The sequence below is a fragment of the Heteronotia binoei genome, chromosome 5 (assembly GCF_032191835.1).
Source record: "Heteronotia binoei isolate CCM8104 ecotype False Entrance Well chromosome 5, APGP_CSIRO_Hbin_v1, whole genome shotgun sequence".
NCBI classification, from domain to species: domain Eukaryota; kingdom Metazoa; phylum Chordata; class Lepidosauria; order Squamata; family Gekkonidae; genus Heteronotia; species Heteronotia binoei.
Window position 1 is genome coordinate 146,527,821 of NC_083227.1, and position 72,089 is coordinate 146,599,909.

At 41.5% G+C, this 72,089-nt stretch overlaps 1 protein-coding gene across 2 annotated transcripts; it reads right to left on the reverse strand.

Moving 5' to 3' along the window:
• Positions 1-946: 946 nt before the first annotated feature.
• Positions 947-40,773, reverse strand: SFXN1 (sideroflexin 1). Of its 2 annotated transcripts, XM_060240563.1 has the most exons (12): positions 40,623-40,773; positions 25,716-25,850; positions 23,026-23,203; positions 21,646-21,816; positions 18,526-18,624; positions 16,050-16,125; positions 14,171-14,256; positions 12,974-13,101; positions 12,497-12,546; positions 5,555-5,604; positions 4,963-5,010; positions 947-1,328 (listed from the first exon to the last, which is right to left on the reverse strand). In XM_060240563.1, the coding sequence occupies exons 2-12, from the start codon at positions 25,726-25,728 to the stop codon at positions 1,232-1,234; spliced, it is 996 nt and encodes a 331-aa protein (XP_060096546.1). In that variant the 5' UTR covers positions 25,729-25,850; positions 40,623-40,773; the 3' UTR covers positions 947-1,231. The 2 variants fall into 2 exon arrangements, with proteins under 2 accessions (XP_060096546.1, XP_060096547.1); XM_060240564.1 differs by lacking the exon at positions 25,716-25,850 and having other exon boundaries at positions 40,623-40,712.
• Between the last annotated feature and the right edge of the window lie 31,316 nt (positions 40,774-72,089).

Below are 72,089 nucleotides of genomic sequence, written 5' to 3' on the forward strand. Positions count from 1 at the left end.
CTTAATGCTAACAGGCTCTTAATTAGAATCATAAGTGCTTTTATCTGTCCACAGGAGGCCTCCCTTTTGGAAAGTTTCTTCCACCAGTGGGAGGGAACCTTTGGATTCATCCTATACTTCTTGCTTGTTCAATTTCTAGATACTTTTGCATGATCTAAAGGGACGGACCTTTTAGATGATACAATTACAATTTTTTAAAACACAAACAGCTTTTAACTACTAACAACAAATAAAGCTGTTACAGGAACTGGCCTCAGAGTTATTAATAAGATCTCTTTTCTTCCTCCATAATTTCTGTTCACATCCAGGCCACCTATTACTCTTAATCCCTGCATTTCCCCATAACTATTTAAACCAATCCCAGTTTAAATGTAACACTGTTTGATCTCTGGTATGCTGACACTGCATGTACAGTGGCTGAGGCTGAAATGATATATTGGAATGCAGAAGAAGAGTAGACTTTTATACCCCACTTTTCTGTACTGTAAGGAGTCTCAAAGTGGCTTACAATCTCCTTACCTTCCTCTCCCCACAACAGGCACCTTGTGAGGCAGGTGGGGCCCAGAGAGTTCTGAGAGAACTGTGACTGACCCAGGGTCACCCAATAGGCTTAATGTGGAGGAGTGGGGAATCAGATCCTGTTCTCCGGATTAGACTCCCTCCCTCTTAAACACCACATCACACTGACTCTGCGCTGTGCTGCATGTTCTTCCATTCTAGCCTACCAGTACTGCAGTTAAATCAGAAGTGTGATAAAACAAGTTATGAACTCAGGCATGCTGTAGAAATCATACTCTGGACCTGAGGAAGTAATGAGATGGGAAAGCACAATCTGAACTCTAGATGCAAAACAGTAGCAAAAATTAACTTCTCAGTTACTTGCTTGTAAGGGAAACTTAAAACAGAAAGATAATTTAAAACAAAATAGTGTGATTTTCTCTGCCTGTGACATTTTCTAAAAGGTATTTAATCTTTAGCTACATGAGAACTGATGCAAACTTTTTTTGAATATTTGCAGCCAAAAACTAAGTGAAGTATATGCAGCAAAGTGGTAAAGACCACAACTATGATTTGAAATTATAATTATAAAAAATCCTCTAGCAGTTATCGAATAACCTCAGTGTTCAAAATTGGATAAAACTGAATGGACACATCAGGACTGTCTTCAAAGTTGTCACACAATTAAAAAATAAGTTCACCTAATTGTCGCTGAGGGACAGTTTGCTACAAATTATAATCCTTTGTTAAAATACACACGGTCCAATTCAGGGTTGAGCTCCTGGATCTTGGCTTGCAATTCTGACTCCAGACGAGTTACAGACATGGAACTGAGCAAAAGAAAATAAAGACATTGCATATTATTTAATTATTAGTAGTAGTATGCAGCCCAATTAGTGGCGAAACTACATGATTATTTTTAAAAGAGTTGAGTCTATTAAATAATAAACATGATTAGTATGAAAGGGGTTTATCAACTCTAGTCCAAACAGTAAGCTTCTGCGCATCATTATGATTACAAAACAAGCCCTTTTTTAAAGTAGTGTTTTGCTTGGCTAAGGATAACTGGTATAGTGTGTTAATATGTCAGCCAGAAAAATGCACTTTAAATGAATTGTTAAACTTTCACTTGTAAACTGAGACTGAAATAGCGAGTCATGAATGACTGGGTGACCTTTAAAGTGATTGTTAACGTTTTGAATTTTACTATTACAAATGAATCAAATTAATTTAGTATGCATGGAGACATGCAGTTAAAACCAGCGAGTGCAACATTTAGGACTGTTAATATATCAGCACTACAGAATACCCACCTAGATACGATGAATGCTGATCCATCTCAGCATAGTGTGGAACTGCGTTTGCTATTACAGCTTTTCTAAGTGTTTTCTAAGCCAAGAGGGCAAATGTTGAGTTACATTGTTTTCGAGTTCAATACAAGTCAAAGTGCTACCACAAAAGAAGCAGGGGACTTCTGCTTTCATTAACATTTTTGATCATTCCACAAAATGAAATGTCTATGCTTGCCAAGAGACAGGAATCATACTTGGTTTGAACATCTCTGTTGCTCAGGTAATTTCCCATACTCTTATCAATTTTGCCAGCTCAGCTCAGTTGTTCAAAGTATATGCACTCTATGTGGACAAAACGAAGTGGATTTGTGCCCACTGGCTCCACCACCCCTGAATATCTGAAGTAAGCTGTAGGCGTGTACAGGTTTACGTGTATTTACTCTGTATAGGTGATCATGAGCAACAACTGAACAGAGCTTGTCTTAAACAGATAAGGGATTCTCAGCCTTCTTCTGCAATGAGATCCACTGCCTTTCCAAGCAAGCTGCTCAGACAACATCTGTTGAAGAGGGAGCTGCAACAGGGAACCAAGTTCTGCTTCCTGGTCTTCATGCTCAGACTCTACTTTGCTTCTTTTTATACTTCATTCTATTACTATTTCACTAATATCAATTCTAAGGCATCTTGATTTTGCAAGTAAATATATTTCTCACAGTATCTATTACTTATAACTTTAAATTATTTGCTAGATCTGGAGTGGGGTGAGAACACCCAAAGGCTTGTTTTTTTAGTAGCCAGCTGAGGAAAAAGGGACAAAGAGAGTGATGTTCGCCTTACCTGATTAATCTCTGTGTTTTGGATATGAGTAGAGGGACATTCCAGAAACAGAAAGTCTTCCTTGGGTATAGGAAGGTGAAGAATAACCTAACCCAGGAGTGTTAAATGTGCAGCCCAGGGGCCGAATTAGGCCCCCAGAGGGCTCCTATCAGGCCCTCGAGAGAGAGAGTGTATTTGTGTGTGTGTGTGTTTTGTTCGCTTGTTATGCCAGGGCTCTCCTGGGTGCAACTGGGTTTTGCCTCTCTCTTTTCTCTGAATTCATGCCTTCAAGATCCAGTCTTTTTTGCTAGGAAAGCAATGTGAACTATTTAGATGAGGAATAACAAGCCAGTGAGGTGGATTAGGCTGAGAGTGTGTATCCAGACCAAGTTCACCCAACATATTTCTTTTGTAGTCTGGGGATTTTAACCTAGACTTCCCATATAAATAGACTGGTACTGAACACTATACTTTGCTGCCTCTGTATTCTTGCACTGCCTCATAGGAGTTGTAGTTATTTCTCTGGTGAAGACTATAGTTTTGTAGACAAACACAGAGCTTTCAGTCTTTGTCATGGTGCCTTCACATGTTCTTGACCAGCACAAGAAGCAACTTATGTACAAAAGCTTGCCATGCCCAGCCATTTCATGTTTTCCTTTGAGTCTTAGTCTCAAAGCACTGGCCATGAGATTTCTGGAATGAATGTCAATAAATGAAAAGTAGGTTTACAACTTACAGATACACATCTGAACAACACCTAAACAGCATACTTAAGATTGCTACAGCACAGACATTGTCTCCAGGTTTTGATGCAATAATTCAGAGCAAGAGGTGTCAGTTATCAGGGACTGTTAAATAAACAAAACATTGCAAGAGTGCTAATATTAAAGCATGTTTTATTTTAAGTTTTTTTTTAAAAAAAATCTTTAATTGTGTTTGTCTATCAAGTTTATATCTCCTCTACCTGGCATTGCATTTTATGACACACATGGCCCGACCCAACAAGGTCTCATTTCTGTCAGATCTGGCCCTCATAACAATAAATTCAATACCCCTGGCTTAACCTGTGGGAAGGGGCTTCCTACTCAGTCTGTAAGAACAAGGGAATAAAACCAGGAAAACTTAGAACACAGAAATCTATGGAATGGTATAGTGAGAAAAATGAGAGATGCAGTTGCAAAGGGTGTGATGGAATTCCCACTGAAGAGACAGATTAACCAGGAAGCACAGTGTATTCCTAACCTGAGTCACACCTTTCCAAGTCCACTGAAGTCAAAGGGCTTACAAGGGTGTAATGGTCTTTAGGTCTGCATTGCAGATCTTCCTTTTTGAGGGGGGGGGGGTGGATATCAGCAGAAGGATATCCTTGAAGCAGGAGACCAAGCATACCATCAGTAGATCACCCTGATCACCTCTCCAGCAAAGGAAACTCTTCTATCAAGAGAGAAGATGCTGTTGTCTCAAGTGGCAGAAAAACTTCCTGGAACAGAAATGCACATATTCCCTACACTCATAAGCAGAAGGAAAGGAGAAGAAAAGTTACCATGGAGAGAAAGCATTCAAGGCCAACACAAAACAGGGCTAAGAGAGAAGCTAACCTGCTTCTTAGCCTAGACAAGGACAGACTGGAAGCACTGAATTTCCACCTTCACAAAGACATTTTCCAATTTTTTTGGTTCTAGAGTTCCAAGGAAAGGGGACTTCCAAATTGTAGAATGTCCCTCTTTTCATATCCAGAAAAAAAGAATAAACTTCACAGAAAGGCTGGCGGAGAAAAGGGGGAGATGGGGTAAAACGGCAGAGGCACAGTCTAAGTGACATTATTTTGCTGGTTTCACACTTCCAGAAAAGCTATAGAATAGTGGAAGAGGAAAAAATTACAGGTGCCTTAGGAAGGCTGCTACCCGACCCTCCAGATGCTCAGTGCAAACTGTACTAAGAGCTTGTGAGCTGCCAACTGTTATATCATGGCAACTTGTGGATTTGGTGATGTCCCGTTATTGAACTGTTTAGTTATTTTCCTCTGATCTGTTAGGGCTCAAAAGCCTGTGCTGTAGTTTGGTTTCACTTCCTCTACCGATTGTAGGCTATTAGTATTTGTTCATTCAGAGGCCAGGAAAGGCCCTGCATTTGTTCCAATAAAACTTTCAATCCTTTTGGCAAAGTATACTTGTAGAATTATTATACCAACTACTTCCCTAAGCTTATGATTTGGATCCTTTTTAGGTGTAGATAGATGACTTCTGGCTGAACTGAGGAGATTTGAAAAGTAGAGTACATGCTTTCACCTATTTCTGTGGATTACTTGGTGCAACGATAACTCTTGCAGTAGAATAATATGAAAAGCATGCAGTACCTTTTTTGAGGAAATAATGCACAGCATAAAGGTGTCGCAAACACCAGACTGGAAAAGACAAACAACAACTTAAGTTACTTCCAGTAATTGTTCTTAAATTATAAAGCAAAAGCAACCATATATCCCTATACCAGCCAATAAGCGCAACACCGTAACTCTTTTGCTCACAGTTGGTGTTGGGAGGGTTGGGGTTAGGGAAGTATTTCTCAAGGCTTTTGTTTCACTTCAGTCACTCTCTCCTAGGATGCCCTTTCCAGCTAAGCATACTGTGGACCTACATGGCCTTTCTCTTTTCCTTTTGTTTGTTCTTCTTGATCCTAAACCCAAGATGAGTTCAACTAGATATCTGAACTTCTATCCAGTCTTATCTTTGAGTCTTGTTATTTTGTTGTTGTTTGCCATGCTTCCAGTAGCTCATTCAGAAAATGTTATTACTTTACTTGCTCTGTGTTATCTACCCTACACTTAATGAGACTTTGACAGTCTCACTAGTTCAAAGTTTTAGAGTCTGTCATGTAGCGTTAAAAGCAAACATTGTCTGTGTGGGGGAAATACCAAATAATCTTTGATTTATTTTATTTTTTTTACTCACCAAAACCCAACTAATCCCACTTGAATGGGGGCACTCATCCATGGGAACCGCTGTGTCAAAAACAAAATGATACATGGTAAACATGTTTCTGCTTTACTACCGATACACTACTGGAGATTTTGGACAGAGCACTTTTAAAGGCATAAGGACACTAAAAACATATGCACAGTGCAGGCAAAAAATAAATATATGGTTTACCATTTGGCAGCCGTCAACATTCCTAATTCTTAGGGCCTGCTGTAACAATTTTTAATTGAAAGTCTGCAATGCTTACTGATTTGTCTGTCTATTCTCAGTAGTGGAATGTAAGTAAGTACTTAACAACGCAGCCAATCATATAAGTAAGTTTGTGTTGTTCATATAGAGCAGTTAAGGATGACTATTTTGTGCTATTGTAACAATATTCTGTAAGATGGATACTGGAGAGGAATCATAGAATCATGGAAGGGACCTCTAGAGTCATCTAGTCCAACCCCCTGCACAATGCAGGAAACTCACAAACACCTCCCCCTAAATGCTTTACTATTCCATTGTTTTTATTGAAACAGTAAACTGAGCACTTTCAAAATGCAATTAAAACAAGTAACTTACAGTATTTGTACTGTGAGCAACTGAGCCTCTATGGGTTTGATCCAGCCACATTTTCCCCCATCCCATTTCAATCAATTCCCCTCCTAATTTACCCTGGAGCCCACATGGTGTTTGTACACTGAAGTACCATGGTCAAAGGGAATCGCTCCTTCATCAACATCAGAAGAGCTGGTTTAATCCAATGCTATGTTTATATTACAACATCTAACCAGAAAGCATCCCATGATGTACCTTTGGCTCCGTAAATATGAACTCTGGCAGGAACACATGGCTCAACTTTGACACCACAGACTGTTCAGTTTTTGCTTGTGCATAATGCAGATTAGTCATCCATTTGCCACAAGAGTGACATATAACACCCAAATACTTACAGAACTGTCCATTACTAGAGTCAAGAACACTGAAAAGGTAGCAGTAGGAGAATCTCTTGTACTGATGCCATTTTTAATTTGTATAAGTAGCTGTGTAGTTTTCAAGATGAAAAAACTGTACAATGTCTGTGCTATAGTTCAGAATAGCAGTGAAACAGTTAAAGACAGGGCTTTTCTTTTTTAGCAGGGATGCACAGGAACACAGTTGCAGCTGGCTGGGTGTCGGGGTGTGGCCTAATATGCAAATGAGTTCCTGCTGGGCTTTTTCTACAAAAAAGCCCTGGTTAAAGTATTTTATGTGATTAGGGTTTGTAGAATCTTTCGGGCTCAAGTGCCATGTTCTACTGGAGAAACTTTCTCCAGTAGAACACGGCACTTGAGCCCGAAAGATTCTACAAACCGTAATGATGTTACCAGCCGTGAAAACCTGAAATCTTTGATATTTTATGTGAATCCAAGAAAAAATAGGTAATCCCCTGTTCTATCATAGTTTGCAAGGAAGCTTTCTGATGGCACAAGCAAGAAGATCAAATATTTTCAGGAAAAAATACTTTATTAACTTGAAATCTTGGTACAGCCCGAAAGAAAGTAACCTTTTGGTAACATATAATGCACTAGTTGTGCATAGCTGTTCAACCCTCCATGAGAAAGTTGCAAAGCACCAGAAGACAGACAGATTCTACTGGTTTGACACATATCCCAGTTTTCAGTATGCCTTACTCTCAGGGATAACTGCTTCAGATAATCTACTTTTGCATAAAATTTAAGATACCTCAGACGACTGTGTTGCAAGCTGCGTTTTAAATTTGGAAAAGAGTTTGGTACAAAAAGTGTGTAAAAAAGAAAATTCCTGGAAAGATGGCATGCCTGCCCCAGAATGTAGTACCAGTAGTTGACCTGCAGTGCCACCTACTGCCTGTGGGTTTTTAATATACTTTCAGAAAAATTCTGATACCACAAAACCTCCAACTTATTTCCATTCTCTTATTCTTGTTATCCATAAAGAACAGCTATCTCAAAACATTCAAATTTAAAAACCTACGAGATTCCACATAATTTAAACCCTGTTACGCTATCAAACAAGTTTGCAACCCGCCCCCCCAAACTAATCTAAAATGAGTAAGATTTCTAGTTGGAACTGAATGTATTGGTAATGAAACTGACCTATTTGAATTCTGTAGATTGGATACTGTTCTTAACTAAACCCAAGCATTCATTCCAAAAGAAGTTTACATGTCATTCAGTGAAGTAATTGGAATTAACACACTCCAGTCAGGGAAAAGAGGCCTTTTTTTTTTTTTTTGTAGCAGGAACCCCTTTGCATATCAGGTCACACACCCCTGATGTAGCCAATCCTCCTGGAGCTTACAGTAGGCCCTGTACTAAGAGCCTTGTAAACTCTTGGAGGATTAGCTACATCAGGGGTGTATGGCCTAATATGCAAAGGAATTCCTAATACAAAGCAGCCCTGGTGAAAAGCATCCCCCTGAAATGCTATTGACATTGGGAACAGTATAGTTAAACACTTGCTGGGAAAATGAAACTAAGCAATGAGCATGAAATGAAAGATGAGACATGAGTCAAGGCAGCAGGAAAATGCCAATTTATTTTCCTGAAATTTCTGGACAGCAGATAACTGTGCTCTAAGCAAACCAACCTTCAAAGGCAATGAAAGAGAAAAAGTTGCAGGAAATACAGATGATTGCTTTATACAGAAGGAGAAGAAATGGAGAGATTGTTTTTAATCAAGAGAAAACAATACGTTTGAAGAGCTTGACTGAAGAGATTAGCATAGCAGTTTATGTCCCAGCCTGGGGCCGTGAATTACAGGAGCAGTAAGCCTATGCTCTGGGAAACTTAAAAAACAGAAGGCTTTGACTAAAATAAGGATTACAGCTGAGAAGGCTTAAAACACTGAAGTACTTAATATACTTTTGTAATATAGAGAACACAAAGTCTCTTGTAATGTACCCTCAAAACTAATGAATAGTCTCACTGGGATATCGCCAAAGTTACAGTTACATTGATGGAATGGAACTTCCATTGGCAGAGAAGAGGAGGGAGGTTTCCACTGATTCCCTCTCCTACTGTAGACTCCCACTTTGCCTCTTATGTTGTTCTGAATGATCCTTTGACTCCAGGAGTAAAGTTGCAGGGGGCTGAGTGGGCTACAGCAGGAGTGGGGTGGAAGTTTTGTTTTGCCAGCTTAACTTTCCCAGTGGTTCTTTGGATCCAGCTATTTGACTCAGCTGATGAAATTCCACATAGTGGCCAGTTTGTGGAAATTAGCTCTAGTAGGTTTAGGTGATACCTGAACTTTAGAAACAAACGCTAACTTCCAAATCAGGGATGACACTGCACAGGAAATGTAACAAAAATCAGGCATATATCATTCCTAAAACTGGGATTTAAACAGATCTTTGGTTCATAGGTCACACACCTAGAGGAATCTTTTAACAATACTTAGGGGTGTTTCACCCATACTAAAATTACTATAGGCACTAAAGTTTATCTGAAGTTACAACCCTGATGCAACAGCTAAAAACAAGCTAGAAGATGAGCATGCAGGAAGTATATCTCAAACAAGAAGAAAGAACACATATACAAAGGGAATATACGGACACAATATAATTTAGTTGTCAAGAATTCTACTACTGAACTATGAATGAGGTCAGCAGGGAAGAACAAACTGACTATCCCTGGGCCAAAGGAGGCGAAATTGCAGAACACCCGCACACGGGCCTTCTCCGTCGCAGCCCCATGCCTGTGGAACCAGCTCCCGGAAGAGATGCGGGCCCTGCGGAGTCTAGACCAATTCCGCAGGGCCTGCAAGGCCATCCTTTTTAGGTTGGCCTTTGCAGACCGTTGATTAAGGACCACTGAACTGATGGACCCGCCAAAGTGACTTTTGTCTCAGTGATCTTCGCCACCATGTAAACAGAGAGAATAGCGCCAGGAACACCACTGTTATTGTTAAATTATGTTGACTGTAAATTAGAATGGTTTTTAAGATAATGCTGATTTTAAAATTATTGTATAACTTTTGTATCAATATGTTGTTAGCCGCCCTGAGCCCGCCTAGGCAGGGAGGGCGGGATATAAATAAAAAAATAAATTTAAAAAATGACTCACTTCCTTTTGCAACCTTATTTAAAGGGTCCAAATATACTTTAAGTGTCAAAATTACAAAGGAAGGATGAAAGCAGCAGTATAGCCACTAGCCTGGATATTTTTGTTTAAGTACCAAAAAAAGAAAGTCAACCAATTCATGGAATACAGAATTTGGTTTTAAGAGACATGAACCGGCTGCCTGTTTTGTTTGTTTTTTTAAAATGGAGGTCATTGCACAACAGTATTAGAACTGACCAGCACCAAGTCTTATAATTAACTAACTGCAGAGTAATGATTCACTTGAGCTCACAACCCATGAGTCAGAGGAACAAGAAATTGTTAAAACAGTCATGGAAAAGATATTTTGGGCGGGCTGATCTGCAAAACATGTGACACCATGTTGATCAAACTATATAATAAATGGATATTTTATCTGACAGATGGAATCCTCCTGTATGATTTCTTGCAACAAATGCCACTAGATTGACAGGCATGCTCAATACTATCACTTTCATGGCAATTGTGGTCATTATGTGGATGCATAATAAGCTCAAGTAAATACACCTGTTCTTTCTGCATGAAATGTTAAATTGTGGCAGGGTTCCATAAAGTGGAATGTTTTATCAAAGAAGGTCAAGCTCTGAATTCTTGCTAAGTCACAAAACTCATGAGGTAGACATGGACAAGTTTCCATTTCCCATTTTATAAAATGGGAACAACAGTGGCCTATATCAAATGGCTACTGTGCAAAATTAAAAATGTGAGAGGGACTGTGGCTTAGTAGCAGAGCACCTAGTCTTCATGCAGGAGGTCCCAGGTTCAATAGCAAGCATCTCAACTTAAAAAGTTCAGGTAGTAGATGATATGAAAGACCTCTTCATGAGACCCTGGAGACTTGCTACCTATCACAGTAGACAATACTGACGTTAGGAGATGAGCAAGTTGACTTGGTATAATAAGGCACCTTCATGTGTTTGTAGTTCCATATATTATCTTGTTTGTGTGCAAAACATTTCTAAACCTGATGTTATGGGGAAAAAAACATGCTCCAAAATATTGAAAGTCTTTTATTTGCACACTGCAAATTTTGAAGGGCAAGTAGTTGTTCTAGTGTAAAAATTAGCTATGGTTATTAACTTTTTAGACGTACACCGATTACAGCTAGATCACCCCTTGTGGACCAGTTCAGCAGAAATTTCTATATTTGCAGTATACATATCTTGCTGGAATTATAAGGTACATCTTACGATTTCAGTAAATCTGATTTTAAAAGTTAGATGAACGTCAATGCCACGATAATCAGGAGTTTTAAACTGGCAAGCCAAATTCTTATCCTATGTGCAAACATAACTATTCTGAAGTATTAAAGGCTAGGAAGGTAAAATGTAAGATGCTGTCTTCACTATACCCTCTGTATTGGCCATGTAGCAGAAAGCCGGGTTAAAACTGGACGGACTTATAACACACTTCAGCTTTTATTTATCATTTAAGATATGTTTGTCCTGATTTAGGTTAGGGATTATCAAAGCATGAAACCTTTCAGCTTAGTCATGTAAGCTCTCTCTTGCTCAAGATTGGAATAAGAGGTTACAGTCATACCAAAGCTTCATATATTTGTATTATATCTATATAAGGCTTGATTACCATTTGTTATATAATTGCCTAGGGTGGATACAATTAGCAATGGGTAACCTTCTCCATTTGTTCTGTAGCTCACCTAACTCTGAGTTTGGTTTTCTGGACTTCTTTGGACAATTCTTGAAAGAAGCTTGAAGAACCCTAAGAAAAACAGCAAACAGCTCTCATTCTCTCTCTCTCTCACACACTCATACTTTGGCCCTCTGCCCATTCTTACCCTTGTGAGAAGATGGAAATGGCAAGTAAGAGGGCTTGATAGAGACAGGCGATCTCCTGCTGAAGGCCTGGAAGCTCCTCAGCATGGTGCATGAAAATTTTAATTTTGTATGCTTTCCAACTCAATTGATTGGTCTGAGAGGCACAGAAAATTGTAATTCCCATGAAACTGTTACAAGTGTATAGACCTAAAGTTGAGGCGAGCAAAGTTTCTCCTGTCTCCAGCAAGCCTTCCCTGCTGCTGATTGTGCCTTTCAAAAAGATGTTGTTGCTAGAGATGAGCATGTAGGGTTGTAAATTAATATGGGTAAGGTCCAATCTTTGGAGGATTTTTGGGTTCTGCTAATCTTGGGACTGAGATTTTCCATCTGGGGAGGTCTGGCTTTCATACTTCCCAAGCTCCTAGTGTCACTAACCACAACGTGTTATGCCGGTGGAACAAACTGCTGCCGTTTTGTCCACTACTATTAGAAGAATAAAACATGTGCATAAGCAATGGGTGCTGCACTTCACCTGTATGCAAGAAGCATATCAAGCCATTTTTCTTGATATTACTACAGACCTCTCCCCAAACAAAACAAGAAAAAAGTTTACTGTCACTTGTGTCATCCACAAATAGATTTCTGTGTAAAGTATTTTTTGCCATAAGGAGCAATCTGAAGCAGCTTTGACATGGCAGCTGTTGCATGTGTACCTGCCCTGAGTTAAATCCTTAAGAGAGCTTTGAAGGACAATGTTCGATTTGAAAATATCTTAAGTTTTAGCATGCATGCTTCAATCAGCAGACAACCCCTTATTACTGGACACATGGATCTAATTTTCCCAGCTGAATCATTAAATCTTTCACATGTTTTCTAACTGTACACACAAGCATTCCCTGAACAGAACATAAAAATAATTGGAAATGTAAACTCCTTTAACTATTCTTTGCACATACAAAGTCAGTTACTAAAACACCATTCCATTAATCATCTGTAATAAGGAAATTAGTAAATATTTAGCAATTTAGGTTTACCTTTAAAAATGCCCTTTTTTCCAAAGTATTCATTATGAAGGGGGGAATAGCTACGAAATAAGAAAATAAAAGGCATATGGTTAAAACTTAACAAATTATATGTGGAAGTTTATAATAGTAGCTAATAATAATATTCATTGATAGACTGACTGGGAGCATGGAAAGGGAACAAGATGAGAGGCTACGAGGAACATCATTCCCTCAAACCTTGCTCTCCAGGAACAGAGTGATCCCCTCCCTCCGCACAACATGTACTTTCCCTCTCTACTTTAATTGGTATGCAGTTGCTTTCAACATTCCATCTCTTCTGGAGCATCTCTATTCTTTAGGGACGAGGGCAGCCCTTTGCATACCTGGCACAGCGGCAGCCTGACAAGCACAAAGGGTGATGAGAACTGTTCTGTAGTTAGTATGTGCAGAACAAAAGATTGTATCATAACGAGCACAAGCATCATGCTTAATGGAAGCAGAACTAACCCATGCCTGGAGCAGCCATAAGAATCCTGGAGACAACCACTTGCAGAATGGCTTGTTCAGCAGCTTTGGTTGATTCACCCAATCGGTTTCCATTTTCATCTGTAATGGGAATACCATGCTTTAATTCCCTGTCAGAATTTTAAAAAGAGAGAGGAGACCAGCTGAATAACTATTTTATTTTTATTCTTAGAATTCCTTATGTGCAAGTGCAAGTCTGTTACTGTTTTGAGAGTTTTAACTATAGCCTCTACTCTGTCTTTACTAAATTCACAATCACATTCTTTGGGCTGGGCTACTTTAGGATTAATCTTTGCAGAAGTAACTGGGAGAAGCATCTTGGCGCCCCCTTCATATTTTTTGGAAAATACCAGCGCATGAGACGTGCTGCAAGACAAGAAAGGGTTTACTTTGACAAAAAGGCTGTAGCCCTTATGTTCCTCCATTTGTTCTGTGTGACAGTAAAAAATGGGGCAAAAAAAAAATTAATAATCTAGCAATGTTAATTTCTTGGATTATAACTTTCCTTCATTTACTCATATATGTATCTTCTAGTACTAAACAGGCATAGTTACAGTATTGGTCTCTATGGCAAATAGGCAGCCAAATGTTTATGATTTACAATAAATAGATGCAGGGCTTTTTTTTTTAAAGCAGGAATGCACAGGAACACAGTTCTGGCTGGTTTGGTGTCAAAAGCTGTGGCATAATATGCAAATGAGTTCCTGCTGGGCTTTTTTTTGTCGAAAATCTTGTGCATGCTGTCGATATGTTTAGAAGAATGACAAAGTGTCCCAATACTTAGATGTTTTTCATTTTCTATAAAAACAGTTTGGAAAAGGATTGGAGAAGGACAACCCTTGCCCACTTGGGTAAGGGTTGAGGACTCGGTCAGACAGTAATTCTATCTCCCCCTGTTGTTTTCCAGACAGAAATCCACTCCCCCCTCCCCAAGTTGTTATTAATAGTCATAGGAAAAAAAATAGTATGAGGCACTAACAACTGGTTCTAGATCAGTGGCAGGGCAGAAAAAGAACATTTTCAGTACTTCCTAACTAGAATCCCCTTCTCAAATCACTCATTTCTAGTGCATAAAATGCTAGTCTTGGGCAGCTGTTTCCAAAAAAAAAGATAAAACTATGTGTGTCAGTGTTACCGATTGCCAGGAAGCTCTGTAATGGGTCACATGCTGTTTCTTACCTTTGCCTCATTAATGGGATATTTATGCAATTAGCAGCAGCTACAGCAGCAAAAGGAACAAAACGTCCTATGAGTGGAGAGACATGCTGCAAAACAAGGAGAAGAAAGTTAACAGGCACATTCTGGGGAATTTCTAGATGCCTGTCTCAATTTTTGAAAGGACATTTACCTGACTGTTTCATCCCAAACTATTCTGAAGAATCTGCACATGAACATTAGGAAATGTGTGTAACATGCAGTAGGAAACTCTGATAATATGGGCACAGGTTGTATTAGGGAATCAAAGCGTTAAAAATTTGGATCCAGTTCTAGGTCATCATGCTATTTAGCAGAGTAGATCAAGCACGGTGGAATAATGCATCACATACACGTGTGTGTTTTTATTTTTAAGAAAAAGTTTACTTCAAAATTAGAGGAAGGATTACATGGAAAGAAAACAACAACAGTCTAACTCATCTTTCTAATTCTGATCTACTTCATCTTGTTTCTTTATTCCCTCTGACCCTAAGAAGGAAGGAATGGAAGTTTTTCCCCAATGCTCCACTTCTTGTGTACTTACAGAATAGCATGAACGATCTCTAACATATTGATTAGCCAGTAGTCAATCTTAAGATCACCTCATTTAGAATAAAATCTCCCCCTTTTTGGTGAGAAGAATCTACTCTACACCAAAACGTGCTATTATTAGTTTGCAGAAACTTCAGCTTAACCCTTTCATGACTGAAGGGAAGATGCTTGCAAAGCCCAACACATCAGTACTTTTTCATTCTCCAGCTGGGTCCTAGTTAAAAACATTTTGGCTTCTGAAGGTAAATGGGTTTTTAAAAAGATTTCACACCCCTAAAGCATAAAACCAAACAACAACAACAAATCATGTTTTGGAAAACTTGGATCAAAACTTCCTTAACTGCTGGAAGTCAGCTTGTCATCCTTAACTAGCTGAACAGCAGCCTGTGGGTAAGCAAGCTTGTATTTTGGCCCAGGAGGGCTACCAGTCCTATGCCTTGCCTACCATTCTCTCTTGCTTCTCCTTTTCATATGGTTTCTGGAGAAAATACTATCCTCCAATAGAACTGTAGCAGGTAGTCCCTACTACTTTGAATAGTCTCTTGAGTTCCTGATTTCGAACTTGTTAATTGAACTTGCTACCATTTTTTTTTGTTAAAGGATTCAGTTCAGGTTCAAGGCAACCAAGAGAATTTAGGTTTCGGGTCTGTTTGAATTCTCTGCAAAACTTCTCTGAACTGGTTTTACATTTGTCAGTGCTTGTCTGATCTGACTCCCTGGGTTGTACTTTTTAAAATATAAAAGTTTCTACACTGCGACTTACAGTGACACCACTCAGAGATATATGACTGTTTTTCTCCATAATAACTTACTCTTTTGCTAAATGGAAATGTTTGGAAGACTAACTATCTTAGAAAGTTTCTGAAAAAATAACTGCATTGGTTATGGATCTTTAAAGACTAAAAAATTATGATGGCCCCAGTTTTCAAAGAAAACATCAGATGTAGAGGCATGAAGGATAATGCAAAGCAAAAGACACAGAGAGAGGACTAGAGGTGGATGGGGGAGAAAATTTTGCTCAACAGGATTAAGCAGGAATAAAGCTGCCTTGAACCATCAAGCAAACTGGCACACAAACGTTTTAATAAACAAAATAAAGACATGGTACTAAAGGTTCAGTTAGAAGGGATCAAAAAGCTCTCAGCTGAAGCAAGTTCTCTGCAATGCAAATTCATGTCAAAATAAATATATTAGTCTTTAACGTTCCAGAAGACTCCCCGATGTGGAAATTTTAGTTATTTGTATATGTGCTAGAAAATTGTGAAAAAGAGTTCTGTGTTTTAAAAAAAAGAGAGGAAAAGCACAGAAATACCTTTGTTAGAGCATTAAGTCCTAAAGCAGTAGCAACAGCACCTGTGGTGGCAGAAACATAGGCAGTTCCCAGCTGGCTAAAACAAAAATAAATAATGTTTGTGTATGCATAAAAGGAATATACATTAAATATCAAATACTTTCAGGTCTTATAATTACAATTTGCACAGCTGAGTGCTCACTCAGGAACTCTGTAGTATGTGGTTGGCTCTTCCTGACTAATCTGGAGCACTTTCTTGCTGACTCAGTTACATGGTGACTCAGCTGTCATGACTACGCAGGTTCATTTATGGCTGTTGTATGGACAGACTGGCCTTGGGGCAGGTTACTGAATTCAAAGTAACTTCTTTCCACAAAAAAGACAGGAGTTGCATTAGACTAGTCTTTTTCTCTTCAATGCTACCTGTTTAAATACCGTTGCGTTCCTTTTTTTTTGGTCAATGTTGCAAGAATGGTACACTACTCAGGATAGTGTGATGGTTAAGAGTGGTGGACTCTAATCTGGAGAGTCTGGTTGGTTCCCCACTCCTCCACATGAAAGCTGCTGGGTGACCCTGGGTCAGTCACAGTTATCTCAGAGCTCTCTCTGCCCTACCTACTTCACAGGGTGTCTGATGTGGGGAGAGGAAGGGAAGACGATTTTAAGTCTATCTGAGACTCCTTTGGGTAGTGAAGGGCAGGGTAAAAAAACCCAACTCTTCATCTTCTACTATGTGCTTCAAGAGTTGCCGGAGGAGGTGAGGGCCCTGTAGGACCTTGTTCAATTCCGCAGGGCCTGCAAGACAACCCTCTTCCGGCTAGCTTACACCTGACTGACGAGAAACTTAACGTAGCTTTCCAGACTTCTGTTATATATTCTGTTATGATGCTTAATGTTTTAAGGTTTTAAATGTTTTAAATATTTATACATCTAAATGTTATTAATTTTATGTTTGACTCTCTGTTGTAAGCCGCCCTGAGCCACTTCGTGGGAAGGGCGGGATATAAATCCTAAATAAATAAATAAATAAATAAAAATATACTGGTATATTCTTCTTGGTATATATTGTCATAAATTGGCTAGTACTCTGAAATTACCAGCACAGCTACTTTAGATCTACTATTCTTAATTATGATGATAAAATGCATAAACAGATTAAAATGCCTCATCAGTTGTACAAGTCGTATATTATTGAAAAAATGATTAAGTTCTTGGCATGCAATGTCAAAAGCTTTAAAAAATTTTTGGCTTCCACAGAAACAGAGTAGTCTAGATCCACAACGTGACAGATACATCACTTGGAAGAAGACAGGAATAGTTTATTATAATTATACTTATATCTCATCTCTTCTTCATGGAACTCAAAGTGGGGGGGGGTATAGGGTTCTCAGGTGGTCTCTTATGTAGCACTGAGTATCTGCAGCAACTTTAATGAAGAACTAAGCACCATATGCTTTCAGACTATGCTCTCAGCCCTAACCTAGATCTAACACAGCAAATGGAAGGATGGAGAGGCTACAAAGATTCTCTTTTATATAATGATTCCCACTCCAAGTGTAGCCTTGGCATGCCAAGCAGAACTGAACGCACCTCCTACAATGATCAACTCAACTGGGGTTTATCTGTCTATTGCCTTATCCGTCTTCCATCTAACAAAGAGCTCCTCTGTTTTCTCTTTGTCATCTATGCGCAATACCTTTATTTCCACCAGCTCGATATTTTTCAGGCACTTGACCAGATTATTAATCCTTATGGCATACTTCATCAGAAATACCCAAGGTTATAAATATCAATCATGCATGCCAGTTGGAAGTGTTCTGATTTCCACCCACCACCATCCACAGTTAACAGCTAGAACTCATTAATGGCCTAATTAGTTGTTTAAACTGCAGAACTAAGTGTGATAATTAGCAGGCAAAGGTTTTTTTTAGCCTGCACTTTTAATACCAGACAGAAGTAACTTGGCATTCCTACTTAATGTTTCCAACTGAGATTAAGTATGAGAAGTGATGTAAGCACTTGATATGCGCTACATATATAGCTATACACACATGTGCTGAGTATTATATTAAATTAGCAACACATATTTCCCATTATTTTTTACCTTGTGCTTACATGCCATCATGTCAAGCAATTCTAAGAAAGGCCACATTGCAAATTCAATAACATTCTAAGCTTGGTAGTCTCACCTTTGCTCTTGCTGAAAGCCATTCACGAGAAGGAGAATTTATGCTGCCCACAACAGGCACCCTCAGAACAACAGGGCTTTTTCAAACATATGACCATCTCGCCCTTGCTCAAAATCTAAAGCATCATGCTGATTCCACAGCCAGCCACCACCCTCATCCCATTCTTCACTTTCTGGGGAAGAGTCTGTTAGGCAGTGATCCTTCAACCAGCATAATGGACTACACCGGTTTCTCATTAAGATTATGCTGTTGCTGTGAGACTGTAATAATTAGAACATATCTGTCTGAGCTATCTTTCATTACTTTACCTTACAGTTATTGGAGCATCTCCACTTCTATTGGTATAGTTTACAATGGCATTGAATGACTGGTTAATCCATTGCCAGAAGACCACAGCTGGAGTAGTTCTTAAAACAAGAAAGTAAAATTAATTTTTCCCACTCTACAACCAAAATTCAATGCTTGACAAGAAACATTATTCTATGCTATTTTGGAAGTTGGAAGGTTTGAGGATTAAAATACATATACAATCATCAGTAGAGCATAATGAGTGGAAAAGTTCTTAATGGAAACGTAGGGACTCTTAAGTCAAGCAAACTCATTTTAAAATATCAAGTAAGACATCTCATCATTCACAAATGATAATTTTCCTGCATAAGAATATGCAAGTTAAAAAGGGAAAGTGTTGTAGTTTTAATAGTCAGTGAGCAAACATCATTTTAGATAAATCTCTAGTACTGACAGCACAATCCTAAGGGTGGGGTGCAGCTGAAAGTGCTTTGGGAGCAAACTAACTGCTAAATCAGTGTAAATGCCAGTTGCGCCATTCAAAGTCCCTCCCCGCCAGCGCAAATGGGAGTTGCACCCGTCTAGGGGTGCCCATGGCTGCTGGCTGAGCGGCGCCACACCCAGTCTGCAGCGCAACTGGGGCGTAGGTTGCTACGCCGTGGATGAGGGGGTGGCCCCAGGGGCGTGGCCACCATTAGTTGGCTCCCTAAGACCTTTCAGCCTGGAAAAGCCCCACATGAGATGCGTAAAGTTACAACAAGGAAAATGCTGGCATATTCCACAGACACTCATTGAAGTAGAAAACAAAGGTCACCACCACCACTGCACAAGCTTGCAAAACCCTTAGGGAGCCATGTAATTGCCTCACCAATCCCCTCGTACCCCGGGCTGGGCGAGCCCCCTCCCCAACACCCAATCACTGCTCCACACCTCCTTGAAAAACATCCACTCTGGCCCCGCAAAACTCTCTAGGTAGGGAGCATGGCACAGGACTCTGCCATGGAGCTCCACGCCATGCAGACATAGAGTGACGGCCGGGGCACTTTGGTGGTGGAGGCCGCACAGCAACGGCACTTAAGACAGTACAGAGTGAACTCTTTGACTTGCAAGGAGGAGAGCAAAATCTTTCCTCTGGGCTAACCTCTACCATTTCCAAGTCCCAACAGGTACCTGACCTCCAGAGGCTCTCTGCTCAAGGGTGGGCGCACATGGACAGGTAAGTGCAACTGCGCACCCCAAACTTGCCTCCCCCATTCCCTCGCTCAAAACCGGGCAGAGTGACAGTGTCTCTCTGGCACTTGACCCGGGCATCAAGCTCAGGCAGGGGGCAGTTGCCATGGCCCCTATATGCTGCTGGAGGCCCTCCCCCCCGGTCTGTCTTCTGCCTCGGTCATACCCATGGAAGGGCACCAGATGGAGGGGGGTCTGGAAGCTGCTCCAATGCTGGTGAGGAGGTGGGTCAGCAACTGTCCCTTTAAGAGACTCACTTGCCAAAACACAACCTCACACTGCAGCTGCCAGAGCTGACGAATTGCAAGTACTCCAGAAACCCCTTCAGGTGCTCTTGGTCTGTCTCTGTTTTCCAGGTGGGGATTCAATAGACAGGCTTCCATGTTTGGCGATTCAAACTCCCCCCCTCAATTTGCTCTAACTGCCCTCCTCTCAGATTGAGTCCCGTGCCCTGCAGGACTTTCCAACCTCCACCTGGTTCCTGCACAATAAAGCCTTAGATGTGTCTCCACTTTGTCTCTCTTACCTGGCTTCTGCTTCATGCTCCTATCTGCCCCTCTCTCCCCTCCCTTCTGCCACTCTGTCTGTGGACTCCCCAAGGAATGTCTAAGAGGGCGAGCTTGCTCGCTCTGGTGGGGAGGGTGAGGGGGTGGAAACCAATGAACCACCTTGTCGAGAGGCTGGACAGGGGAGGCCGAGGGTCCTGTTTGTTTATGGCTCATGGAGAGGGCACATGACTCCACTCGTCTGCTTGCCATTGGCATGAGTCTCTGACAGTGGGTGGGCTCAGCCACGGGACTGTCCAATCCTGCAGCTCCGCACTTCCCCTTCCCGCCCCCACCTCAGCAGTGAGACAGGCTTCTCTCGTGCATGCGCGAACACACAGCCTCACTCCTTTCACCTCCCCACATCGCCTGGACTTCTCTGCTTTGACTTGGGTCGTATGCCTGTGATTGGCACAGTTCTCTGTCAGGGGGTGGGGAGGGACAGGTGATCAGCCTCTTTGGGGCTGCCCCCCCGCACCCCGACTGTCACGTGCCACGCGCCTATGCCGGGACTGGCCAATTCAGTGGCTCTGTGAGGCCCTTCCCTTCCTGCCACCTTTGCCTCGGCCGCGCATCCGCACTCTGACAGAGTTGCCATGGGGATGGTCTCACATGCAGAGAGCTACACTTCTTCTCCCCCCACACACACTCAAGCATGCCAAAGCCCTTAGGAAGTGGACTAGCAGCACCTCAGTTTAGCGGCCAGTCTGTTCGAGCGGCCAGTCTCTGTGAAAGTCAGGATTGGGCTGCCCAATGCTGGAATTCCTCCACTGATATCTCTAATATTCTTACTATTACTTGACAGATCTATTTAATGCAAACATTTCTAGTTGTGATTTAAATACTGATACTCAGTTCGACAGTACATATGCATACTCTGAGGTTAATAAAACTTGAGTTTAAAATCAGGCTGCTTTGGTTTTGCTTCCTTCAAAGGAAAACCTAACTCCTATAATTCTAGGAAAAATAATATAAAATATGATAGACTAAGGGAGACTTGATGCTTTGCTTTCGGTTTGCCGCATAACGTATCTATAAAATTTAAAATACCCAAGTTGAATTTTTACATGATGATGAGGAAAAGTAGGATTTATCTGAGATAAGGCTGAGATGGAGTTAGAAGGAGATAAAAATCTTGCATTACACTTAAGTCTACAGTAAATTTATAATCAACACAGCTGATAAAAATGTAAAAAAAAAATTGCAAAATTTCAATTTTAATTATTTTATATATAAAGTATTCAAATTAATATTGCTTACTTGCACCACGGTTCCAAAACCATTTATAGTATCAATTACCACTTATTTTAATGGAACAAAAGGTCCATAACTAGTTTTTAGGACTGCAGTGTTTTTACTGCTTACCTATAAAAGGTCATCATGCACCCAGTAATAGTCATGTTCATAGGCACCTGAGCAGACATTCGGCCAATCAAAACCATCTTTTCACCAGTATCTGGATGGAAGGCTGAATCATAGATATATTTTGCCCTCCATAATTCGTCTTCTGTCAGTCCAGGGGACACAATACCTTGCCTTGGGATAAACAGAAATATATACAAATATTAATAACTACAAAATTGGGGTACCTAAGTAAGAAAATTAAGGGACTGTTTACAAACAAAAGTTGCACATATTTTTCTTCATACAATTGTATAACCATGGAAAAAATCTAGCGAACCAGTTGCTTATATGAGGACCTCTGTAGTCATTTCTGTAGTTGTAAATGCCTTTCTCAAACCAGCATGGTCCCATAAATAGCCATTTATGGGACCATGGTGGTTTGAGATACGTATTTACAACTACGGAAATGGCTGCAGGAGTCCTATGGAAGCAGCTGATGCCAGCGCACGTCCTTCATCTGGAGAAAATATGCAACACTAGTTTTTTATAATAGGCTCTTCATTTTCCAATTCAAAATGTTGGAAGACTACCATATACTTATAATTTCTGTTCTGCCTTTCCACACTTCCTTCTTTATTCCTTGCTGCCAAGAACGCTGCAGAGCTAATAGAGAGCTAGCAACTTTAATAGAAAGCTAGTAAATGTACTTGCAACTTTATTGATATGTCTTCCACACATTACTGAATGTGCATAGAGATATCTGACTTGCTTCTCCCATCTTTAAAGCACTGGAACAGTATGGTGTGTAGCCAGCATGGTATAGTGGGTGGACCAGAATCTGAGAGCCAGGATCAGATCCCCACTCTGCCATTGAAGGTAGTTGAGTGATCAGGGTCACTCACTTTCTCACAGTCACAACTACCTTACAGAGTTGGGAGGATATATGATGTAACCACTTTGGGTCACCACTGAGGAGAAAAGAAGGGTATAAATGTCTAAATCAATAATAAAATAAATGTATGGGAGTGACAGGCCCCGATGAGGGACTAATCCTGGGAAATTAGTTTTTTGGCTATAATTCATGCTACTGATTATATGTATTGTTACACACATATACACACTTAACATTGCTCACTCCATATTTACCTTCAAGATCAATAGACAGCACTGTTTTTGCTATACTATGCCTGTTCTCCATTAACATGGGAAACCATTTTACCAGTTCCCTCACAACTGGATAATACTCTTCCCTTGAAACTCCAGCAGAAAACTTCTTCCTTGAAGCCTGGATACAATTTCTTCTGTGGCTATTTTATTGTTGGTTTTATTAAGTTACACCTCAAGAGTTGCTACCTGCCTTGGACCCTTGAGATAGGGCAAGAGTAAAAATCAAATTCATACCTGTAATCATGCACAATTTTTCTTGCATTTTCTAATTGTTCGTTGGATAGCAAAATATTCCTGGGATCAGTTACAGTGAAGAAATGGCTTGCTCGTCCAATAAATGTGGTTTGAACCCAGCGAGGTTCTTTGATATTGATGTCTAGTGGTAAGTCTGTTGACATCTTCTCTGAGAATACTAAATACAAAATAGAGGCACAGAAGTAGATTTCAGTTACAGACTTCTTCATAGTCACCATTCCTTTGAAATTTCTGGTTCTCAAATAGAATTTCCTGTATTCTCCATAAGAACTTGGCAGGAGAGAACTTAGTCCTGTGCAACAGCATTTGTGGGGCCCAGAAGATGGCAGTCCTGAAAGAACATTCATACTTCAGTATCCACTACCTTCTTTTGGGCTTCTGTCAGCAGTGCACAAATTGCCCAGGAATAAACTCCCATGTACATCAATAGCTATCCATATATTAATCACAAAATATTTACAGAACATTATTTAGGTAACACCCATTGGAAATGGTGCTGAATAGAAGGAAAACAGCTAACTATATGGGTTAAAAGCATCATTCATATAACATTTAAAATCAACTGATACTTATCTGAAGTTTGCATACGAACTAAGAACATGTAATTTTCATTGATCACAGTCTGTTTTAATGCATTACTTTAATTAATCTGTCATGGATGAAGAAGTCAGAGGAAAGTTATTGAGATTCTCATCAATTTTCTGCTAAATACAAATAGCCAGAACTTGATGTCTTTTATTTTTTTGAAGTACCATATCCTTCCATATGAAATAAAAAGTGGTACATGCCAACATGTTTTTCAGCAGTATTGAGAGTCCCTATTGCAATCCTCATCCCCCACCATGGAACCAAACTCGATGTTCTTTCAATTTGTTAATTGTACTATTTTGCCATAGATTCTTACTTGGCGTTGGTTCTATTTTGCATGCTTAACCACTTCCCACCAGCTATATGTAACTCTGCTCACTGTACCCCATTTCATTGTCTGATGAAGTGTGCATGCATATGAAAGCTTACATTCGGAATAAAATTTTGTTGGCCTTAAAGGTGCTGTGCTACTGATCTCCAACTTTGTTTTATGGTATGTGCATTTTATGACATTTTAGTGGCAAAGGCTCATTCCCTGACTTTCCAATGTTTTGCTAAAAATATGGGAGATGGCAAATTATCCCCTCCCCTATCATATATTACATGCAAAGGACTTGGGCAGGGGTGGTCAAACTTGCTTAATGTAAGAGCCACATAGAATAAACATCAGGTGTTTGAGAGCCACAAGACAAGGAAGGGAGGGAGGAAGCAAGGAAAATAGATGGAGGAGGGGGAGGGGGGGGAAAGCCATTTTAAATGCATTCTCCAAGCTGCTAGCTGCCTAAGAGAAGTGATTTAAAGAGACAAATGCATTCTCCAATCTGCCTGATGGGGCAGTGGGGGCTTCGAGAGTGACACAATACATGTGAAAGAGCCACATGTGGCTCCTAAGTTGCAGTTTGGCCATCGATGGACTTGGGAGTCAAAGGCAACTACAGATAATGCCTGGTTAGTATTGCAAGCTAAAATGTGTTCAGAAACCACTTTGAACTTCTGTTCAGACAATCATTACAAGTCATTACTAAACATTTACCTATTTCAGTTTTCAGGCCAAAAATATGCCATGGGGGAAGGGAGAACAGTTCATTAAACCTGCTCTAACAGCCTCTTTTTCTGAGTTTGTTTACTTTTGTTCAGCTCCCTTCTTCCTCTCTTTCAGGAAGCCTTCTTCTAAGAATAATACAAATCACAGCATTCACTGGGTGCTATAACCTTCCTGCACCCTTCCCTGGCAATCTTGATAGTTCCTTCAGGGGTTCTGTTCCAGAAGTCATATGGGGAAACTTGTAACAGCTGAGTTGGCAGGCAGATTTTGCTGCTCAAGCTAGCTGGAGCTGATGCAGCTCCAGAAAAAAAGAACAGCAGGAAGCCAAGGGAAGGGGGGGTCTAGAGCCAGTGATCTCTTTTTAGTTTTTCACATTAAAACAGGAGACCAACAAATAGGAGGTAGTGGTGCTGTGGAAGTTGTGGGTGTCTAATGTTGCATTTAGCTGTTTAAGAACCCTCACCTTATAATCAAGAGAGAACTTTGCTGGTGGCCGGTGTGGGGGGGAACCTGACAGACCTACAGCTGAGAAAAGAATATTTCTACCTGTAAAATGAGGCCTACAGATTGAGATGAAGTCATGCTAAATTGTGGTTAAATGAGACACAGACATGTTCTGGAAGTCCCCTTGGAAAATATCTGAAAGCAAGAGAGAGGTTAAAAAGTTTGTGTTGTAACTGGCCAGAAGATCATTCTTAAAGGTCCTTCTGCGTGAATGTTTGGAAAACTGGGGAAACTTTGAAATAATGGTGTAATAATTGGCACAGAACCTGCTGCTTCAAGGAACAGGAAAAAGGAGGTAGACGGAACAGGAGTGGGTAGGAATTCTGGTCTACGTAGAGCACTGTGTAACACAAGGAAGTTCCAGACAGTTAGAAAAGTCTGAAACAAGAACTGGATGTCTGAGGGAGAATTTTACAGTCATAAGACTTGGATATAGGCTTCCCAACCCTCCCGCCCTGGCGGGGGACCCCCAAATTTTCAGCCTCCTCCCCCGCTCTTAAAAAATCTGGGGGTGGGGGGAGAGAGAACATACCTGTAGGCATCATGTTGTTTTACAGCTTGGGATCCGTTTTTAAAATGTGTCCCTTTAAGGCTGCACAGGAAACAGAAACAGCCCCTCCCTTTCTTTTCCTGTGCAGCTTGCTTTCATTTTCACAGCGAGCAAATTCTGCTGGAAGAAGACCAAGTACGATAAGGATTTGTGTGTGTGTGTGTGTGTGTGTGAGAGAGAGAGGGAGGGGGCAGGGAGGGGGGATTCCCTGGTATGGAGCCCCCCCTTTAGAAAGCGTGTGGGGGGGAGGGAAATGTCTACTAGGCACTCTATTATTCCCTATGGAGAACGATTCCCATAGAGAATAATAGGGAATTGATCCATGGGTATTGGGGGCTCTGGGGGGCAATTTTTGAGGTAGAGGCACCAAATTTTTAATATAGCAGCTAGTACCTCTCCCCAAAATACCCCCCAAGTTTCAAAAATATTGGACCAGAGGGTCCAATTCTATGAGCCCCAAAAGATGGTGCCCCTATCCTTAATTATTTCCTATGGAAGAAAGGCATTTAAAAAGGTGTGCTGTCCCTTTAAATGTGATGGCCAGAGCTCCCTTGGAGTTTAATTATGCTTGTCACATCCTTGTTCCTGGCTCCACCCCAATGTCTCCTGGCTCCACCCCCAAAGTCTCCTGGCTCCGCCCCCAAAGTCCCCAGATTTTTCTTTAATTGAACTTGGCAACCCTACTTGGATACTGCTCAGAGGTCACCCAAACCATGGCAGCCTCCCCACAGATAGAACCACCCTGGAGAAATAATAGTCAGGTGAGATGGAACACTTGCACAATATAAAGTGGAAGGACTAAACTGTGCTCTCCCCCCCCCCCCTCCCAATTTCCAGATGGCTTTCATTTTAAGTTAAGTGCGAGAAACAGGGCTTTTTATACCTTGTTCTTGAGGAGGAAATGACAGAACCTGTATCAACTTACTGTGACAATTCTGAAAAAATTCTTTACTGATAAAATCAATTATATTTAATGCATCTTGGACTATATAAATATTATAAATAACCGAATTCCAACACTGCAATGAATATGTAAGCTAATGCTTTATCAGCTGGCTCCCACTTGGGTTTCAGACCCAATTCAAATTACTGTTTTTCATCTTGAAAACTCAAAATAATTTGGGGCCAAAGTATTGGATGGACCAACTCCACCCATATGAACTTACTTGAAGGTATCTAGTTGCTAAATTCATAGGACCTTGCTTAATGGTGTGATGATGGCAGCAACCTTTGATGGAACTTTTTCAGAGTTGCTGCACTCAGACTGTAGAACTCTGTTTCCATGAAGAAATGATTGCCACCATCTATTTCGGCTTTCCATCAGAAATTAGAGGTGTTTTTCAGGAAGGTCTTTGAAACAGATTGGTTTTGTGGATTTCAAATGACAGATTACATGAGTCTATCATTATATGCACTTTGTCTATATGTATGGGTCCTTAAACTACCTGATGATCTGCACTGGGTAACTAAAAACCTGAAGCGCTGTTAAAAAATTGTCTAACATGCACATTCTTAAACCTTTGTTCTCAGTGCCAGCAGCCATGACCTTTGAACTTTTAATGGAACAATTTCTATTTAACACATTGTAATTTGTAACTTAAGAACATGACAGAAATGTCAACGAGAAGTATCTTTACTTACTGTTAGTTACATTTACAGCTTGGCTTTTTTTAATTGAAGAACTTCAGTAGTTTGCTAATGATTCTCAAGAGTTTTCCTTCTACGCAATGAACAGGCCCATGTTCAGCAAGTGGCTGTATCAGGTGCCCTCCAACCATAATCCAATTATTTTGTATGTTTGGAGAGCCACTGTGGCATAATGATTCAAGCACTAACAAGGATCCGGGAGATCCAGGCTCAAATCCCCTCTCTGCTGCGGACACTCACTGGGTGATTTAAGAACAGTCAGTTTTGGCCTAATCTATCTCCCACAGTTGTTGTTGTAAGGATAAAAGGGGAGAGCAGAAAATATTGTGAGCTGCTTCAGGTTCCCTTTGGGAAAAAAGCAAGACATATGTACAGTATCTAAAATAAATAAATACATTGTAACAAAGCATAATACTATCCTTTAGATTCTTACTACCTCAGCCTCCTCATAAAAAATTGACAACATGAGACCTATATGGGTGAAAACCCATATTTGAAGTGGACAGAGATGTCACTAAAGATGTTAACCCTGAGCGCTCCCTACCAGTCAATTCCTATTCACAAAAGTAGCAAAATTTCTCACAGCGTACTTGAGAGTAAAAAGTTTTTGAGAAGACCTGTTTTAGATGGTACTGTTCCCTACCTCATCTTAAAATTACAGGCAAGAAAAGGATTTTCAAGGATTGAGACATTCAGAGATGTTTGCCATTGCCTGCCTTTGAGTAGAAGCCTTGGGCTTTCTTGGTGGTCTCCCATCCACTACTGACTAGGACCAACCCTACTTAGCTTGATACCTGCTGAAATCAGGCTAGCTTGGGCTATCCAAGTCAGGGCCATATTTGTATGTATGCCTTTTATTCTTCCTCCGCTTCATGCAATTACTATGCAACAAAGTCTTATTCCATTACAGGGATGCAGCAAAAATGGCACTGGATCACTTGGTCTGTGACATGGCCCAATGCACATCGAACAACTCATTAACAAAAGAAGTATATTTCTTATAAAACACAAAGGCTGTGATCACACACACTAAATAGTGCACTTTCAGTCCATTTTCAGTGAACTTTCCAACTGGATTTTACTGCATGAACTGGAAACATCCAGTTGGAAAGTGCACTGATAACTGATTGAAAGTGCATTATTTAGCGTATGTGATTGCAGCCTTAAAAAGGGTAGATGCTATATAAAAATTGAAAAATAAAAACAGGTCCTGTTTTTCCTGAAAAGGAAAGAAGGACATCTTTGCTCATGATAGTCTCAGCACTATCAGTCTCAGTATTATTGGCTTCACTTGTGAAAGAAATAGGAATACAAAAAGACTGTTGAGCAGTGGTTAGACTCTAGAGCAGGGGTCCTCAAACTTTTTAAATAGGGGGCCAGTTCACTGTCCCTCAGACTGTTGGAGGGCCGGACTGCCGTTACTGTACAAGGCCGCAGGCCGTCAGTTCTCCGTCTTCTGCATCTCTCTCCCTTCCCCACACCACACACCCTGGCCTGGGAACTCACCTCACCTCGGTATCACCTCACACTCTGTCTCCGCCGCCTCAGCCCAGTGCCGGAAGTGTGCGTTGCTAACGCGAGTTTAGGTCGAACGGCACTTCCGGTCTGATTTTGCCATAACCCGGCGGGCCGCATAAACGTCCTCAGCGGGCTGCATCTGGCCCGCGGGCCGTAGTTTGAGGACCCCTGCTCTAGAGTGTTAAACTATGATCTGGGAGACCAAGGCTCAAATCCCTACTCTGCCATGAATACATGAAGCTACATTATACTCTTGGTCTATTAAAGTCAGTGTTGTCTACTCAGAATGGCAGCAGACCTCCAGAGTCTCAGGCAGAGGTCTTTTACATCACCTACCGCCAGATCGTAAGGATTGAATCAGGGGCCTTCTGAATGTCAAGTGGATGCTCTACCACTGAGGCACAGTCCCATCCCCATGGAAGCTTGCAGAGTGATCTTGGGGCAGTCATTTTCTCTCAGTCTAACCTAACTTACAGGGTTGTTGTGGAATATAACATTGGAGGAGGGAAGTACAATGTTGCAAGCTGCTTTGGATCCTCTCTGGGGATACTGGGGATGAAGTGGGAAGTAAATATCTAACTAAATGAAATAAATCTTGCTCTTCTTAAGAATGTAAGAAGAGCCCTGCTGGATCAGACTAGTTGCCCATCTACTCTCATCCAGAAGTCTGTTATAATCTGGACGTTGGCCAACAAACACGTTGGCCAACAAACAACACTTCTATGTGTGATCTTAATTTTTTTAATTCTGATGACTGAAATGTTCTGAGATCAAAATTGCTCTGTGTGCCTGTTTTTCCAATAAGCACAGGACTTTCCAGATTTTTGCTTCCAGCACAAGGCCCTTCAGAGTGACAGTCCAGGTAGAGTTCCCTCTCTAGTGGCTTCTATTTATTTACTTATTTCATTTATACCCCATTTTCCTCCACTTTGGTTATCCAAAGTGGCATACAGCATTCTCCTCTCCACTATTTTATCCTCACAGCAACTCTGGCAGATAAATCATACTGAGAGAATGTGAGGTCACCTAGCCAGCTTCCATAGAACAATTGTGGATTTGAACCTGGATCTCCCAGATACTAGTCCAACAGGGAAGGGGAAGGACGGTGGCTCAGTGGTAGAGCATCTGCTTGGGAAGCAGAAGGTCCAAGGTTCAATCCCTGGCATCTTCAAAAAAGGGTCCAGGCAAATAGGTGTGAAAAACCTCAGCTTGAGACCCTGGAGAGCTGCTGCCAGTCTGAGAAGACAATACTGACTTTGATGGACCAAAGGTCTGATTCAGTATAAGGCAGCTTCATATGTTCATATGTTCTCTTAACCACTATACCACACTGGGGCTGTGATCACACGCACTAAATAATGCACTTTCCAACCAGATTTTACTGTGTGAATTGGCAAAATCCAGTTGAAAAGTGCACTGAAAGTGGACGGAAAGTGCATTAATATTTAGTGTGTGTGATTGCAGCCTGGCTCTGGTAAGGCTTCTGGTGGGAAAAGGATCATGCAAAGTTCTGGTGTACACATGGAAACAACTTTACCTATATACCAGTAACAGTCTCCAAAACTGAGAGAATCTGAGTTCACTTCATCCACTTACTATTGTCTGGTCAGAAACAGCAACATGAGTCACAGGTTACTACAAATTATAAGCATTTTATTCTAACCATGGCAGCTTCTCAGAGAGATGTAAGCACCTCCAATTATTTTAAGAGGATTCATTTATGCCCTACTGTGGGCCATAATCTTCAGAATGAAGCAGGATTCACATTGGAATTCCTTATATAAGAAGTTACCTACTTCTCTGCTAAGATATTGAAAAGGTTTTGATAAGAATCTTGTATGAAAAATACATTCTTACTTCTTTTCCCTGAGCTGGCAGAATTTTTTTGGTTTTAAAGGTTAAACATCTCACCAGCACAAAGTTACAAAACTGTAACAGAAGTCTGAATAACGTAGTAAAAATATAATCCAATTTTGAAAATGAAATGCTAATCTAAAGCAAAGTTCAACTGAACATTTTTAGTACAGCGTACGTTCATTCATAACGTGAGCAGGAAGACTTTAAACTTTGCTTAAAGGTCAACAGTATAGCAGCAGTGTTCCTGTAAATAAAAGTTCCTCAGCAATCAAATCTTAATCTCAAATTGCAACTCAATTAAAAATAAGATATTTATACCATGTCATGTGACAGAAGAGCAGTCTTTTTATGTTAAGTATTTCACTATGAGATTTAGCAAAATATATGAGCATGTGAGTTCCTCACTAAAACATAAGTAAAAAGCAATTCCCATTCACTTAAAAGGAAACAGATGTTCTAAACATGTGTCTTTTAATAGGTGTTGTACTGTTCCATTCATTGTGTGAGCAGCAAAACCACTCCATCCTGCACTAATATATTGTTGAAATTTTGTACATGGTTGAACATGTATTTAATCCACTGACTTCAAATGGGATTCACACACACACAAAAAAAATCTTGTGTGCAGAGTGGTATTAATTCCATTTCCAATGTCAGGCATCAACAATATGTTGACATAAAACAACTGGCTGCTTTGATAGGCAAAATGGATAACCCTAAATAAATCAAATCAGATTAATGTGTTTTTGATATACACATTGCCAGCCTAAAATGAAGGGTACATATTAATGTCCTTCCAGGTTGTTTACATTTACAGGAAAGCTACCATATTTAGTCAGAACCAAGAATGCATTAACCCTGTATCTTTCTCCAAACTTGGAGGACTTCCTTGGTGTGCAGAAAACTCTCCAAATGGTTAAAATTACACTGGATGTTTAAATCAAGATAATTGCCTGTACCTCTGCTGGTGAAGGAACTTGAGGGGCAGTGGTGACAGCAGCAGTGGCAGGCAGCCTGTCAGTTATGTTGGGGAGTGACAGACTGGGGGAAGGAGGTTGGCAGTTGGAAGTGGCACACTGGGGGAAGGAGGTTGGCAGCCATGGAGTGCTACCTGGCTTCATTGTCAGCTCCAGAAGTGTTGGGGGAAGATGGTCATGTTGGTGAGGAGGCTGGCAGCCATAGAGGGCCACCTGGGTCTGGTGATGGATCCAGCTATGTGGGGGAGGTGGTGGGCCTGGCAGCAAAGAGTTCGCGCCATAGTGATCTTGTGGGGGAGGTGGGCTCAATGGCAAGGAGGCCGGCACCTGCAGTGGGGCTGGCAGCAGCAAAGGACCGCCTACCTTCAGCAGCAGTAACTCTGGTGATGTTGGGCAGGGAGAGGCGAGCTTGGTGGCAAGAAGGCCAGAAGCTGTAATGGGCCTGGCAGCTGCAGAGAGCTGCCAGGCTTTGGCAGCAGCTCTGGAAATGGTGGAGAAGATGTCACCCTGGCAGTGAGGAGAGGGGTGCTGCTGGTCCTACATCAATGGAGGAGATAGGTGTGTTGTTATGGCATGGTAGGAGGGAGAGTGGTGAGAGGTAGGTAGGCCAAGCAGTGAGGGAGATGAGTGCAGAGCCAAGGGTAAGGGGTAGATAGGCTGTGAGAAGAAAGAGTACAGAAAGGTGGCTGGGTGTGTCAGTAGCCAGAGGATTAACCAGTGCCCAGTTGGGGAATTTTTTTGTTTGTTTCTTATGGGTCCCCATTTGTATATTTTAATAGTCAAGTCAGCCAAATCTGGGGATACTTAAATCCAGTAACTGGAGCCATGAACTGATAAGAAAGATATCTCAAGTTTGCAGGAAAAATAAGAAATCTTTTAAAAAGCGGTTTTAGAAAAGCCCCAAATGATAATAGGAGCATCTGTAGCTTTAAGAAACCGAATCCCTCAATTGCAGTTGCTACACAACTACAGCGTTCTAGGCTTACTTTCTGTCAGTAAAAGGCTGGGGTGGGGCAGCGTCTTTTCCAGGCCTGTTTTTGGCCTTATGCCAATAGTGGCAACCATTGGGTAATTTGATGCCACCTGACTTGCCTGACTCACCTAGACCTGGCTGCTTGCTACTGTTCAACAGCAGCCACCCTATGAAAGCCAGTGTGATATAGTAGTTAGAGCTTCAGATTAGGATCTAGGAGACCCTGGTTCAAACCACCAGTCTGCAATGGAAGTTGATGAGGTAGGGTTGCCAATCCCCAGGTGGGGGCAGGGGATCCACCGGTTTGGAGGCCCTCCCCCTGCTTCAGGGTCATCTGAAAGCAGGGGGAGGGGAGGGAAATATCTGCTGGGAACTTTATTATTCCCTATGGAGATGTATTCCCATAGGAAATAATGGAGAATGGATCCGAGGGTGTCTGGGGCTTTGGGGGGGCTGTTTTTTGAGGTAGATGCCCAAAATTTGCAGCGTAGCATCTGGTGTCTCTCCACAAAATATCCTTTAAGTTTCAAAAAGATTGGACAAGGGGGTCCAATTCTATGTGCCCCAAAAGAAGGTGACCCTATCCTTCATTATTTCCTATGGAAGGAAGGCATTTAAAAGGTGTTCAGTCCCTTGGAATGTGATGGCCAGAACTCCCTTTGGAGTTCAATTATGCTTGCCACACCCTTGTTTCTGGCTCTGCCCCCAATGTCTCCTGGCTCCACCCCCAAAGTCCCCGGATATTTCTTGAATTGTACTTGCCAACCCTATGATGAGGTGATGTTGGGCCAGTCACATACTTTCAGCCTAACCTACTTCACAGGATTGTTGTGAGCAAAAAGGGAGGAAAGGAGGAGGATGTAAGCTGCTTTGGTCCCCACTGTGGAGAAAGGTGGGATATAAATGAAGTAAAACAAATCACATATTTGGCTGAGGATGGGAGACAGATAAAAGATAGGTTCATGAATGCCTGAGGAGGAGAGAAGGAGACAAGGAAAGGGGAGATGATACGGGAGCTGCCAGGAGGAGGAGGAGTGGAAATAATGTGGAGAGGGGAATACCAGAGAAAGAGGTGTGCCCCTACAAGACCTTAAGGGTTCCCTACCATGCAAGTGGGTCTGGACCAGCAGCCAGCACAGCACAACTGTGCCATAGTTTTCCTAGGCAGAGACTACCCAGGGAGCAATAGGAAACTGAGAGGTAGATAAAGGTTGGCTGTTTGTTGGGAAGAAGAGAAAAAAACAGGAAAAGTGGAGCGGCTACGGGGACTTTCAGGGAAAAGAAAAAGGGCATAGCAGGGGAGGGGGGAATGAGATGTCCCCCACAAGTCACTGGGGATTCCTGCTTGTCATATATATAACTATTTGAAGTATCTAGTGAATGAATGAATGAATGAACTTTATTACAGTCATAGACCAATATAAAAACTATAACACATCATATAAAACCCTCCTAAAATACCTAAGATAGTATAAAATACCCTCCTAAAAACATAAAATACAATAAAATACATAAGCATTTCCCCACCTATACAATCCAAGATAACTAAAATATAATTGAACCAATTTTAAAATTCAAGTCAGTTCCAATTTATATAAATCCTTTAAATCAGAGTATATAAAAACATTTATAAACTAAAATTCCAAGAGATCATACAAGACATGCAGTTTCTTGTTTCTTAGTATGGAACTTCACAAGATAATGGCAAAATTTGGCTATCTGTCTAGAGATAGTTGGACTTGCATCCACCAAAAGTTTCTCCAAACATGCCTCGTCCGCGTCTAGTGCTTTTTCATTCTACAGAACGATAAGGATTACTGAGATAATACAAAAATTATGTTACTTGTCCATTCCAGTAAAAAATAAACAGGAGTGTTGTAGCATCTTAAAGACTTAACAGTTTTATTTCAGCATAAGCCAGTCAATCTTTATTGCATCAGCGAATAAAGCATAGCAATAACATGATTCCATCAAAGTAAGAAAAAGAAATCTCCACACATTTTCATGAAAAAAATTGAAAAACCTAATAATTGTTTAAAATACCTCAAAATAAAACCATGATAATATACCCTACAGTCCAAAGGCTAATGACCCAGTGTGCCGCAAGCGGTGTGCAGGTCAACTGTGTTTACACCAGCAAGCCTCATCCTCATCTTTATCTTTATGACAGTGGCCACAAACATTGCAATTCAGAAAGGAGTGAATTTGTCCCTATCTACCAGTAATACTAGTTTATCCTGATGTGACTTTCCTGGGAAATGAGACCTAATGGTCCTCAGAAATATTTTGAACTCAGCCTCAAACCTTGGAAGCATCAGTTCAACCACAGTTAATAGCAACAACGAAAATATTTAGGTGCCAAGAATTATTAAAGGAAGATGATTCCTTGAAAACTGAATCAGAACTGGAATCACAAAACATAAAACTAGATTGGTGGTTGACTTTGCTGGTGAAATCGAGGTTTAGCAAAGACAAAATGATGGGTTTCCACTCAAGAAATTTTGGTTTTGATAAAATATTACTGGATAGGGAGGAGAAACCTATAAAGAAATTTTATAAGTACCTCTTGCAGAGGAAAATGGAAGATGAAACAGTGAAGGAGATGATGATAGAGTGGTCTAAAAATTTAGGACATAGAATTGATTTGGATCAGTAGATAAAGTTATGGAGTTAGATCCAAGCGGGCAGCCGTGTTGGTCTGAAGCAGCTGAACAAAGCAGGAGTCAAAGTGCACCTTTAAGACCAACCAATTTTTATTTAGAACGTAAGCTTTCATGTGCTCTTAAGCACACTTCTTCAGACGAGGAATCCAGCACAGTGAGCAAAGCCATACATAGCTGAGCAGAGCCATACATAGCTGGTAGGCAGTGGCCCAGAATGCAACATGATCAAAGATTTGATCATGCTACCCAGATCAAAGGTTTGCTCAATTCGTTAATTTTACTATTCTGTCATTGTACCATTTTACATTCTAAACCACTGCCTACCAGATAATTTTACTTCACTGTCATTGGTTTTTAAATCTGTACCATGTTGCATTCTGGGCCACTGCCTACCAGCTGTGTATGGGTCTGCTCAGCTATGTATGGCTTTACTCACTGTGCTGGATTCCTCGTCTGATAAAGTGTATATAAGAGCACACGAAAGCTTATGTTCTAAATAAAAATTGGTTGGTCTTAAAGGTGCAACTTGACTCTTGCTTTGTTCAAAGTTATGGAGTGTGAATTGTAAAAGCACAAAATCAGTAAACGTTAAAGAAAACCTTTTAAAAATGTTTCATAGATGGTACATTATGCCGGTAAAGCTAGCTAAGATGTATCCAAAAATGTCTCCAGAATGTTGGAAATGTGAGGAGCAACCTGGCACATTCTACTATAGCTGGTGGGAATGTAGAAATGCAAAAGCATTCTGGATGAAATGCTCCAAGGAACGTTGAAAGTGGCAATACCTTTTAAACCAGAGTTGTTCTTACTATGTATAATACATAGGGATGTGAACAAAGAGAATTGGCACTTAATGATACATATGACAACAGCAGCAAGGATAGCTTATACTAGATGTTGGAGACTAAAAAAAACTTCAAGCATGGATGAATTTTTAGAGAAACTCTTAAATGTTGCAGATACATTGACAGCACGGTTGAGCGGGAATTCACAACAATTAGCCGAAGAAAAGTGAGACAAATTGTATAAACGGTTACAAGAAAGCAAGAATAAGAAATTATTGTGTAAATGATGGGGATATGGGTCTGAAATAGGCTTCCCAACCCAGGGCAGGGGACCCCCAAATTAGCAGCCTCCTCCCCCGCTCTCCCAAAATCCGGAAGCGTGTGTGGGGGGAAACGGCGTCAAACAGAGAGACACAAACAGAGACACTCTTTCCCTGCCTGCCTCTCTCGCAGGCTTCAGGCTCCTCCCTTCCTCCTGGTCACAAAGACCCGCCCACCACAGGCCTGCTATTCGCTCCAGTCCGGCCTCCCTTCGCGAGGTGCACGCTGGGACTCGTAGTCCTTGCGTCCTCTCTGGCTGCCGGGCAGTGTCTCCTCGGGGACTACGTTTTCCGGCGTGTCCCGCGCGGCTCCTTCTGCGGCTGGGCAGCTGTGTGTGGCAGCTGAATGGCAGTGCGGGGACGGCAGAGGCGATGCCGATGAGGGGAGCCAGGCCGTAGTCATAGAGCGGAGGTGAGGCAGCCGCCGGCATGTTCGGGCAATCACGCAGCTGGGGCGGCGGGCACGGCAGCGCCGCCCACAACGTCCGCTCCCTTGACAACATCAAGTGAGTCTCCCAGGCAGGAGAGGCGGGAGGAAGGGGGCTCTAACACAGGTTCGGGACGGGGCACATGGTCTTGATCTTGGCTCCACCCCTAATGTCTCCTGGCCCCACCCCCAAAGTCTCCTGGCTCCATCCCCAAAGTCCCCAGGTATTTATTGAATTCGACTTGGCAACCCTAGTCTGAAACTAAAGAGAAACTAGAATGGTTAAATGATTGTTATAAAACTACCTTTGATCTCCATTTTATATTTTTAGATCTATGTATGGAATTACAGGTTTTTCATTTTGTAAATTGTATATAGATGAAATAAACTATAAATACAAAAAAAAACCTTGGAAAGTTTCATTAACCTTCACGAGCTATACCTTACTTCCCTCAAATGCAAGGAGTTTTGCAGACACCCTTATTGACAATGCTACAAATAGGGAGTGGGGAAGAGAAGAGAATTGTAGCATAAATATATCTATTATGAAGCAATTAGATGTGAGTCCCTGTCAAACAGACTGGAATGAATGTTATTGTTTCACATAGTGGATAAGAGAGAGTCAGGGAGAGACACTTTACAGATGAGGAGAGAAGGGTTTTTGTGATTCTGAGCCATGACAAGTGCTGAACTAGAGAATTCTTGTTTTGCAACTCAGCATTCACAATATTCTAGTTCTCATTGTATCTAACAAAGTCCACTTCTGACAGAAAGTATATAAGAAAACATAAGACGACTTCAAATGAGCATCCTACTCCTGGATGCTTGTTTTTAAAACAAGAAATGAAAACCACAGATTTACAAAGAAAATTAGCAGCCAAATTTGTACTGTAAAAATCAAAGGCCATTCTACATGTAATTGTAAAAACTGCAATAATATAAATAATGACTGTATGCAAGTGTGTATTTGGAACATTAAAAATCCCTCCACAAACATCCATTTCCCTTAATTCATTATTCCAGCAGCAGAGTTAAAAACAAAGCTACAGCTATAAAATATTATGTGATCAATTACTCAATCTGAAAAATAAAGCCTATTTCCTTTTCAAAAATGCAGTTCTGTTTTAGTGATTTTCACAGCAATATGCTTCAGCTTTGCCTCCAGATACATACTCAGCACTGGCTTCCCTTTAGCAGTGGAGAGAAGCTATGGACCAAATGCCTTGGTTTGTGAGCTACAATTTCAAAGCCAAGTCGCACCCCCTTAACAGATATGGAAGTTTTCACCACTCCTGTCCACACCATCCTTCATTCTTCAGATGAAAGATATGTCCAACAACATTCTAAATGCCATTGCAAAATAATCCCAATACTGATGATTGATGGAAGTAACAGTATGATAGATACGCAGACCGTAAATTGAAAGTTAACATTCTTTTCTGAAACACTTCCATTTAATGCTCAGTTAAAAAACTGTTCTATCAGAAAAATGCTACCTTATACATAGCACATGTTATCCTCAGTCCCTCTTCATTTATAACTGTACATAGAAAATATTCAGGCATGCTGAATTCTCACACATGTGTATCTGCCAGTCTTGCAACAAATAGCAACAGAAACTGGCTGTCACTAAAGAAGACGACAACTGCAGATTTATACCCCGCCCTTCTCTCTGAATCAGAGAGGCTTACAATCTCCTATATCTTCTCCCACCACAACAGACACCCTGTGAGATGGGTGGGGCTGAGAGGGCTCTCACAACAGCTGTCCTTTCAAGGACAACTCCTCTGATAGCTATGGCTAACCCAAGGCCATTCCAGCAGCTGTAAGTGGAGGAATGGGGAATCAAACCCAGTTCTCCCAGATAAGAGGCACTTAGCCACTACACCAAACTACAAGGCTTTTCTTTCAAAATATGCATATGAAGCCTATTGAATGGGTTTTGAACTAACTAGGTATAATGTACAGCCAATTATGCCCCACTGTATAAAACAAGACATTTTGGCAAGTCTTGTTGGTGGATTTACAGTAATTGTAAGTAAAGTTGCTTTAAATATGAATCTCATATCCCGGGAGTCACTACTGATAAACTCCATTAAAATACCTGTTCAACACATTGCATTTACACTGATTACTGGTCTGAAGCCAAAAAAATAAGTTTCAGGGGAATGCATTAAAAGAAGGAATTTCAAGGAAAAATGATGCATGCATCCTTCGATATTATGCACTGTTCTGGCTACCATCATAACAGCTGAACAATGAGGGTCAATGCAATGGATTTTAAAGGAGGGCTGAAAACATTAGGATCAATATCCTCCATATGATTTCAGAGGCTCTCACTTCATGCAAACTGAAACGCCACTTATGGCAATTTTGAAAACAGTAACATTCAAGACTCTGAAGCTATGCATTTCAAACTTCATTTGTGTCACTTAGCAAAGCCGTCGCCTGTGTCCTCTCTGCCTGTAGCCCCAGTCTGGGAGAGTCAGGCAGCAGAGCTGATGGTTGTGAGGTAGGACTGCTGCAACGCATTAATCAAATGAGGGAGGATAACTGGCATTTTTCTTTAATTTGAAATCAGCTGTACAGGCATTCATGTACATCAGCTGCTTCGCCTGCAATATTCACTTTCCCATAATGTGTGTTTTGGGAGGCCGGGGGGAATCATCAATAAAGAAATACATGGGGTGGGAGGAATCTGAAATATCAACATTGTAAGATGTATCTCTGTAAGGGGGGGGAATAAATCCTGATGTAACCTAGCAACAAAAACTACAGCCCATGGATAGTACCTACTGCTGAGGCAGCCTCTTCACCAGGCAGCCATCTTTGGCGTGTAAGTTCGAGGAGGATTTCATCATTTCATGCTGAAGTCCCCTCCAGATGTTAAGAGATTTAGAACAGCTCCCGCCAGCGCAGCAGCTGGCTCAAGCCCTTTCCCTGCCTCTGCGAGGCCACGTTCTCAAGCGTCTTCTCTGCTTCCCATTTCCCCGAAAGGCACTTACTTTGCGGCCTTTCATTGTGTGCTCCTGAAGGCAATTGTAACACTCCCGAGAGACCTGCCGTGACCCCAGTGGATGATTCTACGAATCTGCATGCCTCGGCTCAGTAGACTGTCATGGCTGTCCCCATTCAACTCTCTCGAATCACGTTGTTCATTTAATGCAAAAATCGGACGGGGGTGGAAAGGAGAGAACGAAATCAGGGGTCAACCATCTGCCCTGAAAGGTGCTTTTTTAAAACCTCCCCGTCTCTCGCTATTACTCCAATAGATCGGTTTATGATTTCTACCTAGCACTATGTTCCCGGGGTGACAAGCCCAGAGATCTGCAGAGGTGCAGTTCAGAAACGCGCGGAAGCGAGTCGCTTTTCCACCCTGGCGCCTGGGAGAATACCTGCACCATTTTAGCATCCCATTGCGCCCTCCCCTCCCCTCCCCTCCGCGAGGCAAGGCTGCTGCAGCGAGCACAGCCTTCCCACGGCGCCCCCAGCGCCCCATTGGGCGGCAGCCGCATCAGGCACGGAAGCAAAGTCCTCCGCAGATATATCGCCGAGCGATATTGTCACGGAAGCCTGCCCCCCACGTTTCCCGCGGCGCCGGAGAGAAAGGGAGACGCGGCCGCTTTCCGAAGCGGACTCCTGCTGGTTTCGACCCCGACGCGAGCGGGACCGGTGCCTGCATCTAGGATGGAAAGAGCGCTTTGGGGTTGCAGGGTACTCACAGCGCCCGCTGCGCCCAAAGCCCGACCACCGCTCGGCCGCTGCCTCCCGCCGAAAGCGCACGCAGCCTAGCAAAGCCCGCCGGAAGAAAATTCAGCAGCCTCGCTAGCGATAGCCGCGCGGGCAAAGGCAGCCCAGGGAGGTGGGAGGGGCGGAGACGTCGAGACCGCCCCGTGGAGGGGAGTGAAAGGAAGAGGAGGGCAAGGAAGGGGAAAGGAAGGCGAGCGAAAAAGCAGGTGAAGGCGCGAATGGAGAGCCGGTTGTGACGCCTTTCTGGCCTTCGGCAGTTCCCGCTGGGTGATGGCACCCAACTCGGGGAGATTGCCCCACGACTGCAACCCCATGGGGGAAGCTCCGTGTTCCACCAAGACTCTTATTGCAAGAACAGGACACATTGTGAGAGTCCATTTGTTCACCTGGGTATAGCAAGAGGGCGGGGATCATACTTTAATTTCGGAAACGAGAGTTCTTTGGACTGAAGTCTATCTGGTAGTCCAACCCTAGGGTTGCCAATCCCCAGGTGGGGGCAGGGGATCCCCCGGTTTGGAGGCTCTCCCCCCGCTTCAGGGTCATCAGAAAGCGGGGGGAGGGGAGGGAAATGTCTGCTGGACACGCTATTATTCCCTATGGCGATTTATTCCCATAGAAAATAATAGAGAATTGATTTGCGGGTATTTGGGGTTCTGGGGGGGGCTGTTTTTTGAGGTAGGGGCACCAAATTTTCAGTACAGCATCTAGTGCCTCTCCCCAAAATATCCCCCAAGTTTCAAAACGATTGGACCAGGGAGTCCAATTCTATGAGCCCCAAAAGACGGTACCCCTATCTTTCATTATTTCCTATGGAAGGAAGGCATTGAAAAGGTGTGCCGTCCCTTTAAATGTGATGGCCAGAACTCCCTTTGGAGTTCAATTATGCTTGTCACAGCCTTGATCTTGGCTCCACCTCTAATGTCTCCTGGCTCCACCCACAAAGTCTCCTGGCCCCACCCCCAAAGTCCCCAGATATTTCTTGAATTGGACTTGGCAACCCTACCCAACCCTGAAGATGGATTTGCTTTGGTGGCTGAGAAAACAGTATGTAATGTCCTCAGTGACGAGACGTGTTGAAGGCAACATACTTTATTAGCGGGTACATCACAAGAGGGAGAATGGCGGGCCAGGTCCCGATTATATACATGCCCCGGAACAACCCTCCGTGAGGCCAGGTCCAATCCTGGTCAGTTAAACTTCCCGCCACAGATCTTGATTGGCAGTGCGGATTAGCAAGCTACATCCGTGGACCAGTGGGGTTCCACTGGTCGCCTCTGTAGCATGCGCTGTGCTGTACATAGGGATTAGAATGCAGGACATAACACAGTATATGTGCTTATAGGACTTTCTTTTCAAATTAGGATGATAACATTCAAAAGTCCTGGGCTGGCACTGATGAATCCCAGTGCCATTGACAAATTCTCTTCATCCTCAAATTACAATTACGGACTTCCTGGGAAACTTCATTTTTACACCCAGTTGGTTAGTAGTGGAGTGGTATTTTAGCATTTGAGATCTACCCCCACCTCCTATGTGCTGCACGTGGTCAAAAAAACACAAGAAGCATTTTGATTTTAAAATCAATCGTAAGCCAGGCAGATGATTACTGATGCTGGAGCTCCGTAATCAGAATCTCTGTATGGTTTTTTTGTTTTGTTTTGTTTTGTTTAAAGCAGCCATGTAGGGCTGCAAGGTTGTTCTGGAAATCAGCGTTGGAAGAAAAGGGTTTATAATTATTTCCGTATTGTTTAAAACGACAATCCTGAGAACACTCTCCTGTGTGTAAGACTTCTGAGTAGACATCCTTAGGCTGTCTCACCAGATCACCTCCTCCATGGAGCTAATATTGTACATAGGAGCAGAAAGTGAAGCAAAAACAGCCCTGGAGAAAAACCCTCAGATTTGCCCCCCAGCATGCTTTTGGTCAGGTTTAAGGGTGAAGCACAGTGGGTCAAAGGTCACAAGTAAAAGGAACCCAACAGCAGGAGGACATCTTCCCCTGTGCAAAATACAAGACTGGATTTTTATCTCATTTTGTCTCCCAAGTTCTGACATTCCTTGTGTCATTCTCACAGCGGCCTTGTGAGCTAGGTCAGTCTGACAGAGAGAGAAAGATCAGCAACTGGCTAACGATCATAACGCAAAATTCATGGCTGAAAGGCAATTTATTCCACATCTCCCAACACTCTAAAAACCACATCTCACTAGCTGTCAAATATTTTTGATGGGGACTACAGGGTTGCTAACATCTAGATGGAACCTGAAGTTCTTCTGGTGTTACAACCAGTTCCCAGACAACAGGGATAAGTTCCCCTGGAGGAAATGGCAGTTTCAGAGTGCAGACTCTATGACTATAACATAGGTCCATTGAAAAACTGCCTAAATCACTTCCTGTTCTCTTTATGGACTTTGCTCCAGTTTCTACGGTTAATGTTGACAAGCTCCTGAGATCTGTAAAGGTACAGACTTGTGCGCTGGACCCTTCTAATACCATATCAACAAATCCACTAACTCCAAGCATTTTCCCTTGACCACTCAAAGAGGAAGTCATCAATCTGTTACCCTCCCCCCCAGAAAAATGATGTAGCCAATTATCACCCTATATTTAATCTGTCCTTCCTAGGCACAGTGATTGAGAGAGCAATAACAGACAAGCTCCAGGTATTCTTGGATAACTCATCTGCTCTAGATCCTTTTCAGCCTGATTTCAGACAGGGCTATGGGATGGAGATGGCTCTACTGGCTGTAGTTGATGACATTTGTCTAAATGTAGACACATTAAGTCTCCTATTGCTCTTAGTGGATGTATCTGTTGCCTTTGATACAGTGGACCATGCCATCCTGTTGAGGCATCCAGAGGCAGAAGTAGCCATCAGGGGTTGTTGAACTGGTTCAACTCATTCCTCATGAACCAGACCCAAAGAATTGCCATTGGAGACTAGTTATCATCAGTGTGGGACCTATCCTCAGGGCTGGTGCATGGGAGTAGGCCAGGTAGGTGTCCGCCTGTGCAGACCCAGATAGGTGAAAGCGGACAGGTAGCATGTTGGTGTGTGCTCTCCTCCGAGCCTGCTTTCCCTTGCAAGGGAAGGCAGGCTTGGAGAGAGCACCCTGCCCAGCTGCTCTTGCCTTAAAGGCAAAAGCAGCCAGGCAGGGTGCACATGTGTAGTGTGGTCTTGGAGATGCTCCAAGATTGATCTTGTAGTGCCTCCAAGACTGCACATGCGACTCTCCAGCCTCCCCTGCTCAGCCTTCTCAGGTCTGCCCAAGAAGGCTGAGTGAGGGCTGTGGGCAAGCTGCACGTGTGCAGTGTGGTCCTGGAGGTGCTCTGAGAATGCCCTAAGGAGGTCTGCCCAAGAAGACTGAACGGGGGTTGCAGGTGAGCAGTGCACTCCTGGAGGTGCTCCTTCCTAGGGCAGCCTTGGAGAGCCTCCAAAAGTGCACCTGCTACTCTCCCAGAGCCTAATCAGTCCTCCCCTGCTGCGCCGCCTTCCTCGTGGGCAGGGTGGGGGCAGCGATGGGACAAGTCAGGCAGGGGGGTGGCAGTATAGATGTTTGCCTGGAGCGCTAGAGGGCCTAGCACTGGACCTGCATCCTGTAGGGATCCATGTGGCACAATCCTATCCCCCATGCTCTTTAATCTTTATATAAAGCCCTTAGGCCAAATCATTAATAGTTTTGGGACTGGCTGTCATAAATACGCACAGCTACATATATCAGCTACATATATCTTTATCCAATTGGTGATGCAGTAGAGGTTTTAAACGGCTGCCTGGACACTGGATGTGTTAAATGACTAAGAGTGAACAAACAGAAACGAAACCCTGGAAAGACAGAAGTAAAGATGGCTGGAAAGGTAGAGGTCTTCAAGGACATTATGCTTCCCACTTTTAGTGAGGCTAAGCTGTCCCTTGTTGACTCACTTGAGAGCTTCAGGATTATGCTGGACCCAACATTACTGCTGGAGAAGCAAGTCAATGCAGTTGCAATAAAAAGGCTTTCAACTCAACCTAGCTCAAAGAATGGGCCCTTACCTTGAGAAGGCTGATCTGGCCATCTGGATCCATGCCATGATGACATGAAGACTAGACTGCTGTAATGCATTGTATATTGCAGAGGTGGCCAATGGTAGCTCTCCAGATGTTTTTTGCCTACAACTCCCATCAGCCCAGCCAGCATGGCCAATGGCTGGGGCTGATGGAAGTTATAGGCAAAAAACATCTAGAGAGCTACCGTTGGCCACCCCTGGTATATTGGTTTCCCCTCAGAATTTATTTGGCAACTTCAGTTGGTGCAGAATCTGCAACTCAGCTATTATTGAGAGTTAGATGGAGAATGCAAATCACTCCAATTCTACAAAGCAGGAGTCAAGTGTACCTTTAAGACATAAGAACATAAGAGAAGCCATGTTGGATCAGGCCAATGGCCCATCCAGTCCAACACTCTGTATCACACAGTGACCAAAACTTTATATATATATATATATATATACACACACACACACACACACACACACATATATATATATATATATATACACACACACACACATATATATATATACACACATATATGCACATATATATACACACTGTGGCTAATAGCCACTGATGGACCTCTGCTCAATATTTTTATCTAATCCCCTCTTGAAGCTGGCTATGCTTGTAGCTGCCACCACCTCCTGCGGCAGTGAATTCCACATGTTAATCACCCTTTGGGTGAAGAAGTACCTCCTTTTATCCATTCTAACCCGACTGCTCAGCAATTTCACTGAATGCCCACGAGTTCTTATATTGTGAGAAAGGGAGAAAAGTACTTCTTTCTCTACCTTCTCCATCCCATGCATAATCTTGTAAACCTCTATCATGTCACCCCGCAGTTGACGTTTCTCCAAGCTAAAGAGCCCCAAGCGTTTTAACCTTTCTTCACAGGGAAAGTGTTCCAAACCTGTAATAATTAAGACCAACAAAGTTTTATTCAGAACGTAAGCTTTCGGGTGCTCTAAGCACACGTCATCAGACGAGGAATCAGGTACAGTGTGCAGGGCTATATATAACTGGTAAGCTGTGGTTTAGAATGCAAAATGGTACAAATTTAAGATCCAATGACAGAATAGGGGACAAACAATATGGACTGTCTGCCAGAGTCGCCAATGACAGAAGGCGACAAACAATATGGACTGTCTGCCAGAGTCTCGAGGTGGCAGGAGGAAGGTGGCGGGCCTAGCTCGCACTGTGGAAGACGAGAACTTTTTGCCCGCCCCAGAACCACTAATTTTGGAAGGGGTGTTGAAAGACCTGAGTCAGATTGAGGTGACAAAAGAGGAGGTCCTACAACTGATAGACAAATTAAAAACTAATAAGTCACCGGGTCCGGATGGCATACATCCGAGAGTTCTGAAAGAACTCAAAGTTGAACTTGTGGATCTTCTAACAAAAATCTGTAATCTTTCATTGAAATCTGCCTCCGTTCCTGAGGACTGGAAGGTAGCAAATGTCACCCCCATCTTTAAAAAGGGTTCCAGAGGAGATCCGGGAAATTACAGGCCAGTCAGTCTGACTTCAATACCGGGAAAGTTGGTAGAAACCATTATCAAGGACAGAATGAGTAGGCACATTGATGAACACGGGTTATTGAGGGTTTCCCTGGACTGACCATAATTGTTGCTTCCAAGATTTAGAGAAAACTAAAATCTTTGTTTTCCCATAATTCAGGGTTAACTCGTTGTTATTGAGGTAGGTCATAACTTGGTGTAATAGGCGCCTCAATCCAATTTGGGAACATGACAGTAAGACGGCATCATCCGCATACAAAAGGATGGGAACGTGACGGTGAGCAATTTTAGGGGCATGCCCATCGATTGCATATAAAACAGGGGGTAGATCATTTAAAAAAAGATTAAAAAGTGCTGGGGCAAGGATACAGCCCTGTTTCACACCCTTACAAATTGGAATTTCCAAAGTTAGATTGCCCTGGAGGTTGTACTTAACTTGACAGCTGGTGCGTGTATACAGTTTTTTAATCAAGGTAAGCAATCTGGGATCCATATTCATCCTGGCCAACTTAACCCAGAGCAACTCTCTAGGAACTGAGTCAAATGCCGCCTTGAGGTCTAAAAAGGCAGCAAAGAGTTTGTTGCCAGATTTCCCACTGTATTTGGAAACTAGGTGTGATAAAACGACACAGTGGTCAAGGGTGGATTTACCATGGCGAAACACTATTTGTTCTGGGCCTAGTATGTTGTTTGTTGTCAGCCAACTTTCTAGTTTCACTAGGAGGTGTTTGGCATAAAGCTTGCCGACAACTGATAAGAGGCTAATCGGCCGATAGTTCTCAGGTAATGAGGGATTGCCCTTTTTATGGATGGGGACAATGATTGCGTTGGTCCATGTCCTGGGCATTATTCCAGTGCTATTTATCATAGTAAACAGGGCGGCCAGGGGTGGAGCCCACCATTCTGGGTGGAACTTCAATAGTTCTGGAATGACTGCGTCAGGGCCGGGGGCCTTTTTGGACTTAAGTTGTGAAATCAGGGTAATGATGTCCTCCGGGGACACAGGTGGCCACTCAGGATGTTCACTGATGTCAGTTTCAAGGGAAATGGGGAGATTTGCCCCATCATTTCTGAAAAGATTTAAAAAGTATGAGTGCCAGGCTTGGGAAGAAATTGTTATTGTGGGGTAAGGGTTCCCCTGCAGGTCCCCAGAGATTAAAGCCCAACATTTCCCACTATCGTTGGACCTAGAAGCTTCGATCAGTCGCTCCCATTGGGCCCTTGCAAGCTGTAGCTTCTTGGCCTTGACCATATCTAACAGCTTGTGTTTAACAATAAAATAATCTTTTGGTAACACAGACTGTTTTTGGCTCCTATAGTGATGATAGATAGAGCGAAGTGTAGACTTCAAGCGAAGACATTCTCTGTTGTGCCAGGGGTTATATTTAAATTTGCCTTTAAAAACCACAGGAGAGGAGAGGTTAAGAAGGGAAATAACTTTAGAGACAAGGTTGTCGTAGGAGGAGATAACTTCCGTGGGATTCATGGAAGACATAAGGGAACAGCGTAAATTCTCAAGTGCTTGCTTGTTGATTATTAGCTGGGTTCTCACAGCAAGGTTGCGTGACCAAGTAAGTCTAGGGAGAGACTCAGCGGATGGGTCTGCCCTTACACAGGCTGGGTTATCATCAGGAGGTAATGGATTGTCAAATGTAAAAACCGGGGGAAAATGGTCACTCTCAGAGCGGTTGTCAATATAAAAATGTACTAAATAATCTTTAAAAGATGGAGGAATTAAAATATAATCTAAGACGCTGCAGCCTCTGATTGATGCAAAGGTGACTTCCCCCGGGAAATCCTTGTCAGAAGAGCCATTTAGCACTAGTTTATCAAATTGGATGCAATACTTAGCAAATAGAATGCCCGCCTGGTTGATGCGGGCATCTTTAGAAATCCTGCCAGACCTAAAAAAACAAGGGAGGGAAACATTGGGGTCTAAGTTCAGGAGGGCCAAGAGGTCCCGGTCATCTTTACCAATTCTAGCATTAAAATCTCCAAGTAAAATAATGTCTGTCGTGGGAAAGAGGTGCTCAAGTTGTTCGAGATATGTGGTCATACGATCCCAAAGGGAGCATAGCGAAGCTTTGTCAGGAGAGGGGGGAAGGTAGACATTAACAACAATGAACACAAAGCTATGACAGCTAAAACGAAAAGCATGGGCAAGGGGGTTGCAAGCAGGTAGTTCCAGCACTTTAAATTTAGATTGCTGAGAGACTAGTAAAGACAAGCCTGCTTGGAAACGACCACGTGAATTACTTTTGAACCCAGGTAAGGAGTATGCTAGAAAACCCTCGAGGCAAATCAAAGAGTCTGTCCAGGTTTCCTGGAGAAAGATGATCTCAAATTGTTTGAGGTAGGAACAAAAATCAGAGTCCCATTTCTTGCTTCCCCAGCCAGCTATATTCCAGGATTAATTTTTCCTATAACGGGAACTGGGCAACCCATCGCAAGTGCGCTCTAACAGTGGCAAGAACTAGTGCCTTGGCTATTGCCCGTTTCTTTTATTTGAAAGGGAACCGATATGTCCCTTTGGCCCTAAGAGCTTTTAATGCGAAATCTAGCCCCCAACTTTTATATGGTGCCCCTATATGGATCAGTGCCTTTGATCACACCACTGAAGGCCTACAATCCTTCTTTGTGAGGAAAATTTTGGGACTACCCAACTGTGTTCCTTATGCTGCAATTTGCATGGAAACTGGACTGTTGCTGCTGGAAACTCGCGCCTGGCTTTTGACCTTTAAGTTTTGGCTGCGCCTTTTATTTAATTCTGATCAGAATTCTTTCACCTTTTTGATGCTGATGGATCATCATGCATCCAAATGGTTGACCCTGATCCAAAAGAAAATCACATCCATAGGAATTTCCTTGGATGCATTCTATTTATCCTCTGCTTCTGCGGTATTTCAATCCATCAAACGTAGACTACTAGATATCCAGTTGCAACATCTAACTGAGGCAGCTCGGAAAACTTGCTCCCCAAGCTATCTGGGTTTATCCCAGATTCCTAGGCTTTTAGCTCCCTATTTCCTCTTTTTAACTGATCCTCCCCAAAGAAGAGCATTCATGCTGGCTAGATTTAATGCATTACCATCGGCCATCCTTTTCGGAAGATACCACAGAATCCCCCGCAATCTTAGACGATGCCCTTGTAGTCAAGGAGTCATCGAAACGGTCCCTCATGTTCTTTTGGACTGCCCTTTTTATAGCAGTCCACGTGCAAGATATCTAGATTCACTGCTTTCTGACCATCAAGACCTTTCTGACAATGCCAAGGTTCGTTTTCTACTCCACGGGAAACACAACTTTGTCACTACTCACGTTGCTTGCTTTTTACAGGTTGCGATCCAAATCAGAGAGGCTTTTACTCATGCATAGCTTACTGCTATTTTATGTCATTTAACTTTTGCTGGTTTTTTCTAAGGTTTTATTATATTCTATAGTGTCAGTGTTGGTTTTAAAGTATACTGTATTTTTGTATCAATGCCAATAAAGGTCTATGGTATGGTATGGTATGGTATGGTATGGTATGGTATGGGTTATTGAGGAAGACTCAGCATGGGTTCTGCAAGGGAAGATCTTGCCTCACTAACCTGTTACATTTCTTTGAGGGGGTGAACAAACATGTGGACAAAGGCGACCCGATAGATGTTATTTACCTTGACTTCCAGAAAGCTTTTGATAAAGTTCCTCATCAAAGGCTCCTTAGAAAACTTGAGAGTCATGGAGTAAAAGGACAGGTCCTCTTGTGGATCAAAAACTGGCTTAGTAATAGGAAGCAGAGAGTCAGTATAAATGGGCAGTCTTTGCAGTGGAGGACGGTAAGCAGTGGGGTGCCGCAGGGCTCGGTACTGGGTCCCATGCTCTTTAACTTGTTCATAAATGATTTAGAGTTGGGAGTGAGCAGTGAAGTGGCCAAGTTTGCGGATGACACTGAATTGTTCAGGGTGGTGAGAACCAGAGAGGATTGTGAGGAACACCAAAGGGATCTGTTGAGGCTGGGTGAGTGGGCGTCAAAGTGGCAGATGTGGTTCAATGTGGCCAAGTGCAAAGTAATGCACATTGGGGCCAAGAATCCCAGCTACAAATACAAGTTGATGGGGTGTGAACTGGCAGAGACTGACCAAGAGAGAGATCTTGGGGTCGTGGTAGATAACTCACTGAAAATGTCAAGACAGTGTGCGTTTGCAATAAAAAAGGCCAATGCCATGCTGGGAATTATTAGGAAGGGAATTGAAAACAAATCAGCCAGTATCATAATGCCCCTGTATAAATCGATGGTGCGGTCTCATTTAGAGTACTGTGTGCAGTTCTCGTCGCCGCACCTCAAAAAGGATATTATAGCATTGGAGAAAGTCCAGAGAAGGGCAACTAGAATGATTAAAGGGCTGGAGCACTTTCCCTATGAAGAAAGGTTGAAACGCTTGGGACTCTTTAGCTTGGAGAAACGTCGACTGCGGGGTGACATGATAGAGGTTTACAAGATAATGCATGGGATGGAGAAAGTAGAGAAAGAAGTACTTTTCTCCCTTTCTCACAATACAAGAACTCTTGAGCATTCGATGAAATTGCTGAGCAGGTTAAAACGGATAAAAGGAAGTACTTCTTCACCCAAAGGGTGATTAACATGTGGAATTCACTGCCACAGGAGGTGGTGGCAGCCACAAGTATAGCCACCTTCAAGAGGGGTTTAGATAAAAAATATGGAGCACAGGTCCATCAGTGGCTATTAGCCACAGTGTATGTGTGTATATAAATTTTTTTGCCACTGTGTGACACAGAGTGTTGGACTTGATGGGCCGTTGGCCTGATCCAACATGGCTTCTCTTATGTTCTTAATAGTAACATTAACAAATTGAGCAAACCTTTGATCTGGGTAGCATGAGCATGCAAAAGCAATAAACCAGTAATAAGTCATAATGTGAGAATGTCTGCCAATATAAGCCTGGGTCAAAAAGAAGGCATTACTTTCTCAGGAGTTTTTCCCATCTAACTAATTTACCTTTTAACATGTAACATACATATAGTTTGCCATCAGAAGAAAAATACATTAAAATATAGTGGAAGATGGGATTAGTATATGTAATGAGATAAGCAGCCAATATCCCTATCTGAGTATGTCAATATAGCTAAAAGAGAAATACATTGGATAGTGATGTTCTTGTCCACCTAATTTATTATTTAACATGTAAACATCATTCTAGTTTGCCATTAGAAAAAGAGAAAAAAATACAATAAAATATAGTGAAAATGGGTTAAGTATATGTAATAAGATAAACAGCCAATATACCTATTTTGAGTATGTCAATTCCAAAAATTATTCTGATACACTATTCTAAAAGAGAAATACACTGGAATACTGTGGATGTATAGCTATACTCAGTGAGAGTGGGTTTAGCATCTGCAATGAGATAAAAAACCAATATCCCTGTTCAGTCCTGGGGTGGTGTTTGTTCCAAGTTTCATAATAATTTGTAATTCAGCAATTTCTCTCTCCATTCTGTTTTTGAAATTCCTTTGCAGTAAAACAGCTACTGCGAGGTCACCCGTTAAATGCCCTGGAAGGTTAAAGTGATCTCCCACAGGTTTCTCAGTTCTGTAATTCCTGATGTCAGATTTGTGTTCATTTATCCTCTGGTGGAGGGTTTGTCCTGTCACTCCATTGGCTGCCCGTCTGTTACCGGGCTCAATTTAAAGTATTGTCTTTTGCTTGCAAAGCCCTTCATGCCTTGGACCATCGTATTTGTGAGACCATCTCTCTCCCTATGCTCAGCTTTGCTCATCAAAGCAGGGCCTTCTGCAGGTGCCAGCTTAAAAATGGACAAAATCAACAATTGCCTGTACACATGCCATCTCCATTGTGTGGAATGGCCTGCCTGAGAAGGTTAGGAAGGCTCTCACTCTCCTGGCTTTCCACAAACTATACAAAACTGAATTATCCAAGAGGGTTTTTCTACACAGACAATAAGGTAGTACTGCACAAAACGCTTCACATAGTTGCTTGGATAAATTATTAGGGACTGTGGTGTGTATAGTTTGCTGCAAGTTAAATTCTGGTATGTTCTTTATTTCTTTATTTAATTTATTTATTATTTAACATGGCACGTTAAGAACATAAGAGAAGCCATGTTGGATCAGGCCAATGGCCCATCCAGTCCAACACTCTATGTCACACAATGACCCCCCCCCCCCAAAAAAGGAGGTTCACAAGTGGGGTTAGAAGCCCTTCTACTTTGTCCCCCCCCCCTCCACCAGCACCAGGAATATAGAGCATCACTGCCCCAGATAGTTCCAATAATATGCTGTGGCTAATAGCCACTGATGGACCTCTGCTCCATATTTTTATCCAAACCCCTCTTGAAGCTGGTTATGCTTGTAGCCGCCACCACATCCTGTGGCAGTGAATTCCACATGTTAATCACCCTTTGGGTGAAAAAGTACTTCCTTTTATCTGTTCTAACCCTACAGCTCAGCAATTTCATTGAATGCCCACGAGTTCTTGTATTGTGAGAAAGGGAGAAAAGTGCTTCTTTCTCTACTTTCTCCATCCCATGCATAATCTTGTAAACCTCAATCATGTCACCCCGCAGTTTCTCCAAGCTAAAAAGCCCCAAGCGTTTTAACCTTAACACTTAAGCGTGTTAACACTTATGATTTCCTTTACTGCTGTTTTCAGTTTGGTTCTGCAACCCAAATCCCATTTCTTTGTTTATTAAATGTTCATCCTGTTGATTGTATTTACTCTGTATAGTCCACCTTAAGTCCCAGTGACAAAGGTGGGCTATAAATAGCATAAATAAACTTTAAAAATAACAAAGATGAGCCCAAGTGTCCTGTCACAACGGGAATAATTAGTGACCTTATTTAAGTTTTGCATACAAATAGTTCTTACACAGTCTTTCAATTCTACTCTTTGCATTTTTTCTTTATAATTGTTTTATTTATTGATTGATTTAATTTTTGATCCAGGCCAGGCCCCTACCTGGTGGAATGAGCTCCCGCTGGAGATCCCGGCCCTGAGGGACCTATCCAAGTTCCATAGGGCCTGTAAGATGGAGGTCTTCCACCAGGTTTTTACTTGATCCAGTGGGTGTCCTATGAAGCCATCGGTCCCCCAGCATCCAGCGTCCTACCATCAAGATGCGCAAGCTGTGTTGAAAGCTTCCAGCCTACACGACGTTGTGTGGCTTGTTGTACTGACTACTGCTCTTGAATCTGATTGACATTTTTGTGGTGATGATGTTCTGAAGTGATTCATTTTAATGTTATTTTAATTGCTGTTTTAATGTTGTAAGCCGCCTTGAGCCCGCTAGTGGGATACAGCAGGGTATACATTGAAAAATTAAATTAAATTAAAAATTCTATTTATATCCCGCTTTCCCTGCGAACAGGTACGTATGTAATAACTACACTTTAGCCACAATCCATGCAGTCCTCCCCTTCCTCATGGCTGATTTTTAAGATCAAATAACACATCTGGAGTTCCAGTTTTAGGTTGGAGGGGTAGGATCTAATTCCTATTGACAGAGCAGGGCATACATTTGTGGCTTTTACACTAATTTAGTATTTATTTATTTAAAACATTTGTCTCCCGCCTTTCTGCCATCACAAGGGCCACCAAGATGGCTTACAATTTAAAACATACATGATAAAATTACATTTAAAAGCTATTAAAATTAAGCCCCCTCACACACAAAAAATTAAAAACTGTGTTCAAGTACATACAGAACATATAACTGCATACAAAATACATACAAAACGTATGTGATTAGAATGGAAGGATCATTGAGGAAAATGAGACAAAACAAGTCATTGAGCCAAATGAAACAAAAGAAGTCTCCTCCCTCTATCAGAAGATGGCAACAGAAGGTGACTGGAATCTGCCCATCCAGGGATCTTATCTGGCCTGTGAGCTACTGGTGTAAGAGAGAACAGGAGGCGGTTGTGGGGGGCGGGGGGAGTGGGCAGAGCCACTCTGATTGTGGCTTTTGCACAATGGAACAAACTCATCTGCAGCAGCCCAGCAGAACCCCTTTGCTTCAGCAGCAGCCTCACTCGTAAGTTGGGGGCCATTGTAGCTGCATTCATGAGAGCTTGGTGTTCAGCTTGTACCTTTGGGGATGCTGTTCCAGATGGCTGGGGGATCAACATTAGCACATGGGGTACAGATGATCCCCTGCTGGGACCTGCTGGCAGCCAGCATTGCACCAGTGCCATATTTGTGCCTTCCCGTGTGGCAGCTGTGCTTTGCCTCATGGATGCATTCTTCAGCAGTTTCTTCCACGCATCAGAGGCCTAGTCCTGCCATTGAGCACATGACTCAGCAGCCAGGCCTCCCTCCTCTATGAGCCATCCAGTGACCTTCAGCCATAGGTGGTTGTCACCTTGTGTGTAGGGGGGGATGCCATTGATCTCTGGTTATACTGGACACTGGGTGGCCTGGGACCTCCACCACACATGCAAGCGGCATGGCTCAACAGTCACATTTATGTCAGATCCAGCCCTTGTAACAAATGAGTTTGACACCTCTGAGAGAGGTTCTCAGGAGGTCTCGAGTGGTGATGTTTGGCTACCAGGGTACTTTTCAGGAAACTCTTGGTTTAAGGGAGTTTCCCAGCAAGGAAAGGCACTATTTCCCTCTTCCTACCATAACGCTCTGCTTAATGGAACCAGCACAAGACTCTCCTCCTTGCTAGGGTTGCCAATCTCCAGGTGGTGTAGGGGATCCCCTAGTTTGGAGGCCCTCCCCCTGCTTCAAAGTCATCAGAAAGGGGGGGGGGGGAGGGAAATACCTACTGCACACTCTATTATTCCTTATGGAGACCCTTAGGGTAAAATGGAGAATCGATCTGCGGGTATCTGGGGCGGGGGGGGATCTGATTTTTGTGGTAGAGGCATCACATTTTCAGCATAGAATCCAATGTCTCTCCCCAAAATACCCACCAAGATTCAAAAGGATTGGACCAGGGGGTTCAATTCTATGAGCCTCAAAAGAAGGTGCCCCTATCCTTCCTTATTTCTAATGGAAGGAAGGCATTTAAGAGGTGTGTGGTCCCTTTAAATGTGATGGCCAGAACTCCCTTTGGAGTTTAATTATATTTGTCACACCCTTGCTCCTGGCTCCACCCCAAAATCTCTTGGCTCCACCCCCAAAGTCCCCAGATATTTCTTTAATTGGACTTGGCAACCCTACTCCTTGCCTCCAGGAGTTTTATCATCTCTCTCCTACCAGTGACCAGATCAGACCAGGTCAAAGAAGATTTTCCTGAAGACCAAGGAGTTTCTTTCTGAAGTCTTTCTAGCACTTAATTCCTCCAGATCTCTGTTCTCTGGTAGATATTGTAGGAAGAGAAAAGGGAGGGGAAAATTAATCCAGCAAAATGGAATCAAGTACCTGAAAGGTAAGTTAGAAAGAAAAAGCAGGGCCAAAATCTAAAATGAAATATGAACTAATGGTACATAAAAACACATGTATTTATTACAAAGACATTTTAAAAACATATCAAGGCCCAACACAATCCACATAATATAGTGAGAAAAGTAACATATGTCCAAGAGAAAACAATAATGACCTAACACATTTTGACCCAATTGGGCCTTCTTCAGAGGTCAAACAATGGTACAGATAAGCCCCTATTACTATCAAGCGTCAATATACAAGTAGATATAGGACCAAAACAGAAATGTTCAAAAAAATCAAAAGACACACGAAAAATATTTCATGTGAGGTCCCCTAGGATCTAGCCTTGTGTCAACTCATGTGCACATGAGTTGAATGATACTGCTATTGTGTGCCTTCCAGTTTTGGTCTAAAAAGTCTAGGTGTGAAACACCTTATCAGAGCCAACGTGCCAATGCATTCTAGGAATTCTAGGAGTGCTTTCTTTTCACAAAAGAAAGAGTAAAGTTAATTTTTTACAATCCTGAATGAGGCCACTGAAACTGATAGCTTCTAGCAAAACTGGGATTGTTTATTGGTTTCCTGGCTGATAGCATTTAGTAGCCTGGGGGTGGGGGTGGTTACATGTAAGGTCAAAGAGAAAGTTGGGACACAACACAACTACCTTCCTCCTTGCATAAGCTTCACTTTCATTTTATAAGTGGTTGAACCAAAATACTATTTGTTGTGTTAGCAGGTTTTAATACTACTTGAATCTGCTGAATTATTATAGCGCAGAAAATCGGTGCTACCGCCCTAAGCACACTCAAAAGAATGATGTCCAAGGCTACAGTGGAACTCACTTTTGAGGAGATATGTCCGTTCACCACCCATCTTCTAGGGCAGCCTCACATTGGGACTGTACTTGTGCAGGCTGGCTGCAGAAATTGATTTACTAGCTCAAAAGACTACAACTGGGCAGTCTGTTCCCATGTTAACTGAGCATGTGTGGGTTTTCCTGCTGAAACCATCATGTGACCTGGGATAGACCACCCCCATTCTCTCAGTTCCTTTTTTGCCACCATGAGATTGGTAATGTTACTAGTTTTGCCATTAATAATTCTTTATTAAACCATTTTGGTTGCCCTGTTGTCTTCGTTCATGGAAAGAAAACTTCTCTTATGGCTTCTAAAGCTTTGTACAAAAATGTACTAGGCTCAAGATTACCCACATCGGTGAACATGACTCATATGCCTCAGGGAGAACCATAATGTCTTTGGTTGTCCAATATGCCAGAAGTTCAACCTGAAGGCTCATGCAGACAGGGCTTTGCATCTAGAAGCATCCTTTGGGGAATGGGCTCTCTCCTTAATGATCCCCAGTACATCTGGTGTGACTCATAGGTCTGTCAGAGAACCAGCACCAGGACCGTTAAACAGCTCAAGTTCCACCCCATCTGTGAAATCAGTTCTGTCAGTTCTGACTGTGGTTCCAGCAGCACTTCCTACATGAGCGGCCTTTCTAAATGGAAGAGCAGGTTTGGTGACCCTCTCCAGCCTGACAAGGGCCGTGTGCACTCTTCTCTTCACTCTCTACAAGATCTTGTTTGGAGCCACCAGCAAAATGACATAGGAAATCCAAGCCAAAAGATAAGAGCAAGTCTCAGCCTTTCACTATTGCTGTCTCTGCATTGGTTCCTATGGCTGTGTTGATTCTGTGAGTTCTGCAACCCCCCTCCCCTCATTTATCTTCAGCCCATGAGTCTATTCCAGCCTCTGTTTATGATGATTCCACCTTGCATTCAGTACCTTCCATTCCAATGGTAGTCCCAAGCCAGTGTCGCAGCCTGACATTATCTCCTCAATATCTTGGCTGTTGGGACCAAGATCCTTCTGAATATAGTTTTGTAATAAACATTTTTTATTAGTAACATATGGTAGCAAAACTATATCTACAACTTATAAAAACTTAAAGAAAAAGAAAAAACTTTCTACCCCATATCTTACTTTTCCCCTCCCCCTCCCCCGTTACTTGACCCCCGCCAGTGTTATTTACTTAAAGAAAACAAATATTAAAGGTACCCTTAACCGTTAAAAAAAACAAACCCAAAAGTTATATTCTTATTTTTAAAAACTTAATCATTATCAAAGATTGTCCAATGTCCTTTTATTTCCCACTCTTTTCTATGTATCTTCTGAACTTCTTCCACTCCAACTTAAAAAGTTCCAAATCATAGTCTCTTAATTTTCTTGTTAATTTGTCCATTTCACTCCATGGCATAACTTTTGTAATCCAATCCCATTTCTCTGGGATTTTTTTTCTTGCTTCCACAGCTGCGCATACAATGTCCTAGCAGCTGAGAGCAAGTACCATATTAAAGTTCTGTCTTCTTTTGGAAATTTTTCCGTTTGTAATCCCAGCAGAAAAGTCTCTGCCACTTTATTAAATTCATATCCCAAAATTTTAGAAATCTCTTGCTGAATCATTTGCCAAAACATTTTAGCCCTTTCACAAGTCTACCACATATGGTAGAAAGAAACGTCATGCTTTTTACATTTCCAACACCTATCTGGCATCTTGTTGTTCATCTTTGCTAATTTTTTTGGAGTCATATACCATCTATACATCATCTTAAAACAGTTTTCTTTAATACTTTGACATGTTGCGAGTTTCATAGAATTCTTCCACAAATATTCCCAACCTTCTGAATATAGTTTTAATGAGGAACCATTGCCTCTGCTGGAACCTGAATCATTCCATGATACTCAGTTCCAACCTCCATACCATTCGTCATTCCTAGATGTTCATTTTGTCCCAATGTAGCCATGAAACCATATGTGAACCATCTCCAGAGGACTCACTGCGTAACCCTGAACTGGTCTCCCCCAGTGAAGACTACAAACTATATAGCCAGCAAATTATATGCATGTCTAGAGCCTTGGAGCTTAACACTGCTGTTTCTGATTTGAAATCAAAGGATAAAATTTTAGCTTGCCTATATGTGGACTTACCAACAATGATTGCTTCACAGTTTTGGAGGGTTTAGATGAACTGATCATTTGGAAAAATCCTGCTTCTATGCAGGCAACCCTTTGCAAACTGAAGAATTTGTAATGGGTCGAGCCTGACTCTGCTTATCTGCTTACCCATTTGACTCCATCTTTGGTCATTATAGAGAGCATGCAAACAGTTCATTGTCCTGGCCAGCACAATTCTCCCAGTGACTGTGAGGGCAGATGCTTGGATTTCCTCAGCAGAAAATTTTATTCTATTGCTGCCATGAACTTTAGCATTTCAAATTTCAAAACAATTATAGTAGAAAAAAGATATTGAATTTATATCCCACATATACTCTGAATCTCAGAGCAGTCACAAGCTCCTCTACCTTCCCCCATACCCACAACAGACACCTTGTGAGGTAGGTGGGGCTGAGAGAGCTTTTTACAGCAGCTGCCCTTCAAGGGCAACTCCTGTGAATGCTATGGCTGACCCAAGGCCATCCCAGCCGGTGCAAGTGGAGGAGTGGGGAATCAAACCCGGTTCTCCCAGATAAGAGTTCGCGCACTTAACCACTACACCAAACTGGCTCTCTAGTAGGGTATAAACCAGGGGAAGCCAAACTGCGGCTCAGGAGTGTATTGTGTGGCTCTTGAAGGTCCCACCACCCCATTAGCTGGCTTGGAAAAGGCATTTCTCTCTTTAAATGCATTCTCCAAGCCAAGTCAGCCGGCGGCTTGAAGAATGCATTTAAAGTTGCTTACTTTCCACCTCTCTCTCCCTTCCTGTCTTGTGGGTCTCCACCTCTCTCCTTCCTTCCTGTCTTGTGGCTTTCAAACATCTGACTTTCATGACTTGCGGCTCTCAAACATCTGACATTTATTCTGTGTGGCTCTTACATTAAGGAAGTTTGGCCATCCCTGGTATAAACTCTTTCTATGGAAAAGTTTGGATGAGTACAATGACATGTTATCCAAGGAGGCTAAAAACCTTGCAAAGATTATCCAGGCTAAGGCTGTCTGACTTTCTAAACAGCAGTTAATGTGGGGAAACATGAGGTCTCTGCCTGATCTGTGGCATTGGCTGAAGTATTGCAACATGGATAAGGTGTTGAGGGGTGCCACCCTACCAAGGGTGAGGGGTACCACCCTACTACTGGACAGAAAATCCAGGGTTGAGGTCTTTCAAGAAGACCTCTTTGTTTGCCCAGAACACCAATGAATTATTGTTGGGTATAACAAAATGCATACTGCTCCATCTCTTGGTGTGTATTCAGCTGCAACCCAACAGCCCCAATGTTATGGTTAATAACCACAGACTCATATGGTGCCTTACTATCATCAACAGTAGCCTCCGCTGTATGCCCTAAACGTTTCACAAAAAGCTTGATAATTGACAATTACTTTTATGTTGCAGTCATCAAACTGTTTCAAAAAGCAAAGCACCTGGTTTTTCAGGAATTAAATATGACCATAATAATAGGGATTTTAAAAATTTGCTTTCCTTTCCCCATGAAATCATTGGTATTTATTAGCCAACTTTTATCTTCTGGAAGTCAAGACAAGTTACAATGTAAACAGAGCAAAAACAAAAAAAAAATGCATAAAAAGCATGAATCAAAGTAATATTTTACAGCTTCCAGTGTTAAAAAAAATAATCAAATGCCGTACTGAATAACAGAGAACTCTTTGTCAGAAAACAGTTGTGTGCATGATTGGAACATAAAGGTAAGCAGGAGATGCCTTAATAATAAAGTTTTCCACAAAAGGACAATTAATATTCTGATCTAAGGCCAATTTAGATCTTAATTTTCATCCATTGTTGTTTCTCTTCCTGGCAAGGAAATAACAAAAGAAACATTCCTGGCATGTTTGCTTAGAAATAAATTCAATTATGTACAGCCTTTAAAGATTAAGCTATTCATTTCAGCACTTCTGTTTTTGCCTTTTGCATGGTTTGGTTCGGCCTTTTTCTCTTTTCCAAAAAGTATGTTTACTCCAAATATATATCTTGTTCCACACTGACTATTTAGTCTGGAGCAGAAATCATATTAGAAAGTTTCTGGCCAAATAATATACATCCTTTTGTTTATTGCAGATTTTTCCCCCTACCTTCTACTCCCCCCTTCCCCCCCCACCTCTAAGATATCAAATTTTAAATATACATATTCTATGGTAACATAGGTTGCAGCGGTTTGCTACTCTTCTTCAAGTGTCGAGTATTTTTGCAATATTTCTTATAGGAAATGAAGATTCCTACACTTATAAATTCTATAAATATGTCAAATAGTAGAATTTTATACCCTAAATTATAAATGATGCATTTTATGTTATTGAAAGAAGCTATGGGGTTTTAAAAATAGTTTATCCACTCTCCATTTTATTGGAAATGTCCTCTCCCATCTTCCACTTACCTGTTCCAACCTCACAAGGTAGTCCTCTTTTCTGGGGAAGGGGCAGGAGCAAGGGCCCTCCCCTATATACTCAGCCTTTGCCGTCTCTGAGCTTTCTGCCGGCCAGCTGCTCTTCCAGCTGATACACCGCCGGCATCTAGAAAACTGGCCCTTCTGCAGCTGCCACCACCACCTCTTTCACCTCTAGGAGAGCCAGTTTGGTGTAGTGGTTAAGTGTGCGGACTCTTATCTGGGAGAACCGGGTTTGATTCCCCACTCCTCCACTTGCACCTGCTGGCATGGCCTTGGGTCAGCCATAGCTCTGGCAGAGGTTGTCCTTGAAAGGGCAGCTGCTGTGAGAGCCCTCTCCAGCCCCACCCACCTCACAGGGTGTTTTTTGTGGGGGAGGAAGGTAAAGGAGATTGTGAGCCGCTCTGAGACTCTTCGGAGTGGAGGGCGGGATATAAATCCAATATCTTCTTCTTCTTCTTCTTTCTGTTCATGCTGGACCTGCAGTCATCTTAGTTTCTGGCACAGGCACTGCTTGGCCCCCTCCATGCCACTCACTCTCTCCAGGTAAATGTAGGGCAGCTGCACCAGGTGGTAGTCCAGCAGGCAGAGGTATCCATTGCACATTGCTTGAGAGCCCACCAGTACAGCTGAACTCTGGCAATAATGCCATTTGTCATTGACCGACAGAAAAGTAAGCATTACATTTTTCCAAAATTGTTTACCATCTCCCTCAAACAACAGGAAGGGTTCTCCCCCCTGTGGCTTTAACTTTCTTAGAAATCTTACATATCCAGGTTGCCTTGGGGAGAGAAAGTGGGATTGCATTGACTGTCCCCACCCTAAGTTTCAGCAGATAAACTTCATGGGTACCCAAGTGTGTGATGGCTCTGCATGTGAAATACAGGGCTCCTGACTGCATGGGAGAAGCTACATACATAAGGATGCATTTTTTTGGACATCAAGTCACACTTACTGCCATAATGGCGATCATGGCAGTGGAGCTTCGGGGCATTTCTGGGGTTTTGAAGGCAAGAAACATCCAGAGGTGAGTTGCTGTTACCTGCTGGTGCTTCAGGACCCTGGTATTCCTTGGTGGGGTCCCATCCAAATACTTGCCAAGGCCAACCTTGCTTACCTTCTGAGATCTGACACAACCAGACTAGCCTAGGCTATAGGTTTCCTTTTATATATTTGACTTAACATACAGAGACAGAGAGTAATGACTAAGACCCTGCTGTCCCTCTCCTTATCTTTATGTACATTGTTTTCTGATGAAGGAGAAAACATCCATCTGCCTTGGGATTCTCTCTGTCTCTGAAGTTTTCCTATCGCCCATCTCAGAACAGTAAATGCTGACTGATGTTTAGTGCAGAGTCATTGGCATAAATACATAGGAATATACTAAAGGAGACCACAACACATTAAACCGTAAGACTTACCGTTCCTGTGTTGCATTTTAGTAAAGGAAAATATAATGACAGGGAATGCAAACATTAAAATATGCTTCACTGTTGATATATTACCATCCTGTAAGTGGCACTGCAGGACTAGGTTTTCAGCAGCTACCGCACCATTGTGCAGTAGACGAAAACTGCATTGCTTCTTTGGATGCCTGAATTATAAAATAATATTGGAGAACTGCTTGGTCTTTCCAGTCGTCCCCTTTCCTTAGTGTCATCAAACATTTAAAGGTACATAGAGCACTTTCCATTCCAGAGAGTAAAAATGGTAAATAAAACATGGCGGCCCAGTTGTAATTTGGATTCAGCAGTAACTGAAGTTGTTCACTTTGAATTTTCAAGCCAACAGAGGTTGAGGCATGCATTCATCACACCTGAGTCAATTCTGCTGTGGTTCATGTAGCAAAATACCTTTCATATTACAGTGCAGATTTGTACATTCCTACATATATTGCACCATTTTGATTTTATGGTTCCTAAAAATAACATGTAACAAAAAATGTTAAAATAAAAATTCTGAGTCGCCAAATGACAGATTGTAATTTGGTTTATCTGATCCCTCATGCTGTTATATGCCCAGAAGATGATGACATTATGAAAAAAGAAGAGGAGGGAGAACTGTCTAAAGCTCTGGGGAAAATGTCTCCAGCCTTATCAGGTATCTTGGATTTTGAGGCTGATGTTCCTTTGGAAAAGATCAATCCTATCACGCAAAATGGTCAACATAAAACCTGAGTGGTAAAGCTATCAAATTGTAAGAGTAAATGAAAGACAGTCAAGGTGTTTTACTTGATAAAATATGTTATTGTAAGAGTTTAAAGCCATTGCATGGAAGTCCAGAGCTCAAATTAACTGCTGTTTGATAGAACCATAAAATTTAAAACAAAGATTTCCAATTTACATAACATTGTATTCCAAAGTTGTTGTGTGTTGTTCATCCTGAATGGAAATGGATCTAAGATGTAGATACAATACATCGCATGAAAGTCCAGAGCTCAAATTAACTGCTGTTTGAGACTCACCCAGAGAAACAACTGGCACTAATTTGCTTGGATGCTGAGAAGGCCTTTGATAATGTTCGTTGGCAATTTATGTTACAACAACCGAAAGGTATGAAATGTGGTGAAAATTTTTTGAGAGCAGTAGAATCAATATACTCTCTTCAAAGAGCAAGAGTGATGGTGAACTAACAGAAGCAATTAATATTCAAAAGGGTACAAGACAAGGCTGTCCACTGTCACCACTCCTTTTTATTTTATCTTTAGAGATATTGAATAACCAGATAAGAGAAGACACAAGTATCAAGGGAGCGCTGGTAAAAGGTGAACAATACAAATTGAGAGCTTTCGCAGATGATCTAGTTCTGATATTAGAGCAACCAATAGACTCAACAGACTGTCTTATAAACAAGATCACTCAATTTGGTTACTGGGCAGGACTGAAGATCAACTACCATAAAACACAATTTTGACAAAGAATATGACGATGGAACACATTCAATCTCTTCAACAAAAATCAGGGGGTTTGTATGAGAAAAGAATCAAATATTTAGGTGCACTTATTTCAAACAAGTGCAGCAGTTTAAAAATGGACAATTATGACAAACTACTTAAAGAAAATAAACAAGACCTAGAAAAATGGCATGATTTGAATTTATCCTTAATGGGAAGAATAGCCTCAATAAAGATGAATATCCTCCCAAGGTTATTATTTTTAGTTCAAACTATTCCAGTATTTTTAAATAGTGTTTTTTTGTTCAAGAATTGAATAAGATGGTTTCTAAGTATATTTGGCAAGGCAAAAAACCAAGAATCAAGCTAAAGATATTGCAAAACTCTAAACTGAGAGCAGGTACAGGCCTTCCAGACTGGCAATTGTATTACAAAGCTTCTGTGCCCTTGTGTGTAAGAGAATGGATACTATTGAATGATAAGAGGCAATTGCTGTTAGAGGGACATGATCTCACTTTGGGCTGGCATGTGTATCTGTAGTATCAAAGACTTGAAGGACATTCCTATTTTAAGAACCATTGGTTTCGGAAATCTTTGTATCATACATGGTCATGGTTAAAAACGAGAATTTATTAAAAAATTCCAAGATGGGTATCTCCAGTGGAAGGCATTTACTCATCCAAATCTTTTAAAACCTAACCAGAGTTATAGATATGATGACCTGTTGGGAAAAGGCAACCAACTGAAAACCAGAGAGGAGTTGGAAAACATGGACATTAAAATGAATTGGTGGTTGAGAATGCAAGTCGAATCTAGGTATGAAAAAAAGACAAGACGAAAGGCTTTAATACAGAACAGTAGCCATTTGATAAAATTTTCTGAGGTCCTCAAGAAAAGCTAATCTCTAAACTATATGCATACCTACTACAGATGAAGATGTAAGATGAAGTTGTAAAAGATTGTATGGTCCAATGGGCGGAAAATTTGGATCATAATATTACATTAGAAGAATGGGAGAGATTGTGGAAGTTCAATATTAAATTAACCAGGTCAGTAACTTTTAAAGAAAACCTGTATAAGATGTTTTACAGATGGTACATGACTCCACAGAAATTGTGTAAGATGTATACTAATATTTCTAACAAATGTTGGAAATTTGCTAAACATGTGGGTTCTTTTTATCATATGTGCTGGCCATGTGAGATGGTGAAGGACTACTGGAAAATGGTTCATGAATTATTACAGAAGATTATGAAGACACAGATTCAATTCAAACCAGAACTATTTTTATTGAATATATTTCTTGAGGACTATTTCAAAGAAATGAGACATTCGTTGGCGCATTTCAGTACAGCAGCCAGGATTCTCTTGCCACAGAGATGGAAATCTCAGGAAATCCCCATGAGAATGGACTTGGTGGGAAAAATTCTGGAAACAGCAGAGCTGGACTTTTTATCCCAGCTGTTGGCTGGGAAATCTAAGGAAGAAGCAAGAAAATATTGGTTGAAATTCTATGCCTGGCTAGATACGTAAGACTCTTAAGATTCTCTGGTGTGAACTTATATCTCCTTTTTCCTGTGTTCTGTATTACAAGATTGCTTTTACTGGAAATGTCAAATTCAATAGATATTTTAACAAAAAGATTTATAATACCAAATATCAAAATGTTGATGGTACACAGCTTAGAGACAACAATAAGTGACAATCTATGTATTTTAAGAAAGTATTGTAGATGTAGATTTGTATTCTTTGAAAGTACTCTCTATGCAGATTAAGACTGATTTGCAATCTTATTTCTTATCCCTTCTTATTCCCTATTCACAATCCTTTGAAACTAATAAAACTTTTAAAACCTGAAATCAATAAGTTAGAAGGATAAAGATATTTGTTTCTTATGCTCATTTTAATGACGACATTGTTAAAATAACAAGTTAGTCTGTATTTTTAATATGGTTAAGCTTAGCCAGTTAGTTCTGTGTTGAGACTTCTCTGACTTTTTTATACTTATATGTGCTGAAGAAGAATAGTTTAGACTTGTATTTTAAGTAATAGTTTAGTAAAAAGTGTATAATGAAAGATAAAGATGGTAAAATATAAGGGGAAAATTTAATACTTGCAGGTAGAAAGAATTGGGTATTTCATAGGGAGGTAGAAATGTAACTGATATATTTGCATTTTTCTTTGTTTCTGGTCTCCCACTCTGTATCCACCCCTTCCCCTCTTTAATGCTTCTGTATCTATGCTTATGCTTTTTCTTTTTATAGTTAAAATCAATAAAAATTATAAAACAAAAAGTCTAAATGACAGTACTTGCTGCAACGCCTAGTGGCCAATAAAATAGATTTAGCTCTTGTTGAAGAAACTAATCTTGATAATGAAAATCAAGCCAACCACAGAGCAAAAATTGTGGGATATGATGTTACTGCCATCATATCTACAACATAATGACTTATGCCCAAAGCAACATTGAAAATGTGAAACTGGTATTGGCCAATATTCACAATGACATTCATGCAATTGTAGTAAAAGTTGGGGAAGTACATTTTGTCAGTGTTTACAAACCTCCTGCATTTTCATGGCCAGCACATGTCCTGTCAACCTCCCCATATTCTTCTATATACGCTGGTGAGCTTAACGGCCACCATGGAAATTGGAGATACACAGTTAATTATATGAATGGTGAGGCAGAGAGAACAGGATGAGCTGGTGTTCAGGCTTATCCTGGATTTACCCACCTGGTTGAACTCCACCAATGCCATGATTGCATGTTTGGTGGAGCAGAAAAGCATGGTGAAGGATGCCATCTTCTCCATGACCATCCTGCAAGGGGAACAGGAGCTCAGCATCAGCTCCAATGACTGGCTGACCCTCTCCAAAATAGTGTATGTCCTCAAGCCCTTCCAGGACACCACTAACATGCTGTGCATTTATATGGCCAGCTTGGGGCAAGTCATCCTCCTGATTTGAGGGATGGACTGGACAATGGTCTCAACATTGGTGCTGGGCCCTGAGGGGATGTCTGTTCTCTCATGGGTCAGGGTCTTGGCAGAGAGGTTGCAGGCAGTCATCACAACCAGACTGCATCCTTTCTTCAAGGAAGGCGAATACAAGCTGGCCTGTATCTGTGACCCCCAGATAAAAGGCAGTGTTGCTCTCTGGAATGCAGAGCGCATGCAATAGGAGCATGAGCTTTGAAAAGAAGTGTGGAGGCTATAGGCCAACAGACATGGCCAGAGGAACAGCGGGTGGAAGTGGCTGTGGAGGAGGAAGACGAGGAGGAGGAGCCACAGCCCAGTGCCTCTCCTTTAAAAAGTCTAACCAGGGAGAAACCCCACTACTGATTGTTAGTGGTGAACTGAGAGCATCATCTACTGGTTCAGAGCATCCTTAAGCAAGTTCTGAAACTGCTGGTGAGTATCACCTTCACTCACTTGGGGGGGGGGGGTGGCGGGGAGAGAAGCCTGCTGGGAAAAGAGTAGGATTTTTAGAGGAGGAGGGAAGAAAAAGTGAATAAAAAAGTTTAAAAGGAGGAGAAAAGGAGATAGAGAAAAGGCTGGGAAGGTGAAGAAAGTAAAAAAAGCAATACTGAAGGAGAGGAAGAAAGTGAGCAAGAGAAAGAAAGAAACTACGGCAGATGAAAAGAGAGGAATAGGTCAAGGCAAGAAAGAGGAACAGCTGACAGAAGGTCAAGAGGGGACCCATGTGGCTTCCAGGCTATTGAGGCAGGGGGAGAGAGGCTGGTCCTTGAGAAGGAGGACCCGGTGGTGGAAGCGGGTTGTTCCTGCTGCAGCAATATTGCTTCTTACCCTGCTGTTGCTGGCTTGGACAGGCCTGTGAGAGGGGCTGGCTCTGAGTGTGAGATCGTGGCCAGCAGCATGAGACTTGCCTGGGCAGGATGGCAATGGGGAAAAAGCCCCAGAGAGGGTGGACAGTAGCATAAGGCTTGTCTTCCTTCCTTCCTTCCTTCCTTCCTTCCTTCCTTCCTTCCTTCCTTCCTTCCTTCCTTCCTTCCTTCCTTCCTTCCTTCCTTCCTTCCTTCCTTCCTTCCTTTCCTTCCTTACCCTGCCACCCGGACCCCAGCCTCCCCTCCTGCCTGCCTCTTCTGTGCTGGCTATTGAAGCCACCCTGGGGAGTTGCCAACTCTCACCTCCAGCTGGAGGGCCTGGCTGCTCTGCTGCTGCCATGAAGCCTGCTTGGCTGGGAAGGAGGTGGCTGCTGCTGCTGAGGCTCAGCTTAGCAGGAACTCTTTTTTTTTTTTAAGAAGAAAATAAACTTCATTAGTAAAATCAGTAGAATCATACAATAGCATACATGGCAGGTAATAAATCAATATACAGTGATCAGTTAATGCATAATTTATTAACAAAAAGGACAAAAGAAAGAAAAGAATCCATACCATAATTCAATTCAAAATATGATGATAGAAGATCAGAAAAACAATATCAGACTACGATGTACGTAAATATTTAGGAATATATGACTTAAAAGAGCTAATATGCCATTTAGAGTCTAGTATTGGAACCCATTTATCCTTTAAATTAGAGTCATTAGAGACTTGGAACCCAGTAATCGAATCACATATTCTATCCAGATCTTAGCCTGCCATTGCTCGATTGATGGGATGTGTTTAGACTTCCAGTTCAGAGCAATTAAACTTTTAGTCACCATTTATAAGAACATAATCAATTCTTGATGGATTTTAGGAACCTTGGCATTTTTCCATAGATTTAATAATATTAGCTCTTGTCTTGGGGAATAGCATAGCCAGTGATGATATGTAATTGTTCCACCACCTGTTTTCAGAACCCAAATATATATGGAATAGACAATCTGGAGTAAGGTACCATCTTGTAAGTGCCTTGTAGGCCAAGAGTTGAATGTTAAGAACAGGGGATTTTAACATAGGGGATCTCCAAATTAAATCCCAGTCTTCATCCGAGAGAGTAATATTACAATCTATTCCCCACTTCTTTTGCTAGAGTGCTAGACTGGATGAATCAGAGTTTTCTAATATCAAATATAATTTAGAAATTGGATCCTTATTTTGGTTTGCGACTGTAATCAGTTTCTCAAAATCCATAAGGTGCTTTTTATGTAAGAGGTGGAATTGAGGGGTCTCCAGTAGGGATTTAAGTTGAATGTATTCAAACTAGGGGAGTTTCACTCCAGACTTTTGATCAAGTCGAGTCTTGTCTAGAAGTCCTTTTTTATCCATAATATCAACAAAATATATCCATAATATCCATAATATATCCATAATATCAACAAAACAAATTAAATTAAACCTTCGTCAACTATTAAAAGAGGAGGGGTGAAGGCGAAACAGGATTTTTATGTAGGAACAAACCACGATTGTCCCGCAAAGCAAGGAATAGCTGATGGAGAGGAGGCTAAATGATTTTTATGACCCTGCCAGGAGCAGAAGATATTATAAAGAAGGGGATTTTGTTGAATATTAAGTAGTTGTTGTTTAGATAGTTTTGTCCACATGAATCCATGGACAGTAAGAGGTTTGAAGTATGACTGCTCTATAGCTTTCCAATCAACTGCATAATTAGGGCAGTAATGTTTTAATAGGTAAGAAAGAAGTGAAGCATGGTATTATCTAGAAAGAGTTGGGCATGCTAGGCCACCTTTAGACGTACTTTTACACAAGACTTCAGCTTTAATCCTGTGTTTTTTACAGGCCCAAATAAATTTTATTAAAGTTGCCATTTGAGGAAATAGGATTTTTATGTAGGAATTGAGATTGTACCAAAAATGTAAATATTTAGGCAAAACAAAAGGACAAATAATTTGAATACATTCTATCCAAGAGAGATAATTTGTATTCCATTTCTTCTATTTTCAAAAAGTTGTATTAGTTCCAAGAAAAGACAGGGATGGGGAATGGGAAAATAAGAAACACAATACATTCTAGTATTATTTTGCATAGGAATACTTTTAAAAAGCTTAATTCTACATAATTTCTTTACATAAATTGTCCCCTATTATTTTGTCTCAACTGTACAGAATCCATTTTCAAATTTTATAGTATACACCTTTTGTTGAAATTATCTAGTAATTTTGACAATTCCAATAAAGATAAATTTTATAATATAAAATACAGGAAAAAATGAAGAAAAAATAAGTTCACATCAGAGAATCTTAAAAGTCTTGGTTATCTAACCAGGCATAGAATTTCATCCAATATTTTCTTGCTTCTTCTTTAGATTTCTCAGCCAACAGCTGGGATAATAAGTCCAACTCTGCTATTTCCAGAACTTTTCCCACTAGATCCATTTTTGTGAGAATTTCCTGAGATTTCCATCTCTGCGCCAAAAGGATCCTAGCTGCTGTATTAAAGTGCAGCAACAAGTGTCTCATCTCTTTGGAATAGTCCTCAGGGAATATATTCAATAAAAATAGTTCTGGTTTGAAATGAATCTGTGTCTTCATGATCTTCTGTAGCATTTCATGCACCATTTTCCAATAGTCTTTCACAATCTCACATGTCCACCACATATGGTAAAAGGAACCAATCTGTTTAGTACATTTCCAACACTTGTTGGACATATTAGTATAAATCTTACACAGTTTCTGTGGTGTCAGATACCATCTATAAAGCATCTTATATAGATTTTCTTTGAAAGTTACTGACCTAGTTAATTTGACATTAAGTTTCCACAGTCTCTCCCAGTCTTCTAATGCAATATTGTAGCCAAAGTTTTTTGCCCCTTGAACCATACACTCCTTTACAACTTCATATTGCATCTTCATTGGAAGTAGATATGCATATAATTTGGAAATTACCTTTGTTGTGGACCCAACAAAATTTTATCAAATACATATTGCTCTGTATTAAAACCTGTCACCTTGTCTTTGGCATATCTAGATTCAACTTGCATTCTCAACCACCAGTTTATTTTAATATCCACATTTTCCAATTCTTCTTTGGTTTTCAGTTGATTGTCTTTTCCCAACAAGTCGTCATACCTATAATTCTGATTTAGTTTTGAAGATTTGGATGAGTAAATGCTTCTACTGGGGAAACCCATCTTGGAATTTTTTGATAGATTCTCATCTTTAACCATGACCACGTATGATACAAAGAATTTCGAAACCAATGGTTCTTAAAATAGGAATGGCCTTTAAGTCTTTGATACCACAAATATGCATGCCATCCCATAGTCAAATCATGTCCTTCTAATAGCAGTTGTCTCTTGTCATTCAGAAGTATCCAGTCTCTTACCCATAAAAGTGCAGATGCTTTATAATATAACTGCCAATCTGGCAGACCCAAGCCTGCTCTTAATTTAGAATCCTGCAATGTCTTTAGTTTGATTCTAGGTTTTTTGCCTTGCCAAACATATTTGGCAACCATCCTGTTCAGTTCCTGAAGAAATCCACTATTCAAAAATATTGGAATAGTTTGAAACAAGAATAATAATCTTGCTAGACTATTCATCTTTATTAGAGCTATTTTTTTCCCATTAAAGATAAATTTAAATCGTGCCATTTTTCCAAGTCTTTTTACATTTCTTTGAGTAGTTTATCATAGTTATCTGCTTTTAGATTGCTACATCTATTTGAAATAATATTTAAATTTTTTTTCATACAAAAATCCTGATTTCTGCTGGAAGGACTGAATTTGTTCCATCGTCATATTCTTTGTCAAAAATTTTGTTTTATAATAATTAATCTTTAATCCTGCATACTGGCCAAATTGTTTGTTCTTGTTTATAAGACAGTCGATTGAGTCCATTGGTTGTTCTAATATAAAGACTAAATCCCCAGCAAAGGCTCTAAATTTATATTGTTCATCTTTTATCACAGCTCCCTTTATAGTCTTCCCTTATTTGGTTATTCAGCATCCCTAAAGATAAGATGAAAAGTAGAGGTGACAATGGACAGCCTTGTCTTGTACCTTTTTGAATTTTAATAACATCTGTTAGTTCGCCATTCACTGTCACCCTTGCATTTTGTGAAGAATATATTGCTTCTGCTACTCTCAAACAATTTTCACCACACTCCATGCCTTTCAATTGTTGTAACATAAAGTACCAACAAACATTATCAAAAGCTTTCTCACCATCTAGACAAATTAAGGCCAATTGCTTCTCTGGATGACTCTCATAATATTCCAAAATGTTACAAACTGACATTGTCTTTCAAATATCTTTTAGGAAGAAATCCTGCTTGTTCATAGTGTATTATA

Bases quoted from the DNA above. Each gene is read 5' to 3' on its own strand.
- SFXN1 (XM_060240563.1), bottom strand. The intron at 21,817-23,025 runs GTATGAATTTGA...GTTTATCCCAAG, and splicing joins AAAATTGTGCATGATTACAG to GCAAGGTATTGTGTCCCCTG. The intron at 5,605-12,496 runs GTAAACCTAAAT...TTTTTGACACAG, and splicing joins AAAAAAGGGCATTTTTAAAG to CGGTTCCCATGGATGAGTGC.